General features: G+C 44.1%; 1 protein-coding gene and 1 long non-coding RNA gene across 2 annotated transcripts; one reads left to right on the top strand and one right to left on the bottom strand.

The window, feature by feature from the left end:
- Positions 1–26,460: 26,460 nt before the first annotated feature.
- On the top strand, positions 26,461–53,371 carry LOC309557952 (mpv17-like protein 2). Its single transcript, XM_082260828.1, has 5 exons — positions 26,461–26,691; positions 29,935–30,096; positions 41,534–41,610; positions 47,482–47,610; positions 53,165–53,371. The coding sequence occupies exons 1-5, from the start codon at positions 26,505–26,507 to the stop codon at positions 53,267–53,269; spliced, it is 660 nt and encodes a 219-aa protein (XP_082116954.1). The 5' UTR covers positions 26,461–26,504; the 3' UTR covers positions 53,270–53,371.
- Positions 53,278–54,535, bottom strand: LOC309557976. The gene is made up of 2 exons (XR_014225399.1): positions 54,363–54,535; positions 53,278–53,474 (listed from the first exon to the last, which is right to left on the bottom strand). It is a non-coding gene; the product is annotated as an uncharacterized lncRNA (long non-coding RNA).
- Positions 54,536–72,089: the final 17,554 nt, after the last annotated feature.

Here is a 72,089-nt window from a genome sequence, read left to right as displayed (position 1 = left end):
TTCTGGAAGAATGGTTAAACTTTCCCATAATGTAAAAGAAGGTTTGACCGCATTCCAGCATGTGAAGGGTAAATATACCGGTATCTCTTTATTGCTTACATACAGTATCTCACAAAAATGAGTACATCCCTCACATTTTTTAAAATATTTTATTATATCTTTTCATGTGACAACACTGAAGAAATGACACTTTGCTACAATGTAAAGTAGTGAGTGTACAGCTTGTATAACAGTGTAAATCTGCTGTCCCCTCAAAATAACTCAACACACAGCCATTAATGTCTAAACCGCTGGCAACAAAAGTGAGTACACCCCTAAGAGAAAATGTCCAAATTGGGCCCAATTAGTCATTTTCCCTTCCCAGTGTCATGTGACTCGTTAGTGTTACAAGGTCTTAGGTGTGAATGGGTAGCAGGTGTGATAAATTGGGTATTATCGCTCTCACTCTGCCATACTGGTCACTGGAAGTTCAACATGGCACCTCATGGCAAAGAACTCCCTGAGGATTTGAAAAAAAGAATTGTTACTCTACATAAAGATGGCCTAGGCTATAAGAAGATTGCCAAGACCCTGAAACTGAGCTGCAGCACGGTGGCCAAGACCATACAGCGGTTTAACAGAACAGGCCTTGCCACGGTCGACAAAAGAAGTTGAGTGTAGCAAAGTGTCATTTCTTCAGTGTTGTCACAGGAAAAGGTGTAATAAAATATTTACAAAAATGTGAGGGGTGTACTCGCTTTTGTGAGATACCGTAAATAAATATAGTATATTGACATCTGTGATGCTGTTTTGATGTTACATTTTGAAAAAAGCTGGATGCTTAGCAGTCCAGCTGGACGCCCAGCAGTAAGAAGGTGGGGAGGCGTGTTGGTACACCCTGCACTGCTCAGCGCTAAACCTTAAGGCGTTCAAAATTAAACATTCAAATAGCATCACAGATGTTAATATATTATATTTATTTATATAAGCTCACTTTATTGCTAAAATAAGGGCAGGAAATCTTCATTGGTAACTGAAACACACCTGGATTCCATACATATCAGCTCTGCACTTTTTGTATTGCTAAAATAACTCTGAAATTCAAGACATAGCTGGGTGTAGTAAGATGTTCGCATGGGTGTTCTATCAGATTACTGCTACCCGTCAGATAATGAAGTGTTTGAAACGCAAAGCGTCGTGGAACGCATGTTGGAACGCATAACCTCACTTCTGTTACGCGATCTGACGGGTAGTGGTAATCTGATAGAACACTGCTATAACCTCCTAAAATCCAGGCTGCAGGGAGTCAGCAGACTCTTTGGCCTCCATCTGAGACGCCATGTTGGAGACAGACCTGGGTGAAGCCTCCACCTGGTTCACTGTATCGCTTCCTCTATATTTGGCAGAAAACAGAGCTTCTTTCCCCCTTTTGGCTTTCCAGAAGGTCTGTGAGGCTTCAAGAGACAGCAGAGGTGGCACATGAGAGGACAGATGCCCAGGAGACAGAATAAATTCAACCGGAGCCAGCAGAGTCCTGAAACATGCACCTGTTCAGGTCGCCATCTTGGATACGCCCGTTCTTTGTTCATGTTAGTTGTTAGCTATGCCTTATTGTTTCAAGTGAATCTTAAGAAGGTCAGTTTGTACAGTTTTTGCCAGTTTACTTGGATAAAAACCATACTAAAGAAACGCTTGGCCTGCTTGTTTGTCTTCTCTACTTCCTTTGGTTGCGCCTACTTACATGCAGAACAGTGCAGGGAAGCCAGACACAGGTGCTAGGGTTCAGTAATGTACATATTCTCATGCAAATGTTGTGGCTTACATATGATATATTACAAGAGGCTATTGGTGACTGCCCAGCTGTTCAAAGTTAGTAATATAGAAACAGAAGATCGACGGCGAAAAAAAACAAAAAATTAGTTCATCAAGTCTCATACTTCTTTGTCTTAGAAGTATTAGAGCCGGTTCACACTACTCCGATTTGGGACACGACTTGTATGCCTTCAAGTCGCCCCAAGTCTCTTGTCATCACAAATTCAATGTAAATGAATGAGAGCCGTCTAAGAGCCCATTCAGACTAGCGCGAATTGTCAGGCGACTTGGTCGCCTGACAAGTCGCGGTAGGTCGCGGTCCATTGAGTAGTACAGGACCCGTTCTAATAGGAGCGACACAAGTCGCTCCGACTTAGAAAAAGGGTCCTGTACTACTTTGGGGCGACCTGGGAGCGACTTGCATAGACTTCCATTATGTGAAGTCCCTGCAAGTCGCGCCGAAATCGGATCGCCCCCCGAAGTCGGATCGCCTCAGTGTGAACCGGTTCTTAATATGCACTACTGACGTCGCTCCGACTTCAGAAAAGGTTCCTGTACTACTCCAAGGCGACCTCTATCCGACTTGTGCACATAGACTTCAATGGGAGTCGCCTCTAAGTCGGATCTTTATCTATTTTCAAGCAACTGTGATCAGACTTTCCAGGAAGAAGAAAAAGATTAGACAGGCGTTCCCCACAGACAAAGTCGCCTATCATTTAAGTCTCTTCAAAGTAGTGCACAAGTCTCTAAACAAGTCTCTTCAAAGTCTCTAAATAAGTCTCTTCAAAGTCACGCTAAAAAGTCGCTCCTTCATGGGGCGACTTTCTGGTCACGGTAGTGTGAACCGGCCCTTAGATCTATGTTTATCCCAAGTATGTTTGAGGTCATGTTCCCGTGTCCGTGATATTTGTTTAATTTTGTAAATGTAATCCTCTCCTTGGTAATTAATTAGGAACAGCAGCACAAATAAATGGCACCAGTTTAAAAAAAAAAAAAACTGTTAAAAAAAGTTTAAAGTAGGGCTATGGACAAAATGTTTTCTACATTTTGGATAGAGCAAGAGAGGGTGAGCTTTTTTTTTGCAATCTATGACCCATTGGGGAGATTTCCCTTCGCTTCCTGTCCCATATCCAAAACAGGAAGTGATAAGAAATCCCACCGAAGTGAGGGAATCCCTGGTTATCCCCCCTGGATGTCCCCATTGGCAGATTACTGTTCTGGGGACGACCCAAAATTTGGGTTTTTTTCACTTTCACTTTTAGTGAGAAGGGTAAACAGAACCAGTAGAGAGGATGAATTTACCTAATGGGGACACAGACAACAATAAAAACTGATAGTTGTTTTAATCCCGCTCCATTCCGTCCACCTGTACCTCACCACATGGACCTCACCAAACAGCGTGCTATAACTCAGGCAAAGCCTAGTACAGTGTGAATAGTGAAGGGGGATTAAAATGTTAAGTAATTGCTGGATGTTGCACTACATGTACTTCTAAACCGTAAATACAACCTAATTCTGTAACTAAAGTTGCTGATTAAGTGAGTCGTCTGGTCTGAGTTACTTTCGGAAGAGAGAACATGAGTATGCTTACACAATGTATTGAAGATTTGGGGAATGAAGAGTATAAAACTAGTTAACCCTTGGCTTTTAATGTGAAGAACGAAGGAGGAGCAGCAAGTTCGGGGAGGGAACAGTGATGGCTAGTGATGGAGGTTCCATAGATAATGGTAGCCTGGCACTTGGTTCACTCTACTGAGCGGCAGGGTCCTAAACTTAGGGCCCACTGTGGAAAGTAGCTATCCTAGGGACTGGGCCTGAAACCATATGTGTGGGAGCCTTCACAAGGTAAGTGTGGTGGTTCCCTTCTTTGTCTTTAGGGCTGGACATGGGTAAGGAGCAAAGTGTGTTGTGAAGAGCTGATGGAGGACAATCAGCCATTCTATATCTCTATAGTCAGTGCCGGGACAGGTGTCACTGGAAGGTGAGAAGACATTATCTTTCAATGCGTGGGACCTGGTGCAGTAGCTTTACCTCTGGCTATCTGGTGGCGCTAACCCACATGTGAGACAATATAAATGCATCAGCATGCATTTGTACTGAAAAACAACAAGAGAAGGGTGCACCGACCTTTTGAATTATTATTTAAAAAATATATTAAAATCCAAAAAAGCATACATTGTACTCCCAAACGCATGATAATAGCACACATGTAAGGAAAATGGAACCAATCGCCTCCAGGACTGCCAGGATACTCCTATGGTGCTGGATGACATGATGACGTTCGCATATGATGTCATCCAGCACCATAGGAGTATTCTGGCAGTCCTGGAGGCGATTGGTTCCATTTTCCTTACATGTGTGCTATTATTATGCGTTTGTGAGTACAATGTATGCTTTTTTAGATTTTAATACATTTTTTAAAATGGTAATGCAGGAGGCCAGTGCACCCTTCTCTTGTTGTTGTTTTTCAATATATTTGGATACCCTTGGTCCTGAGGGGGCAGCAGGACCTTAGGTGGTGATAACAAAGACCACTCACCTTCCCACATACTACTTGAGCGCAGAAGAGATACTGTTTTGCACCCCCCCCCCCACCCCCATGCTGCCTACAAGGGGGCTGGCAAACTTTTTAGCTGCTTGAAATACTGCAATAGTACAAAGAAGACTGAGTTTGTTTTACTCTTTGATTATTATTATTCCACGTCACTGGCTAGATAAGAAAGTAACAGCCATAACATTTAGAAAATGTCATTGGCTGTCATAAGGTTATGGTGTAGTTGTTGTTTAACCTCAGGCTGCTTCGTAAACGGCCTTTAACATGTACAGCAACACCATGAAAGTAAAAATCATGCAAATAATGCATCCTGCAAGATACAGTGCAAGTAAAGATGGCTGAAATGTTTTGTTTTGTAGGACTGTACAGTTTTACAACATTCTTACAAATACACAGTTCCCATGCTGACCGTGAAATGCATTCTCCTGTGAGTACAGGTTACCCTGGGGTGTGCAGCTTCTATCTAGAGGCAGCTTAGGAGTTTTTGGGGGATGGTGGGCAGTAATCTGTTCTGGGATGTTTCTGAGTAGTCATATGATTGGGAAGGGTTGGATGCAGATGTTAAACACATTTGAATATACCAAGTATACACTGCGCCCTCTAGTGGAAATCCAGTTAAGCAAGCTAGAAAGCTGCTGCCATAAAATGAAATTAAAGCAGTAGTAAAACCCTCAGAGTTGTTTAACACAATAAAATAAACATTACTCGGTAAACTGATTGGGTGATGCGGAGACTGAGATGTCAACATCCCACTTCTCCACCTCATCCAATCAGAGAATGCTTTCACTGAGAAAATGGAACATGTTCTCTGAATGGTGCCCGTGCCGAGTGAGTGACCTCCTTTGTTCACAATGCAGCAGGGCAGCTGCTTGGAATGGGACCCAAAGCTAGTGAATATCACTGTAGTAGCAGTACTGTAGTCTTCTGAGTAAACAAACTCATGCCAGTAATGCCACCATTCAAGAAACTGCTCCCTTGTGCCCCTCTCCGAAGCCACAAGATCCTCCATTTCATTAATGTTGGCCATTTTCAGTAGCCACACCTTCACCGAGGGCGGCTGCATCTGCTTCCAGAACAGAGGGATACAACTCCTCGCTGTCATTATCAGGAGGGGTAAGGTGGGTTCCACTCGGGAACCGGTGGTGATGTAGTAGAAAAAGAGCAGGGTCTACAGTGAGGATATGATCTGTGAATCTTTGGGAAATTCCCAGAACATCAGACCAAAAGGTCTCCAGACACCGGCAGGACCAGAAGATGTGGAGAAGGGAGCCCGGCTCCTCCCTACACCTCCAACATAGGTCCGAACAACTGAGAAACATGCTTCGTAGTTTCACCGGAGAGTGATACCATCTGGTCAGGAGTTTATAACCAGATTCCTGGTACTTGGAGCATATGGATGTTTTGTGCGAGAAAAGTAAGAGTCTGTCCACCTGTGCGTCCGTGAGCGTCAACCCCAGGTCCCTTTACCACTTACCAGTGTAGGGGGGTCAAAACGCAGGAGGGGGAACCGTCAACATTTGGTAAGTCAAAGAAACTGTATGCCGTAGCGGAGAGTGGTCCGAGCACAAAGTCTCGAATGCAGTGAGCGCCTCACAAAGGTCTCTGCCGGTGGAAGCGAGCCCAGGAAATGTGATAGCTGAATCTTCTGCCAAAAGGAAAGCCCTGAGAAGGCCGGATTGTCCTGAACTTGCTGTCTGGTGAGCCATTTCCCGTCCTTAATAAAATGCCGGGATTGGTAAATCCCAGCCACTTTCAGATCCTGGAAACGAATATCTTCCATCGCAGGTTCAAAGGCCAGATTGCCCACTATCGGGAAAAGTGGTGAGGGCTCCAGTGAGATCCCAGAGTCCTGGCATGCCTTCCTGCCGATCTTCAATGTCGTGAGTACAGTGGGATGTGCAGCAATCCTGGGAGGTAAGGTAGAGGAGGACCAGAGGAGAGTCTCCAGTGGGGCTCCCACAATGGAACTTTCAATCTGAACCCATTGCTTGAAGGCACTGTGGCAACACCAGACCAATATCCTGGTCAAGTGACCCGCCGAATTGTAAAAGATTGCATTCGGAAGAGCCAAACACCCCTGTCGCTTTGGCATACGCAAATCCGGTGCGCTAACCGAGGTGGACGCAAAGCCCATACGAAGTCACTGGAAGGAATGTGGAACATGTATGGGGAGTGCTTGGAGCACATACAGCAGACGAGGCAGGATATTCATCTTAATTATACTGCACCGGCCGAACCAAGTGTAGCAGTTTTTCCAGGCCTTGTGCCCAATGTGGGTCTGCCATTGTTACCGGTGACACCGCCAACACTTTTGAGTTGCGAACCCAGGTGTAAGAACTGAGACAATGACCATTCCGGCATCTTTGGTTTGTTTTGTTTTATTGTATTTAGGGGACGGGAGAAGGGAATGGGTGGGATACTCCTCTGACTCAACTAGGTACACTTTGGGACACTTGAAGAAAAATGCCTGTTGGCGCTGTCTTGACGCCAGCTGAATGCCGACCAGCGCTTCCTGACGCTTAAAGATACTGTAGTACTGAAACTGTGCTGGAACCTCGACTTTAACTCAGAGGATCCAGGACTGTAGAATACTTGACTCCTGACAGTGCTTTAGCTCAAAAGTCACTGAACAGCTCCCTCCAGCCCTGCACTGGCTGAGGTAGCTCTGTGCTGCTGCAACTCTCAACCTTGTACACTTCACACTGTACACTGACTCTTCAGGGCCCAACTGCAGGCGCCCCCTTTTACACTTCAGGGTCCTCTCGCTAGGTACCCCCTCTAACACTTCAGGGTCCTCTCGCTAGGTACCCCCTCTAACACTTCATGGTCTTCTCGCTAGGTACCCCCTCTAACACTTCAGGGTCCTCTTGCTAGGTACCCCCTTACAACTAGCTGACTCCTGGATCCCTAGAACCTTCTCCAGAGTGGTCCCCTCTAACACTAGGCAGACCCCAGGGGCAGTCCACAGTACTCAAGACCTTTGTAGGCTTTCCTGGAACTGGACCCCTCTCTCTTCGCTGGTTCTCGGCACACCGGACCCCTCTGCAGCTCAACTCAGCACTCTCTGGATTCTCAGGCAGACACCCGAGACATCCATTTCCTCTGACAGGAGGAGAGACAGCCATCCTCTCCCTTCTGGCACTCTGCTTCCTGCCAAAGACTCTGCGTCATATGTTCCCTTCAAACTTATACCCACTCCCAGAATCCTCTGCGGCAGAATCTGCCTGCTGGGGTAGATTCAAGCCTGACTGAGCCACTGATTGGGTTTCCTCCACTGCCCTATGAGAATCCTCTCACAGAGCCAGTGGGGAGACTCCCCTCTCAGTAACCTCACCTGGGAGACATGACAGTCTAGCTGAAATCATGGCCCTGCTGTTAAGCAGCCAAGGCCCTGTAACGTTCATGCATTTTTGTTAGTGGATGGATTTACAGCTGCAGAATTATTACACTCAGTAGCCTTGTAGAGATTCTGTTGAACAACATATCCAACTCTCAGGACTTCATCACCGTGCACAGCCTGTTATGCAATATACATATACTCAATCAGATGTTTAATGGAGGGATAGAATATATGAGAATGTATAGATGTGAGACAGGCAATTGTATGGTGAACACTAAGAGTAGTATTAGGAGAGTTGCAGGTGATGGTAAGCAGATAGGTTCTGATGTCAAGTATAGTGCAGATGGTGAGAGGACACAGATGGAGTATACTTAGACAGAGTAACCTAGTGCAAAGATAGTTGAAGGTAGTCCCAAGAGCTAACTGTCTATGCAGATGATAGTAGATAGATAGATAGATACAGATAGTCCTGGTAATTGCAGTAGATGACAGTAAATAGATAGATACAGATAGTCCTGGTAATTGCAGTAGATGACAGTAGGAGATTGGTTAGTAAGAATCCCCTGTGGGGTACTTATCACTTAGATAGGTTAGTAGTAACAGTGTCCTTAGAGAGAGGTGATCCCGTAGCGAGATACGGATCAGCAGCGAGGTTCCGGCTTTAGTTCAGCAAAGGGAAATGTCAGCAGCTCCGACTTCACAGGAGAAGGTGCGGTGAACATGTGGTTTGAACGAGCAATGAGTGAGAGAAAGCCGGCGATTGAAATAGCCGCTCATAGCGGCGCTCGGCAATGATGTCATCCGGTCTTAAAGGTGTATGCGTCTCTTGGATAACAAGATGGGACGCAATTTAGTAAAAGAGAAATAGGGAACAAGGGTACCAGAGGTACCAGAACATTACAGTACCCCCCCCTTAAGGCCGGCTCCGGAAGGCCTCTAGAACTGGTTTTTCTGGATATTTCGAGTGGAAATTGCGAATCAGTCTAGGGGCATGTATATCGGAGGTATCCAGCCAGGTGTCATCTTGGGGCCCATAGTTTTTCCATCGTACAAGATACTGGAGTCTTCTTCTATGGAAACGGGAATCCAAAATTTCTTTTATCTCAAATTCTTCTCCACCTTCCACTTGTACAGGAGGTGGAGGTGAGATAGTAGGCCTAATTCCTTGGTTAGGAACATGGGGCTTCAGTAGCGACACATGGAAGATGGGATGTATCTTGAGGTCCGTTGGTAATGTGAGTTGTACTGCAGCTTTTCCAATAAGCTTCTCTATTGGGAAAGGTCCCAGAAATAGAGGTCCAAGTTTTTTACTAGGGATTTTCAATCTCAGATTTTTTGTAGAAAGCCAAACAAGATCCCCAATGGCATATTGGGGAGAGGGTTTCCTACGGAGGTCGTAGTACTTCTTTTGTTGGCTATGAGCATGGGATATGGTATTGTTGAGTAATCCCAGAGAATCCTTTATCTGGGCAAGATAATCAGATGCCACTGGATTACTTGATGGCAAGATACGTGGAGGAAGGAGTGTGGGATGAAACCCATAATTTAGGTAAAATGGACTTTGTTTAGTAGTGCTATGAGTCGCGTTGTTATAGGCGAATTCCGCTAGCGGGAGGAGATCTGCCCAATCGTCCTGTAGATACGAAGTATAGCAACGCAGATACTGTTCAATGCACTGGTTAACTCTCTCTGTCTGTCCGTTGGTCTGAGGGTGGTAGGGAGAGGTAAGTTTACGCTCTATTCGTAGTATCTGACATAGAGCTAGCCAAAACTTTGAGATGAATTGTGAACCACGGTCAGACAGCAGTGTTTTTGGAATACCATGTAACTTAAAGACATGTTTCACAAGCAATTCCGCTGTTTGTTTGGATGAAGGTAGTTTTCGGATAGGAGTGAAATGTGCCATCTTGGTCAGATGGTCCACTGACACCAAGATGGTGTTGAATCCTTTGGAAGGTGGTAGTTCCACTATGAAGTCTAAGGATACCACTTCCCACGGAACCTGGGGTATCGGTAAACTACAAAGTAACCCCGATGGTTTCGTGTTGTCAATTTTAGACCTTGCACAGATATCACAAGATGAAACGAACTTTTTTACAGTTGTCTTCATGTCTGGCCACCAAAACTGCCTAGTAAGTAGATTGAAAGTTTTAGTCATACCCATATGTCCTGCCATAGGTACATCATGCGACAATTCCAAGATCTTGGTTCGCATAGTAGGGGGTATGTATAATTTATTGTTGTAGTAGAGGAAGCCTTCTGCGTCAGTAGTTAGTTGTGGTGGAGGTGAGTCCAGTCCTATGCTGTGCAAAATCTCTTCCTTCAGGGAGCGAATGACACCGATAATACGTTCAAGTGGTATTATAGGAACTGAGGGAACCTCGGTACAATCCTTCTCGGTTAGTCGTGAAAGTGCATCCGCTTTTTTATTTTTGATTGTGGGTGTGTAAGTCACTAAAAAATTAAATCTCAGAAAGAATAACGACCACCGTACCTGTCGGTGGGAAAGAGTTCTATTAGTCTGAAGGTATTGAAGGTTTTTGTGATCAGTATATATCAGGATTGGCAATTGAGTGCCCTCGAGTAGATGTCGCCAATTCTCTAACGCCAGTTTTATGGCTAGTAGCTCCTTTTCACCTACTGGGTAGTTCACCTCGGGGCTGCTTAATGATTTTGAGAAGAAAGCAACTGGGTGAAGAGGTGAGGTGTTTGTTGGTCGTTGTGAGAGAACTGCTCCTACTGCCATATTTGACGCATCTACCTCCAAGATGTATTGAAGGGATGGGTCTGGATGGCATAGTATGGGGGCAGTAGTAAAGCTTGATTTCAGCAGACAGAATGTTCCATTTGCTTCTGTTGACCAATTAAAAGGTTTCTTCGTGCTTGTGAGTTGTGTGAGAGGTTTCACAATCGCAGAGAAGTTCTTAATGAATTTCCTATAGTAGTTAGAGAATCCTAGGAACCTTTGTAATGCTTTGCGAGTGGTTGGCACAGGCCAATCCAGAATGCAGGATATTTTGCTCATGTCCATTTTGATTCCAGTTTTAGATATAATATATCCTAGGAATAGTACTTCCTCTTTATGAAACAAACATTTTTTTGATTTAACGTATAAGTTATGTGCAAGTAGCCTTGACAATACAAGTCTCACATGTTTTATGTGCTCAGGTAAGGAATGAGAATAGATAAGTATATCGTCCAAATATACTACGACACAAACATCAAGCAAGTCTCTGAATATCTCATTTATAAACCGTTGGAAGGCTGCAGGAGCATTACATAGCCCAAATGGCATTACAAGGTACTCAAACAGTCCGTATCTGGTTCTGAATGCCGTCTTCCATTCATCCCCTTTACGGATTCTAATTAAATCGTATGCCCCTTTTAGGTCAAATTTTGAAAAGAAAGAAGCTCCACGCACCTGTTCGATAAGTTCAGGAATAAGAGGTAAAGGATAACGATCCTTTATTGTAATGGCATTTAATTGTCTGAAATCAATGATAGGCCTAAGGCTAGAATCCTTATTACGGACAAAGAAGAGTCCAGCAGCAGTGGAGGAAGTAGAAGGTCGGATGAATCCTTTTGTCAAGTTCTCATCCAGATACTCCTTAAGATGAGAGAGTTCATCCTGCGAGAGAGGATAAACATGTCCGAAAGGCAACTTGCTATTAGGGAGTAGATCGATACAACAATCATAGTCCCTATGGGGAGGTAGCATTTGAGCGTTTTTCTCAAGGAAAACCTCCGATAAATCCTGATAACACTTGGGTATAATGTCATCCGGCACTACAGACAGTATCCTATCATATGTGGGGAGATTACACGTTGTTTCACAATAGTGAGAAGAGAAGGTTAGCGTTCTTGTTTTCCGATGATTGGTTGATGTATGTGTAACCAGGGAGGTCCCAAAATGATTGGAAAATGTGGTGAAGTTAATACATCAAAGGTGGTGGTCTCCACATGAGACTCGTCAGCAGTTACAAGGAGTGCCTGTGTCTGACTGGTGATAGGACCAGAGGATAAAGGGGTACCGTTAATAAAACTAACGGAGACAGGTTTGGGTTTAGAAACAATAGGTATTTTATTAAGGGAGACAAAACAATTGTCAATGTAGTTTCCACAAGATCCTGTGTCGATCATAGCCTTGGTGGTGATCCTAGTTTGGTCCCACTGCAATGTTAAATGAACAAAAAGATAAGGATTAGAAAAGGAAGTTGTGAGTCCCCCTAGCAAGACATTTGAACACTCACCCTCTTTCCTGCGGACAAGGGGACAGCCGCTTATCAAATGATTCGGGGATGCGCAGTACATGCAAAGATGTTCGGTTTTCCTCCTGGCACGTTCAGAAAGGGTCAGAGGTGGGCGTATCATTCCTACTTCCATAGGAGTAGGGTCAGCAGGCAACATCCGAGAAGGACTGGAAAATGGTGAGCCCATCTTCTCAGCCTTTCTTTCTCGTAGTCGTCTGTCAATATTGATACTGGTCTGTATCAGTCCCTCTAGAGTGCCAGGTAAATCCGCTCGGGCGAGCTCGTCTTTAACGGCCTCAGATAGGCCGAGTCTAAACTGCGTTCTCAAAGATGTGTCGTTCCACCCTGAATCAGGGGACCATCTTTTAAAATTTGCCACAAAATCTTCAACAGGTCTCCTTCCTTGTTTTAAGGCCCGTAATTGGGTATCAGCGGTACTCTGCTTATTGGGGTCTTCATATAAACTAGCGAGTTGTGCTAGAAATAAAGGGTAAGAATTAAGGAGTGGATCATCCTTTTCAAAGAGAGCGTCTGCCCAGGCCCGGGGTTCATCCGTTAAATAGGAGATGACGGTGCCAACCTTAATTTGGTCAGTGGTGTAGGTTAGAGGTTTTAACAAAAAAAGCAAACGACATGCGTTTTTAAATTCACGAAATTTGCTCCGATCACCAGAAAACACTAGAGGAGGGTTTATCTTAGGCTCACGGGGCTGAGCAGCAGAAAGCTGTGTGAGACGGCCAACCTGCTGTCTCAAGGTCTGATTTTCGTTTTGTACCTCTGTGAGCGCAAGGATCAATGCATCTACTTGCTGTTTTAATTGTAGTACATGAGTGGGTAATTCTGCTGAATCCATATTTTTTTTTTTAAAGGCTCGTTCAATCTGTAACGTTCATTCGTTTTTGTTAGTGGATGGATTTACAGCTGCAGAATTATTACACTCAGTAGCCTTGTAGAGATTCTGTTGAACAACATATCCAACTCTCAGGACTTCATCACCGTGCACAGCCTGTTATGCAATATACATATACTCAATCAGATGTTTAATGGAGGGATAGAATATATGAGAATGTATAGATGTGAGACAGGCAATTGTATGGTGAACACTAAGAGTAGTATTAGGAGAGTTGCAGGTGATGGTAAGCAGATAGGTTCTGATGTCAAGTATAGTGCAGATGGTGAGAGGACACAGATGGAGTATACTTAGACAGAGTAACCTAGTGCAAAGATAGTTGAAGGTAGTCCCAAGAGCTAACTGTCTATGCAGATGATAGTAGATAGATAGATACAGATAGTCCTGGTAATTGCAGTAGATGACAGTAAATAGATAGATACAGATAGTCCTGGTAATTGCAGTAGATGACAGTAGGAGATTGGTTAGTAAGAATCCCCTGTGGGGTACTTATCACTTAGATAGGTTAGTAGTAACAGTGTCTTTAGAGAGAGGTGATCCCGTAGCGAGATACGGATCAGCAGCGAGGTTCCGGCTTTAGTTCAGCAAAGGGAAATGTCAGCAGCTCCGACTTCACAGGAGAAGGTGCGGTGAACATGTGGTTTGAACGAGCAATGAGTGAGAGAAAGCCGGCGATTGAAATAGCCGCTCATAGCGGCGCTCGGCAATGATGTCATCCGGTCTTAAAGGTGTATGCATCTCTTGGATAACAAGATGGGACGCAATTTAGTAAGAGAGAAATAGGGAACAAGGGTACCAAAGGTACCAGAACATTACAGGCCCACTCTACTTTACCTAGCACCTACCTGTAGGGTACTACACAAGAAAACTGTCCTCTCTGCCAGTCCGACAGGTCTTTCCTGATCTCTGCTAAGAGAGGGGGAAAGTTGCATTCAAAGATATGTTCAGTTTTGTTTGACAAAAAATACCCAGGTATTTTATTTTAGAGGTCCCCCATTTGAAGGGAAAGTCCGCCTTAAGCAGTGCAGACTTGGGGACGGCATTGAAACCGTAATGGCTTCAGACTTCAGTTGATTAACCTTGTAGGAAGAAAGTGCTTCATAAATCTAGTAAGTTGGGTAAAGAGATCAGAGGTTTAGTCAAGAAGAACAGAAAATTGTCAGCATAAGCTGCTATCTTGGGAGAGAGTGTGGAGCCGACTGATAGACCCAAGATAGCTGCATTGGCACGCACAGTTCTCAGGAATAACAGTAAGAATGAAAATCAGGGGGGACAGGGGGCAACCCTGTCTTGTGCCATTTGCGATGTCAAAGGAGGATGAGAGATACCCATTTACCCTAACCCGGGCTGATTGATGAGAATAGAGAGCCACAATCCAGTGCATCATTCTCTGCCCTAGCCCGATGTGTCGCATGGTCTCGGTCACGAACACCCAGTCTACTCTGTCAAAAGTCTTCTCAGCGTCGGTCGATAAGAGCAACATGGGGATCCTCCGGGACTGGGCTGCCTGAATCAGGTCGATAGCTTTCTTTGTATTGTCCCTCGCTTCTCTTGTGGGAACAAAGCCCACTTGGTCTGAGTGTATCAGCTGGGGGATAGAAGTGGCCAAGCGCATTGCAAGAATTTTGGTGAAAAGCTTCAAGTCCACATTTAGGAGCGAAATCGGCCAATAGTTTTACAGAGCAACGGATCCTTACCCTCCTTCGCTATCACAGTGATGTGCGCCCGGAGGGTGTCCAATGGGACAGCCGCACCTGACCCCGCCAAGTTATAGGCAGATGAAAAATGGGGAGTCAGAATATCATAAAACTCCTTATAATAGAGGAGGAAATAGCCGTCTGGCCCCGGCGCCTTACCCGTCTTTGAGTTGGCCAATGCTGACACAAGTTCGGTCGGCGATATAGGTTCTTTAAAGGTCAGCAGGTCCTCCTCCGAGAGGTGAGGTAGATTTGACTTTTGGATATAGTCTTGAATGGCCCTTTGCTTGTCCAGGCCCGCGACCGTAGCATTCCACTGTGGGAGGTTATAGAGCGAAGTATAGTACTTCCGGAAGACCTCCACAATCTCTTCAGTCGTGGAAACTTTCATTTGAGTAGCAGAAAGAATGTCGGGTATAAAGGCCCTTGCTTGGAACATGCGCAATTTTAAAGTGGGACATGTTAGAAATCTATTTACTCGGCATAACATCATCTTTCACATTTTACAAAAAATTTGGGTTATATATTGTGTTTTGTTTTCTTTTGAATTCATTACATTTTAAATTTTTCCCAAAAAATCGTGTTAAAAAAACCGCTGCGCAAATACCTCGTGGCATAAAAAATTGCAACAATCGTCATTTTATTCCCTAGAGACTCTGCTAAAAATGTTTGGGGGTTCTAAGCTATTTTCTAGCAAAAAAACCCTGATATAAACTTGTACACAAAAAGTGCCAGAAAAAGCCTGGTCATCAAGTGGTTAATAGAATGAAAAGCTGTTATGATATAGGGGTTAATGGAATGAAAAGTTGTTATGAGGGGTTAACGGAATGAAAAGGTGTTATGAGGGGTTAATGGAATGAAAAGCTGCTATAATATAGGGGTTAACGGAATGAAAAGCTGCTATAATATAGGGGTTAACGGAATGAAAAGCTGTTATGAAGGGTTAATGGAATGAAAAGTTGTTATGATAAAGGGGTTAATGGAATGAAAAGCTGTTATGAGGGGTTAACAGAATGAAAAGATGTTATGAAGGGTTAATGGATTTCAAAGCTGTTATGATATAGGGGTTAATGGAATGAAAAGCTGTTATGATATAGGGGTTAACAGAATGAAAAGCTGTTATGAAGGGTTAATGGAATGAAAAGTTGTTATGGGAGGTAAATGGAATGAAAAGCTGTTATGAAGGGTTAATGGAATGAAAAGCTGTTATGATATAGGGGTTAACAGAATGAAAAGCTGTTATGAAGGGTTAATGGAATGAAAAGCTGTTATGGTACAGGGGTTAATGGAATTAAAAGCTGTTATGGTATGGGGGTTAATGGAACTAAAAGCTGTTATGGTATGGGGGTTAATGGAACTAAAAGCTGTTATTATATAGGGGTTAATAGAATGAAAGGTTGTTATGAGGGTTTAATGGAATGAGAAGCTGTTATGCTGTAGGGGTAATGGAATGAAAAGCTGTTATGGGAGGTAAATTGAATGAAAATCTGTTATGGGGGTCAATGGAATGAAAAGTTGTTATGGGAGGTAAATGGAATGAAAAGCTGTTATGAAGGGTTAATGGAATGAAAAGTTGTTATGATATAGGGGTTAATGGAATGAAAAGCTGTTATGAGGGGTTAACATAAAGAAAAGCTGTTCTGAGGGGTTAATGGAATTAAAAACTGTTATGATATAGGGGTTAATGGAATGAAAAGATGTTATGATATAGGGGTTAACAGAATGAAAAGCTGTTATGAAGGGTTAATGGAATGAAATGCTGCTATGATATAGGGGTTAATTAAACGAAAAGCTGTTATGAAGGGTTCATGGTATGAAAAGCTGTTATGGTACAGGGGTTAATAGAATTAAAAGCTGTCATGGTACGGGGGTTAATGGAATAAAAAGCTGTTATGATATAGGGGTTAATAGAATCAAAGGTTGTTATGAGGGGTTCATGGAATGAAAAGCTGTTATGGGGTTAATGGAATGAAAAGCTGTTATGGTACAGGGGTTAATGGAATTAAAAGCTGTTATTATATAGGGGTTAATAGAATGAAACATTGTTATGAGGGTTTAATGGAATGAGAAGCTGTTATGCTGTATGGGTAATGGAATGAAAAGCTGTTATGGGAGGTAAATTGAATGAAAAGCTGGTATGAGGGGTTAATGGAATGAAAAGTTGTTATGGGAGGTAAATGGAATGAAAAGCTGTTAGGAAGGGTTAATGGATTTCAAAGCTGTTATGATATAGGGGTTAATGAAATGAAAAGCTGTTATGATATAGGGGATAATGAAATGAAAAGCTGTTATGATATAGGGGTTAACAGAATGAAAAGCTGTTATGAAGGGATAATGGAATGAAAAGCTGTTATGGTATGGGGGTTAATGGAACTAAAAGCTGTTATTATATAGGGGTTAATAGAATGAAAAGTTGTTATGAGGGTTTAATGGAATAAGAAGCTGTTATGCTGTAGGGGTAATGGAATGAAAAGCTGTTATGGGAGGTAAATTGAATGAAAAGCTGTTATGGGGGTTAATGGAATGAAAAGTTGTTATGGGAGGTAAATGGAATGAAAAGCTGTTATGAAGGGTTAATGGAATGAAAAGTTGTTATGATATAGGGGTTAATGGAATGAAAAGCTGGTATGAGGGGTTAACATAAAGAAAAGCTGTTATAAGGGGTTAATTGAATTCAAAGCTGTTATGATATAGGGGTTAATGGAATGAAAAGCTGTTATGATATAGGGGTTAACAGAATGAAAAGCTGTTATGAAGGGTTAATGGGATTAAATGCTGTTATGATATAGGGGTTAATGGAATGAAAAGCTGTTATGGTACAGGGGTTAATGGAATTAAAAGCTGTTATTATATAGGGGTTAATAGAATGAAAAATTGTTATGAGGGTTTAATGGAATGAGAAGCTGTTATGGGAGGTAAATTGAATGAAAAGCTGGCATGAGGGGTTAATGGAATGAAAAGTTGTTATGGGAGGTAAATGGAATAAAAAGCTGTTATGAAGGGTTAATGGAATGAAAAGTTGTTATGATATAGGGGTTAATGGAATGAAAAGCTGTTATAAGGGGTTAATTGAATTAAAAGCTGTTATGATATAGGGGTTAATGGAATGAAAAGCTGTTATGATATAGGGGTTAATGGAATGAAAAGCTGTTATGATATAGGGGTTAATTAAATGAAAAGCTGTTATGATATAAGGAATAATGAAATGAAAAGCTGTTATGATATAGGGGTTAACAGAATGAAAAGCTGTTAGGAAGGGTTAATGAAATAAAAAGCTGTTATGATATAGGGGTTAATAGAATGAAAGGTTGTTATGAGGGGTTCATGGAATGAAAAGCTGTTATGGGGTTAATGGAATGAAAAGCTATTATGGTACAGGGGTTAATGGAATTAAAAGCTGTTATGGTATAGGGGTTAATAGAATGAAAAGTTGTTATGAGGGTTTAATGGAATGAGAAGCTGTTATGCTGTAGGGGTAATGGAATGAAAAGCTGTTATGGGAGGTAAATTGAATGAAAAGCTGGTATGAGGGGTTAATGGAATGAAAAGTTGTTATGGGAGGTAAATGGAATGAAAAGCTGGTATGAGGGGTAATGGAATGAAAAGCTGGTATGAGGGGGAATGGAATGAAAAGCTGGTATGAGGGGTAATGGAATGAAAAGCTGGTATGAGGGGGAAAGGAATGAAAAGCTGGTATAGGGGGTTAAAGGAATGAAAAGCTGGTATGAGGGGTAATGGAATGAAAAGCTGGTATGAGGGGTTAATGGAATGAAAAGCTGGTATGAGGGGTTAATGGAATGAAAAGCTGGTATGAGGGGTAATGGAATGAAAAGCTGGTATGAGTTGGTAAAGGAATGAAAAGCTGGTATAAGGGGTTAAAGGAATTAACAACTGGTATGAGGGTTTAATGGAATGAAAAGCTGGTATGACGAATGAAAAGCTGGTATGAGGGGTTAAAGGAATGAAAAGCTGGTATGAAGGGTTAATGTGATGAAAAGCTGGTATGAGGGGGTTAAAGGAATGAAAAGCTGGTAATGGTATGAGGGGTTCATGGAATGAAAAGTTGGTATGAGGGGTTAATGGAATGAAAAGTTGGTATGAGGGGTTAATAGAATGAAAAGCTGGTATGAGAGGTAAATAGAATGAAACGCTGGTATGAGGGGTTAATAGAATGAAAAGCTGGTATGAGGGGTTAATAGAATGAAAAGCTGGTATGAGAGGTAAATAGAATGAAAAGCTGGTATGAGGGGTTAATAGAATGAAAAGCTGGTATGAGAGGTAAATAGAATGAAAAGCTGGTATGAGGGGTTAATAGAATGAAAAGCTGGTATGAGAGGTAAATAGAATGAAAAGCTGGTATGAGGGGTTAATAGAATGAAAAGCTGGTATGAGAGGTAAATAGAATGAAAAGCTGGTATGAGGGGTTAATAGAATGAAAAGCTGGTATGAGGGGTTAATAGAATGAAAAGCTGGTATGAGAGGTAAATAGAATGAAAAGCTGGTATGAGAGGTAAATAGAATGAAAAGCTGGTATGAGGGGTTAATAGAATGAAAAGCTGGTATGAGAGGTAAATAGAATGAAAAGCTGGTATGAGGGGTTAATAGAATGAAAAGCTGGTATGAGAGGTAAATAGAATGAAAAGCTGGTATGAGGGGTTAATAGAATGAAAAGCTGGTATGAGAGGTAAATAGAATGAAAAGCTGGTATGAGGGGTTAATAGAATGAAAAGCTGGTATGAGAGGTAAATAGAATGAAAAGCTGGTATGAGGGGTTAATAGAATGAAAAGCTGGTATGAGAGGTAAATAGAATGAAAAGCTGGTATGAGGGGTTAATAGAATGAAAAGCTGGTATGAGGGGTTAATAGAATGAAAAGCTGGTATGAGAGGTAAATAGAATGAAAAGCTGGTATGAGGGGTTAATAGAATGAAAAGCTGGTATGAGAGGTAAATAGAATGAAAAGCTGGTATGAGGGGTTAATAGAATGAAAAGCTGGTATGAGAGGTAAATAGAATGAAAAGCTGGTATGAGGGGTTAATAGAATGAAAAGCTGGTATGAGAGGTAAATAGAATGAAAAGCTGGTATGAGGGGTTAATAGAATGAAAAGCTGGTATGAGAGGTAAATAGAATGAAAAGCTGGTATGAGGGGTTAATAGAATGAAAAGCTGGTATGAGAGGTAAATAGAATGAAAAGCTGGTATGAGGGGTTAATAGAATGAAAAGCTGGTATGAGAGGTAAATAGAATGAAAAGCTGGTATGAGGGGTTAATAGAATGAAAAGCTGGTATGAGAGGTAAATAGAATGATCGGCTAGAAGAGGTTGACATAAGGAGGCGGGGGATGAACTGAAATCTGTGTTGCATGAATAAAGACGAAGGCAGCGATGTGAGCGTGCGCAGGAGAGGTGCGCATGCTCAGTAAAGACAGAAGGTGGTTTCGGTGTACTTGCCCCTAGCGGATACCAGGAAGAGGATGACCCACGTGACTATGTGTCCCCGGTGTTCTAGCAGCGCAATGCTCTGTACTGCAATGTCTCCATAGCGGAAAGTACGGTCATGTGACATATAGACAGCCTGAGTCCACTGAGAGAGGGTAAGTTGGAGTTATTGGCAAGGACGTTGTATACGTTTCTATTGTGTAATCACTGTAATACTCTTACTAGTTTCATTGTATGAGATTTTCAGTTGATGGCATGCTTGATTACTTGCTGATGCAACTGGTAGGCAACCTTTACATAGTGGGGATGTGTTGGTGGATGGTAAAGGGGATTGAACTTTATTATTTCTATATAAACTGAACTCTGGTGTCTTCTATCCCAAGGTTAGATGAAAGGAAAGCACTTTTGTAAATCAATGTCCCATGTAGCTTTTGCTGTGTGCATTTTTGGTGATCATTTAAATATTCAAGTAGGATTTTCCTGACCGTTCTGTGTGTCTAGAAACTGAGGATCATTATTTATATAATGGTGATTAGTTCAGACACGAGTCTGCACCTGCCTGAGCCATCCCGCCAGGAAGCTGTCAAAGGACAGCCAATCATAGGTGGCACAGGCATTCCCCCCCTGGGATTGATCGCTTCCTGGTGGGATAGCTCAGACAAGAGCCAGTAGCAAATGATACTGTATTTCTAGCTGCTGACTTGTCATTTTTACTTTTATCTCATACTGGAGCCCCTCTTTAAGTCCAGGTTCACATTAAATGCGGCTTTGAAATTGTGCGACTGCACTGGAAATCACTTGCTTTCAAAGCCACATGTCAGTGCGACTTGACTGACATCTGTGCGACTTCATGCACAGATGTCTATGCAAGTCGCACGACTCGCACCTGAAATTGCTAAAAGTAGTGCAGGCACTACTTTTTTCAAATCAGTGTGGCACCAAAAAAGTTGGTGCCGCACCGATTTGAACAGTTCCATTGCCGACAATAGAGTTCGACTTAAGTCACATGGGTGTGAACTGGGGCTGAACTACATATATGCTGCTGGAGGAGCTCACAGGGCTTGAAAAGAAGTTTCGGGAGTCCTGTGGATATAGGGCAGAAGTGATGCCAGTTTGGGGGCCGGTGTTCTAAAATTTAGTCGGACCCGTGAAAATTCCGACCCCTCGTCACTTCCGGTGATACTACGTCACCACCAGCTCGTTGCGAGCCCCGGTGCGCATGCGCACAAGACATTTTCCAGGTCCGATGAGATTTTAAGACTTTGCTAACAGCTGACTGAGAGGAGGAGGAGGGGCTGAGGTAGGACGACAACACCGCCGCGGGAAAATTTTACAACACCGCCGCATCATCGAACAAGGAACATGTTGCAGAGCTGACTTAGAGGGGACTGTCCGTCCCGAGGAGGCGGGAAGGAAGTGAATATCTATAATTTTAGACCACCACCTGAGGTCCCTAGACTTTCGCCCTCACATAGAGCCATTTCCGCCTGTTCTCCCGATACTTCCGCCCTTACTGACACATACCTCCGCCTAAAGTCCATAGACTTCCGCCCTCACATAGAAGTGAATTCCGCATTCTCTATGGAAATGAATAGAGAACCCCTCTAAGTCAGCTCTGCAACATGTTCCTTGCTCAATGATGCGGCGGTGTTGTAAAATTTTCCCGCGGCGGTGTTGTCGTCCTACCTCAGCCCCTCCTCCTCCTCTCAGTCAGCTGTTAGCAAAGTCTTAAAATCCCATCGGACCTGGAAAATGTCTTGTGCGCATGCGCACCGGGGCTCGCAACAGCTGCTGGTGGTGACGTAGTATAACCGGAAGTGACGAGGGTCCGGAATTTTCACAGGTCCGACTTAATTTTAGAACACCGGGACACTATGCAGAGTTGAATTTGACCAGATATGTACATTATTGTGATTTTATAACAATGTTTTTAGTAAACTGCCCACTAGATGGCACTTTTAATTTTATATATATATATATAGGAAATCGTATGCGATTTGGACAGGAATCGCACCACATTCCTGTTCAAATCACATTTGATTCTTTGCAGTGTGATTTGCACCCATTCATTTTTTTATAGACTTAAATCGCACTGCAAAGTATCGGTTCTGGTATCGGGAGCATTTTCTCGAGTACGTGTAACTACTCGGTATCAGTGCATCGCTAGTTGACATCCTAATTGATATGCCACACAAAGAAAAGTGGATTTCGACTGATAATATAGGACCAATTGCATCTCTGTTTCAACCATATGATCTCAAAATTGGAACGATCCAAATACAATTGCATTTATAAACAAAGTATCTGTGTGCTGCCAACTTGATGCAAAACAATCGATAACTTTCCACCCTGGTTGACCCACACAGTTAAAATGAATCCTGTCTAAATTGATCAGAAGAGATTTGCGGATTGGATCATGTTAATCGAATAGCTCATCAATTTGATAAAACATTGGGGGGGGTGTGTGTGGGGCCACCATTAGATATACCAATGTGTATGATTGTATAGAGATTAATTGGATAGTTTAGGATCGGTAAATCTAAAGTTGATTGTAATGTGTATGTGGTGAGCAGCTGTGAACAGATTATCCTCAAGTGAAAGTAGACCTCCAGGAAACTGGACAATTCCCCCTCATGGTGGGAATGCTCCTGCATTGCAGAGGTTGACTGCTTGTTTAGGTCTAGGGGGCATTGAAAAAATCTACACCAGTCCGTACCCAAAGTCTTTCCCCCCCCCATGCTCCAGCAGTCTTAAGCCTCGTACACACGCCTCGAAAATTGGCAGGGAATTTTCGTCCCGACGACCGAGCCGCCGATTTTCGGCTTGTTAGTATGATGCTTCCGACAACCGACTCCGACTTTTCGGCCGAAAAAATCTGGTGTGCAGACTATAAAATTTTTGTCTGCCGTCAAAACACGGCCGATTTTCGTGCAGTCAGTACAGATTTCGACAGGGAAAAATCTTATGAGCAAGACTGGGCATGCTCAGAGAAGAAAGAACACAAAGAAAGCAAACCAGCACATGACATCACTTCTGAAGTAGAATTTTGTTGTGCGAGAAAATTCGTGTGCAGTCTAGGCACATTCCAACCAACAAAACACTACTCTGGACAAAAGATGGACGATCGGTCGGCCGATAATCGGTGCGTTTGTACTAGGCTTTAGGTCCTGATGTCATTAAAACCAATGTAGTAGGGTCCTTAGCCCTGCACTAGACATAGGCACAGTCCACTGTCAGAACATGGGGGAGTGCCTTCTGCCGAAGGAGCAGATCCGGTAAGAAAAAATGCTGTTACTCTGCGCTAGAGTGAACAAGTAGTTAACCACTGCAAAGTAGAATTTTCAAGAAAAAATGTAATCACCAGGAATGACTTAGCTGTGACCTTGGAACTATCCCTGCTTCAGCATACCAGTTTTTTTTTTCAACTTAAAGCAGACTTTCACTCCTATTTGATACTTTAAGTGCCGTTTCACACATATGTGATTCGCAGCGCACTGCTCTGCAAATCACATGCGATGTCTTTGCGTTGCAAATTCAGCTATACAGATTGTATGGCTGATTTCAGATCGCATTCGGAAGTCGCACAGGACCCTTTTTTTGGATCCACACCAGAATCGGATGGCATGGGTGTTCACACTTATGCGATCAGATTCATGTCCAAATTGACAGTTCGCACGGCGTTATGCAAACTGATCTGGGGGCGTCGTTAACTTTGTATTGACACCCCCAGCGATTCGCATATGGCAGTGTGAACTGTCTGCTAGTTGAGTGTGATGCGGGAACCCGCAGTGGATTTGCATGGTTCCGGCAGCGCATATGTGTGAACTGACACTAAAGCAGTATTCCATTTAAAAACAAAAATGTACTATATTGCAGTTTACCAATCCGTACATGTGGTGGCTGCGTTCATTTTCTTTTTTCAGGCTTTATGTTTTCCTCTTTATTTTCACCTGGCGATCTTGCCGGTATCACACTTCCTGTCTTGGGGTGTCTAAAACTGTCTATACTCTGGATTGAGGAGCAATGGGGTCCCCTTCGGAGAGTACCATTGTCAGTCTGAGGATAGTGTAAAGCCTTGTACACACGATCAGATTATTAGACGAATAATCCTCCGTGTTTTTTTTTTTTGCATGGTAGTTTCATATCAAAAGTGAGGAGCTTACTAAACACACATACATTTTTGTACAACAGAATACAACTTGGGAAGTGATGTCATGTGTTGAATTGTTTTGTATCTGAGCATGCCTAGTCTTGCTTTACAATTTTTTTTCGGATGAAAACTGTACTAAGTAAACGAAAAATTGGAGGTTGTGTTCACGTACCATAAAAATTTTATAGCCTGCACCTTAAGTTTTTGTTGTCCGAAAAGTCGGACTTGGCTGTCGAAAGGACTATACTAACGATCAGATAATCGGCCGATCGTTCATCGTACTAAATTGTACTTCCGATTTTTCTTATCTTGTGTATAATTTTAAGATGCACTAGCTAGCAGATCTAGATGGACTTGAGTGACAAGGTAAAGACAAACTTCAGCTAACGCTTTGTAAGCAGTTACAGCAAACCGCGTTTTTGAATTTTTTTTTTTATTTTTTAATAAGCATAAAGGTTTTGCATAAATAAAAGCACCCAGTGTTAAATGGCTTGTCTCAGCCCTATGTTACAGCTGCAAGACAGCTTGTTGAAAAACAGACTTAATGGCTGGATCACCACGTGAAAATAAAAGAAAGTAAGTCTAAAAATGTAAAACTAATGCAGCCATCTCATCCAAGAATTGTTAAGCTGCAATATATTAAGTTTAGGTTTCAACACCATTTTAACCCCAATAATAATGACGATGGCCGAGCGGGAGATCTGTTATCCTCAGAGGACATCATATGATATGCCCCTAGGATCGCGCCCTACGGGCGCACTCCAGCACGATCTGTTACCCATTATGTCCACTGGACACAGCCGATGACCGATCACTGTACTGCCGGTACCATGTGACTGCTTTGGACAATCACCGCAGATCACATGACAATTGTACACAATGAAAGGCTTTGGTTCCTTCCTCTGTGATTGGTCACATGGTACAGACAGGGCCAATCACAGCCCATCTGTACCATGTGATTAACTGTGGCCAATCACAACTAATCGCAATAAGTAAACACTGAATGATTTCCATTTTAAAAAAATGGTTTACTTATAACTGTAATACTTACTAATATAAGCAATCGTAGTGTGTTTAAAAAAAAAAAAAAAAAAAACCTGATCACCTCTCCAGGGTAGTAAGGTGTCACTATGGTAATTCTGTAATTAATTTTACATACTGTCACCAGTCAATGTTTCTGATCACCACCGTCTCACCAGTTAAAGCGGAGTTCCACCTTTAAAAATGAAGTTTACACTGTCTGCTAGCTTAAAAACACCTGAAAAAGAATTGGATAATTTAAAAATTTGTTTTTGATTCACTTACCTTGTTTTTAATGAAAATATACTAACCTTCCTTCTTCTTCCTCCCTCTGCCGCCGCGGCCCACGACGTCACTTCCTGCTTGCATTGACTCCTGGGAGATGAGCGTCATCGCTCCCAGGATTCAATGCGCCTGCACCGGAGTCACTCGTCACTTCCGGTGCATGCGCTTCATTCCCTGCTGAACAGCTTCTGGGCATGCTCAGAAGCTGTTCAGGGATGACGCGCCTGCACCGGAAGTGATGAGCGGGGCATTCTGGGACTCCGTCACCGAAGAGGGACACTCTGGCTTCAGCTGCCCACACCTGAGATGGCAGCGCTGGACAAGACATTTTTAAGGTAAGTATTTCTTCTTACAGGTAAGTGAAACCGGGGACAGCTCAAAAGCTATCGTTGCTTAAATGCACTAGCCCTGACTGTCCCGGGGGTATTTTTAGCTTAAAATTCTTTTTTTAGCCTGGAACTCCGCTTTAAGCTGGCCATACATTATACAATTTCTTATTGTCTTCCTTTTAGATTTACCTTCAACTACGTAGTGCAAGGGCCTGCCTGATTGCATACAAATGTGAAAGTGTTTAGGTTTGACCTCCTATTATATGGTTTTTGGTAAATCTAAAGGAAAACTGTAGCAGAAAATTGTATAATGTGTGGCCAGCCTTATACGAGAATGCTGTACTGCACATGGTGACAGTATGTTAAAAAAATAAATAAAAAATTCACAAAAATTGTGACCAAAAACTACAACTTGCCACTTACTAAATACCTTGGACTGTCTGCTATCCAAAAAGGGGTAATTTGAGGGATATTTGAACTGTCCCGGTGTTCCGTGAAAAACCCTACGTAGGGTTTTTTAACATTACACCGGCATTAATTCAGGCCTCAAGAAATGAGCTAGACTTCCCTTCCATTGATTTCAGTTTTCATAACTCAGCCCCTTTGTGTTCATCTTCTGTTCAATTGGATTTCTTTAAAATGGAAATATCAGTTTTTTATGTTTGCTTTATTTTCACCATCCTTTTTTATGTTGCAGGTAGATGCTGCAGTGTTTCTTGTGGTTTGTGACGTTTGGGCAGGATGCTTCCCCAGGGTAGATTATTGTTGGCTCGAATGTCTGGCTATTGGAAGCCCCTCTTTACGGGGCGGTTTTTGTTGGTCACCAACACGGTTAGCTGTGGAGTCCTGCTGGGTATTGGTGATACGATCCAACAGACAAGAGAAAAGCGAAAAAACCCAGAAAAAAAACGAGATTGGCTACGAACAGGTAAATGTGTCATTGCTACAGCCTGTAATCACAAATCAGGAATCTCTCTTTAAAATAAATGATTCTAATCTGTATGGTTTGATCTCCCCTGATGGTGGTTTATATTGGATTTCACATTCTCTCCCTTTTCTTTCCAAGCAGTGTACATTTTTATGGGAGTTGCTTGTGTTTTGAAGAGTCTTGGGCTACCATCTTTTTTTACTTGAAGTCCCCTTCTACACAGGGTGGGCTCTGCAAGGAGTCCACCTGCTCATCAGGGAATCTGTCCGCTGATCCCTGCTGAGCAGGCAGATTGCTGGTCCGTGTCTGCTCTGCTTATGCAGAACGGACACAGACAAAGCCCACTCTCCTCCATGGGTGGTCAGATGTAAACAGACCGCCTGTTGGTTTACACCTGACTGACATCTGATCCACTAGACGGATGGTGAATGTCCTCATCCATTTGTTTTTTAGGTATTATCCCAATTTGGAAATACACTCTAAGTCCCAGTTCACACTACCGCGACTTGTCAGGCGACTGGTCAGTCTGACAAGTCGCGGTCCATTCTGTGCTACGGGAACCGTTCTAATAGGAGCGACTCAAGTCGCTCCGACTTAGAAAATAGTTCCTGTACTACCTCGGAGCGACTTGCATTGACTTCCATTATGTGAAGTCCTTGCAAGGCATGCGACTTCACAGGTCGCCCCTGAAGTCGGATCGCCATAGTGTGAACCGACACTTAATCTAGGAAATAAAAATGTGACTAAATATTCTCTAAAGTTAAGCCCCTTTCTGTCCCCAGAAAAGTAAATGTTGGGGTAGACTTATTAGGCAAAAGGTGTGGAAGTAAAGGGACTCTAAAATGGAGGGGAGAACACTCTGCATCTCTGGAACTGGAGTTAAAGGAGTTGTAAAATCAGAAGGTTTCTTATCTTAATGCATTCTATGCATTAGGATAAAAAGCCTTCTGTGTGCAGCAGCCCCCCTTATACTTACCTGAGCCCCCTCTCGCTCCAGCATGTTGCAGGAGTGTCTTGGCTGCCTGAGACTCTCCCTATTTGGCTGAGACAGCAGCATGGCATCATTTGGCTCCTGCTGCTGTCAATCAATGTCCGTGAGCCAATGAGGAGAGAGAGGGCGGGGCCGCGGCTCTGTGTCTAAATGGACACAGGGACCTGTGACTCGGCTCGGGTGCCCCCATAGCAAGCTGCGTGCTGTGGGGGCACTCAGCCAGAGGGAGGGGCCAGGAGCACCGAAGAGGGACCGGAGAAGGAGCATCCTGCTCTGTGCAAAACCAACTGCACGGAATAGGTAAGTATAATATGTTTGTTATTTTTAACAAAAAAAAGACTTTATAGTCACTTTAAAGCTGAGCTGAGTCTTGCACAGATGTACAGGCACCTCTCCTGTACTGAAATTGCCAACTCTGATTTCGCTGCTCACTATAAACTTCTCACAGTGTGCATTAGAACTTGCAGAAAATCAGATCTTCCCCTACCTTATGTCCTGGCTGGAGGACATCCAGCATTGCCTAGCTCCTGGCCCACCCTTTAATTGGATTTTAGTTTTTTAAATAATAGAGGCTCAGCACCATATGTGGGTGTTACCACAGCTTCCTGTTTTAAGAAAGCTATAAATATCACCTTTTTCGGCTCTTCGCACCAGCCATGGTCTGCCTGAATTGCATAGAGAAGCACAAAGACCTAATGATTGTATCACTGAGTCTAAAATAGGATAGGTTTTATTTACTAGTGACATTAGCATGTTGGAGAAACAAACTATAAGCAGATTTGGATGAATTAAAGTAACAGTTTAACTTATCACTGCAGCTTTTACTCTAGAAACGCTGATCAGATTAAAGTGATTGTAAAGTCTTTGTTATTTTTTATAGAAATACTTACCTCCCCTGTGCAGTTTGTTTTACACAGAGCAGCCCGGATTATTCTCTTCTTGGGTCTCCTGGCCCCTCTCTCCTGTTGAGTGGCCCCACAGCAAGCAGCTTGCTATGGGGGCACCTGGGCTGAGCTGCAGCTTCATGTGCCCATTCAGACACGGGCTGCTGTTTGGCCCCGTCCCTTCTCTACTGATTGGCTAACTGAGTTTGACTGCAGCAGGAGCCAATGGCACCCCTGCTGTGTCTCAGCCAATCAGGAGAGAGATAGAGTTCTGGGTGGATGAGGCACTCGTGGACATCGCTAGATAGGGAGGGGGCTCAGGTAAGTATTAGGGGGGCTACTGCACACAGAATGCTTTTTATCCTAATGCATAGAATGCATTCAAATAAAAAAACCTTCTGACTTTTTTTATTTTTTTATTTTTTTTCTCTTTCTTTCCTGCAACCCGTGGTTGCAGGAAAGAAAATCGCTCAATCTGTGGCCAGCATTTTAATTTATAAGATTAAAAAAAGACACAGGTCCATCCAGTTCAACTTACGTATACAATTCCCACAGTCCTGTACATTCTGCTTCCTGAAGAAAACCGCTAAGGCCTCGTTTACACTAGCTTTACTCTCTAAAGAGAGATTGGCATTTGCATTTTTTTTCTTTTTTTTTTTGATAGGCAGCTTTGTATTTTTGTGGCACTTGACCAACTTTTGCAACCATTTGTGGTCCATTCCATTTGTGGTGCAGGAATTTATTCTAGGACCGGCTTTGCCACAAAAATACAAAGCTGTTAGGTGCAGCCTAAGGCCTTGTTCACATCTATGCATTTTTTAGTGCTTTTTGCAGAAATCCACTACAGTCCATTTAGCATTGTTTCCTATTGGACACGGTCACGACTATGCTTTTTTTCAGCTGCAGCATTTTTGGAAAGGGTCAGGAACTTATTTTAAACGCAAAACTGTGCGTTTTTGGGTTCAATAGACTTCAATGGAGAAGCTGCAGAAAAGCATGTAGTGCGTTTTTTTTTTTTTTTTTTCTAACCAACAACAAATTTGGCAAAAAAAAAGGATAAAATGTGCGAAAAATGAAAAAAGCCCTGCAGAAATGGATCAAGAGCAAGCTGCATAGGTGTGAACCAGGCTTAAGGCTGTTTCCAATAAAAAGTGTCATGCTGCTGAAAACTGTAGATACATGCTACTAGTGTGAACGGAGCCTTATACCCCTACCCACTCTCTATAACATTTGAATAACCGTCTGAATTTAGCATCTAGGCCTGCTGTAATGTTATGCCACAGGGAAATGTTAACAAGTATTGCTCTTTCTAATCCAGGGCATCCATTTTTCACTGATCATTTGTTGTCTACTCCTCTTTCCTTTCAGGCCGTATGTTTGCCATAGGCTGCTCAATGGGCCCGATTATGCATTTCTGGTACTCGTGGTTGGATAGGGCCTTTCCTGGCCAGAGGATGAAAGTGGTTTTGAAAAAGGTGTTAACAGACCAGCTAGTGGCTTCCCCTTTCTTTGGAGTGTGGTACTTTTTAGGTAAGATTTTAGGATATTTTTTAAAGGACTTTGTAATAAAAATATTATTAACCACATCCCGCCTGGCCTGTAGCAAAATGACGGCTGGGCGGTGGTTTCATTGTCCTGACTGGGCGTCATATGACGTCCAGTAGGATGAACCACTAGCGCGGGCCCCCATCCGTAGTGAGATGTGTCGCTCTGACACACCGCATCTCCAATCTCTGTAAAGAGGCTATGACGTAGGCTCTTTACCATGTGATCAGCTGTGTCCAATTCCAGCTGATCACATTGTAACCAGTAAGTGCCAGTTATCGGCTTTCCTCTATTTGTGCTGACAAGGCACGAGTAGAGGAGAGCCGATCAGCGACTCTCCAGACGTGGGGGGGGGGGGGGGGTACTGCTCTGATCAACGCAGTAAAAAATTAATTACAGGTATACTATATTTCTTTACTCCATCTAGCTAAAGATAGTGTATGTATTGGCTACACTGAGGACCTGGAGGGCTTTGTTGTAAGCAAACTTTGCCATTTATATACTTCAGTATGTAGTCTGAACATAAATCTATGGCCAACTTCTAAGGCCTCATGCACAAGGGTATCCATGAATCTGGCAGAAAAAAGTACCTCTAATCTTGTGTATTTTTGTGCGCTTTTATAAGCGTATGACTTTAAACTCCTTCTTTTGGCTAGAATATTAATTTAGTCTAGCCAATAGAATAAGCAAACATGCATATGCGCATGTTTATGCACCTCTACATGTAAATTATTCTCAAAAGCACCTCTCCAAATTTTTTTTATATTCCCCTGAACGCTTTGTGTAAATTCACACATAAGTGAGCACATTTGCATGGCCACATTGAAGTGTTTGTAAACCCACCATAATAACTTTTACCTATAGGTACTGTAAATATCTCCTAAACCAGTGTTCAACAAACCCAGGTCGCCATGGCGACCAGAAACCGCGTCCTGGCTCCTGATTTGCCGCCAGCCCACTCTCTGCAACTCCTGACTGACTGGACACGCAGCTCAGAGTGTCAGGCAGCTGATGCTTCGCTCTCCCCCTCCCTGGTCTCTGTATTTTCCCTGGAGTTGTGCAGTAATCTGAAGTCCGGCTGTGAGTAACATGAGAGGGGAGGGGGCTGGCCTCCTCTCCTCTGCCAGAGCAAGGTCCGGAATGGCTGCTCTCTGAGCTCTCTTATGCTGCCCGTCGCGTCCTTATCAGGCTGGCCTTCCTCCCCCCAGAGCCCACAGTAGTTCAGACCAGAGGCGTAACTAGATTTCTCAGGCCCCGGTGCAAGAAATCATGAAGGGCCCCCCCCCAAAAAAGCATGTTTTTGACCCTATTTTCTTTTGCAATATAACAAAGTAAAACATTTCTGTTTCTGGTGAGGGGTGTGGGATCAGGGGCGGTAATGGTGGTGGGGAGGGGTGTGGGATCAGGGGCGGTAATGGTGGTGAGGGGTGTGGGATCAGGGGCAGTAATGGTGGTGGGGAGGGGTGTGGGATCAGGGGCGGTAATGGTGGTGAGGGGTGTGGGATCATGAGCGGTAATGGTGGTGGGGAGGGGTGTGGGAAAAGGGAACGGTAATGGTGGTGAGGGGTGTGGGATCAGGGGCGGTAATGGTGGTGGGGAGGGGTGTGGGATCAGGGGCAGTAATGGTGGTGGGGAGGGGTGTGGGATCAGGGGCGGTAATGGTGGTGGGGAGGGGTGTGGGATCAGGGGCGGTAATGGTGGTGGTGAGGGGTGTGGGATCAGGGGCAGTAATGGTGGTGGGGAGGGGTGTGGGATCCGGGACGGTAGTGGTGGTGAGGGGTGTGGGATCAGGGGCAGTAATGGTGGTGGTGAGGGGTGTGGGAAAAGGGAACGGTAATGGTGGTGAGGGGTGTGGGATCAGGGGCAGTAATGGTGGTGGGGAGGGGTGTGGGATCAGGGGCGGTAATGGTGGTGGGGAGGGGTGTGGGATTGGGGACGGTAATGGTGGTGGGGAGGGGTGTGGGATCGGGGACGGTAATGGTGGTGGGGAGGGGTGTGGGATCGGGGACGGTAATGGTGTTAAGGGGTGTGGGATCAGGGGCGGCGGTGGTGGGGAGGGGTGTGGGATCAGAGGTGGTGGTGAAGGGGGGGTGAGATTAGTGGCGGCGATGGTGAGGGGTGTGGGTGGATATTGGGGTGGGATCAATGGCGGTTATGAGAGGGGGTGATGGATTGGAGGGGGTGGGATCAATGGCAGTGGTGAAGGGTTGATGGTAGAGAGGGATCAGTGGGGGCAATGGTGGGGGGGTGGAGGAGGGGTGGGATGTGGTGTCACGACTACCTCTGTCTTACTGATCCCATCCCCCCACCACCGCAGATCTCATCCCTACACCCCCAAAAGCTCTGTTGTAGAGGATGAGATCTGTTCTGTGCCAGGCATGGGATGGGATCATTAAGAGGCAGTAAGCCAGCAAGGGTGGAGTTTGGGAAGGCAAGTTGAAGTTCACTTACGATTAGCAGTCAGTCACTCAGGCTCAGGCAGACACAGCATTGATCCCTTCACACTCGTCTGGCAGATGGGAGAACTCCTCCTCCCCCTGCACTCTATTGGTGTCAGCTGACTTTCAGTGACTGTTCACCCCTGCTGCCTCACTGCATCAGCCATCTCTCGGATTGGAGGATAGGCAGGGCTGAGGGCGGTGCAGGCAGCACAGCAGCAGGATGCACAGAATGCAGGTACTCGTAGATTGCTTTACAGTACACTGACTGCACACATGACATGCCTGTACCTCTCCTCTCCGCCCCCCCCCCCCCCCCCGCACAACGATCGGGGAAGGCGGCATCCAGCCTAGTCTCTCACTCACTCAGCCACAGCCACCACTAGCGAACAGTCATCAGGCGGACGGACGGGCCCCCTCACGCTGCGGCCGCTGTAAGAAAACAGGGGCTGGCGGGCCCCCCCTCAGGTAGCGGAACTCCAGGGCCCGGTCGCAATCGCGACCGCTGCGACCCTGATAGTTCCGCTACTGGTTCAGACCTTGGAGAAGAGTGAGGTGGAGGAGGACCCGGCAGCCTGTGTGGCCTTTACCTGACCCTGCAGGCAGACTGTCACAGTCACTACTGTGAGGGAGGGGGGGAGGGTTCTGGTGGAGGATAGAGCACGGGGGCTGCCTGTGTGTGTGTGTGTGTGTTCCTGTGTCCATGCTGTGACACACTGAGCCGATGTTCAAGTGCAGTTGTTTAAGGTGTGCTATGAGGTGGAGGAGGGGAGATGAGGCAAGGCATGCTTTAAAATTATATTTCTCTTACGTCCTCCGACAGTCGCCGCCTCTTCATATTCGTCACAATGGGTATTAGACTTTGCTCCGAAGGAGTAGCTAGGCAACAGAATATGTTAACATTAAAGCTTTTAACATATCCCACCCTCAAGGGGTGGTCCCCTCAGTCAATACCCTCCTACTTCCTGCAACCATATCTCAGTTTCAATGTCTAGCTTGTCAGGAGTAGCTGGTTCTCTCTGTGCTGGGGCTTTTTGCCCCAGCCTCTGTTCTTATTTTTTGATTTTTGTTTGAGTTTTTTTCTCTCTCTTTACTTTTTGTCAGCATTAGTTAGTTCTTCTGATGAAGAGGATTATGCGGGCTGGGTCTCGGGCTGATCCCCCTGGTCGCAGGTCGTGGGTCAGTGGCTTCCCAGCCTGCCATCGAGCGTTCAGCCAGGTAACGCTCCTGGCGCAGTGAACGACCCATCCCTGTTCGGTGCAGGGATGATTGGTGAGGTGGCTACCTCACTGGACGCTGTGCGGTTTCTTAACCCCCGTTTTGTGCATCCTGAATGCGACTCTCCCTGCCTCATGTGCAGCGGCTTGTTCGCCTGTGCGGGTCCCCCACGTCATTGAGAGGTAAGTGTATCTATGTGGGGACCTGTATATCGGGGGGGGGGTGTCAGTCTGGGACTGTGTAACCTGCCTCTGTTCACACTGTTTTGTCTCCCTATCACTCTGCTGCATGCTGTGGGCTGCAGGGGGGGGGGGAGCTGTGTGACACTGTCTGTGTCAGCCTGTGTTCAGTGTGCAGAGCTGTGTGCTGTGGGGCATGTTTTCTGTCATGTTGGGGCACGATACAGCGATTGCTTCGGCGATCTGCCATGTTTTTTTGCATGGATAGTGTTATCTGCATAACTGTATTGTAGAAGCGGCGGTTTCGGCGCCAAACGGCGCCATTTTGCCTGCGCTCGCTCCGGCCGCATGTTCTACATGTAGGCGGCCATTTTCTTGTAGCCTTCACATAGGCTTTAATAGAGCGCCCTGGTTTCATCACTTCCTCTTCTCCTGGGTGCACTGATCGAGGCAGCAGCAGCGGCAGGGATCTCCTCAGGTTTTATCCTTCTGTTCTTCCTATATCCATTGCCTGTGTTCAGTTTATTGTCCCTGTGGGGGTCTCATTGTGCTTGTGTGAGGTGCGGTGGGCTGCGCTCGCCGCGCTTGTTAAAGGGGCAGTTAACCCTTTATTCTCCGGCATATTATATTGGGGCAATGGATTCTCAGGAGGGCAAATTTCCTGCCACCTTGGCGGAAAGCCAGGGGTCTGCTCTTTCCCCCCCAGGGGGGGATTTGGCCGCTATAGTGGCTGGCCTTGCTGCTCAGGTGCAGATGCTGGTGGCTGCTCAATCTACTAAAAGGCCCAGAGTTTCTATTTCCTCTGATTCTGAGGGTGAAGGTGATGGGGCTGTTATGGCGGGGGTCTCCTTATCAGGGTCCCGTTCCTCCCTGGATCTCTTGGGGTCCGAGGTGGAGGCTGAAGTTGAAGGGGTTGATAATTCTCCCCCTGGCTCGCCTGAAGAGCTTGCAATCATGGATGAACTGATTGCTTCCATAAAACAAACGCTGCGTTTGCAGGATGAAGTGTGTCCTCCCGCTGCCTTGGCGGCTTATGGGACGCAGAGAAAACGCAGGACACCGCAGGTTTTTCCCTGCACTGATGATTTTCAGCGCGCTGTTAAGGAACAATGGCGCCACTTACGCAAACCTTTTGCTGTACCTAGTAGGTTCAAGCTGCGTTATCCTTTTTCGCCTTCCACTGATGAATGGTGGTGTGTGCCACCCCCGGTGGATCACGCAATTGCGGTTTTAAACAAATCCACTGCGATTCCTGCAGAGGATTCCCCGGTGTTCCGTGATGCCACGGATAGGAGAATGGAGTCTCTTGCCCGTCATACTTATTCTGTTGCGGGTTCGATGCTAAAGGCTCTGTTTGCCTCTCTTATGGCAGCCCAGGCTGTCGCAAGTTGGACGCAGATGCTTAGGCGCGTCCTAGTGGCTGATTCGGCCTCGCCGACGACACTGGCTATGGTGGATCAAATCCATCAGGGTGTCATGTATCTGTGTGATGCGGACTTGGACCTAGTCCCGTTGGCTGCACGTGTACACAGTGTGGCGGTGTTGTCTCGCCGCCTGGTTTGGTTGAAGTGTTGGTCGGTGGACCAGTCTTCGCGTAAAACCTTAGCCAATCTGCCTTATGATGGGTCTCGCCTTTTTGGGGAGTCCTTGGATGCTTTGATAAAGGGGATCACCGGAGGTAAGAGCACTCTCTTGCCCCATTTCCCCAAGGCTAAGGGGGCTCCTGGGAAGAAGCATGCTAATTTTCGGCCTTCTCAGGGGTCCTTTCGTGCTTTTCGGTCGCACTACAAGGGCAAACCGTTCAAGGGTCAAGGCTCTCAAAAGAAGCCCTGGTCTGGGAAACAGAAGTCCGGTCAGTCCGGACCGCTGCCCATAACAGTGCGGCCTGAAGGGGCGCCCTCACCCAGTTCTGGGGTAGGGGGACGCTTGCTCGGTTTTCTTCAACCCTGGTTGGTCCGCGTGCGGGACCGGTGGGTTCAGGAAATCGTTCGATCTGGTTACAAGATCGAGTTTCTCTCTCGGCCGGAGAGCAGATTCTTTCCCTCAAATCTTCAACTGTCTCCGGAGCGTTTACGGGATCTGCACCTGGCGGTGCAGGACCTGAGGGCTCAGGAAGTGGTGGTTCCGGTGCCTTATCGGGACAGATTTCGGGGGTTTTATTCCAATCTGTTCACCGTGCCCAGGAAGGAGGGCAAGGTTCGTCCAATTCTGGACTTGAAAGCTCTGAACCGCTTTGTGCGGGTTCGCAAGTTCCGCATGGAATCCCTGCGGTCGGTGGTGGCTGCCCTGGTTCCGGGGGAATTCATGGCCTCCATCGATTTGAAGGATGCGTACCTTCATATCCCGATTTTCGAGGGTCACCAGAGGTACCTTCGATTCGCCATTGTGGAGGATCATTACCAGTTCGTGGCGTTACCTTTTGGTCTCGCCTCGGCCCCAGGGGTTTTCACCAAGGTGCTTGCACCGGTTCTGGCCTTGTTGAGAGCCCAGGGCATCTCTGTCCTGGGGTATCTGGACGACATTCTGGTTCGGTCTGCGTCCAGCCAGGGTCTGGAAAAGGACCTGTCTGTCACGATGCAAACTCTGCAGGAGTTTGGTTGGACGATAAATTTTCCAAAGTCGACGCTGAGTCCGTCGGTTCGTCTTCCCTACCCTGGGAATGATCCTGGACTCAGTCCAGGCGAAGGTCTTCCTGCCGGAAGACAAACTCAGGACTCTTCAGGAGGAAGTCAGGTCCCTCAGGGACGTTCCACACTCGTCTCTGCGGGCGTGCATGAGATGTCTGGGATTGATGGTCTCGGCCTTCGAAGCAATTCCCTTCGCCCAGTTTCACACGCGGGGTCTCCAGGCGGAGATCCTGTCCAGGTGGGACGGGCGACCTCACTCTCTGGATCTTCAGATCTCGTTGAGCCATCGCACCAGAAGGGATCTTCTGTGGTGGCTCCAGTCCCCGATGGTATCGGGGGGCAAGTCCTTTCGTCCTGTCTCGTGGACGGTGATCACCACGGATGCCAGCCTGTCGGGCTGGGGTGGTGTTCTGGGCGTTCTGTCCGCCCAGGGAACTTGGTCGGAGGGGGAGTCCTCCCTTCCGATCAACATTCTGGAGTTGCGGGCAATAAACCTCTGCCTTCGTCGTTGGACGGACCGGCTGCAGGGCTGTCCGGTTCGGGTGCAGACGGACAATGCCACGGCGGTGGCCTACATCAACCACCAAGGGGGCACCAGGAGTGCCCGAGCGGCTCGGCAAGTGGCCGACATTCTGTCTTGGGCCGAGACTCATGTCCCGGCGATAACGGCAGTTCACATTCCGGGGGTGGAGAACTGGCAGGCGGACTATCTGAGTCGCCAGATCCTGGATCAGGGGGACTGGTCTCTCCACCCGGCTGTCTTCCAGATGTTGTGCGCGAAGTGGGGTCTTCCAGATGTGGACCTGTTCGCGTCTCGTCTCAACAACAAGGTTCGTGGCAAGGACGCGCGACCCTCGGGCAGACGCGTCGGACGCGTTAGTGGTCCCGTGGCATCAGTACGAGCTGATGTATGCCTTTCCACCTATTCAGTTGCTATCCAGGTTCCTTCGCAGGTTGCACTCGGAACGCAGCACGGTGATTCTTGTGGCACCGGACTGGCCTCGCCGGTCCTGGTACGCAGACCTCGTGAATCTGGCGGTCCACCCCCCGTGATGTCTACCTCTTCGAGACGATCTCCTGTCTCAGGGGCCGATATACCATCCTGCTTTACAGTCGCTGGCTTTGACGGCCTGGCTGTTGAGACCGAGGTCCTGAAGGAGAGGGGTATCTCCCCTGAGGTCATTCATACATTGGTCAACGCGAGGAAGTCTTCCTCGGGGAAGGTTTACTACCGAACCTGGAAGGCCTATTTTGCCTGGTGTGAGTCCAGGGGGTTTTCACCCCCGCACGTACTCGGTTTCTCGAGTGTTGTCCTTCCTTCAGGCAGGTGTCGATCAGCGTTTGGCGCTGGCTACGATCAAGGGTCAGGTGTCTGCGCTGGCCGTTCTTTTTCAATGTCCCGTGGCTTCCAACTCTTTGGTTGGCACTTTTGTTCAGGGAGTGCGGCATCTGGTACCTCCTAGGAGGGATCCTCTGCCCCCTTGGGACTTGAATCTCGTTCTATCTGTGTTACAACGTGCTCCTTTTGAACAGATCAGGGAGATCTCGTTGTCTATGTTGTCCAAAAAGGTCGCCTTTTTGGTTGCGATCACTTCGGCTCGCAGAGTGTCGGAGCTGGCGGCTTTGTCCTGCAAGTCTCCATATCTGGTTATTCACTTGGATAAGGTGGTCTTGCGACCTAATCCTTCTTTTCTTCCGAAGCGAGTTTCGGAATTCCATCTCAATGAGGATATTGTCTTGCCTTCGCTGTGCGCGAAGCCTAAACATCCGAAAGAGGTGAGGCTGCATTCTTTGGATGTTGTTCGGGCGATTAGGGTTTACCTTAAATCGACTGAGTCTTTTCGAAAGACGGATTCTTTGTTTGTTCTTCCAGAGGGTCCTCGGAAGGGCATGGCGGCGTCGGCCTCTACCATCGCCAAATGGATCAGGCAGACCATTGAACAGGCATATGTCTTGCAGGGGAAAGTTCCCCCTATGCCTTTGAAGGCGCACTCTACTAGATCTGAGTACGTCTTGGGCCTGTCGTCATGGGGCTTCTGTAGCCCAGGTGTGTAAGGCGGCGTCCTGGTCGACCGTACACACTTTCACAAAATTCTACAAGGTAGATGTTCAGGCATCGGCGGATGCTTCCTTTGGCCGCAAGGTTCTTAGTGCGGCAGTTCCCTAGGGTCCCTTGTTGGGACCCCTGGCTGTTGGGATACGTTTTTTTATCCCCTGGTTATTTGTTTTTCCTGGGTTGTTGCTCCTGTTGAGCAAGTTTTTTTCCTGTTGCCCAGCTGGTTTCCTTCCTTTGGTAAGGTTCCTTTCTTTGATGCGGAGACTGCGTTGCCTTACGGCGCGGATGCGTTTCCCACCCCTCATGTTTGCACTGCTTTGGGACGTCCCCATTGTGACGAATATGAAGAGGCGGCGACTGTCGGAGGACGTAAGAGAAAACGGAATTTTTGTAAAATCTTACCTGTAAAATTCCTTTCTCTGAGTCCTCTGACAGTCGCCGCCCCCGCCCCTCTTTTGGGGTTTGGTTGTATACTCTACTGCTATTCCACTGAAACTGAGATATGGTTGCAGGAAGTAGGAGGGTATTGACTGAGGGGACCACCCCTTGAGGGTGGGATATGTTAAAAGCTTTAATGTTAACATATTCTGTTGCCTAGCTACTCCTTCGGAGCAAAGTCTAATACCCATTGTGACGAATATGAAGAGGCGGCGACTGTCGGAGGACTCAGAGAAAGGAATTTTACAGGTAAGATTTTACAAAAATTCAGTTTTTTATGTCCTCTGATAAAGCCCTGTGTATTATCAACAATCACCACAGGGGGACACACAGGCAGGAAGTAGCTGCAAAGAGGCAACAGAAAATCAGCAGCGCTGGGATACTTCTTTCATCCTTTTCTGTATTTTATTTAAAATGTCACGAAGGTTTTATTTAGATGTGCAGTTGGGTGGTAAAAATGTGCTCTAAAGACATGTTTTTGCCACCCTTAAGCTACAATAGGCAGCAGATGAGGGTATTTTACATGCTGCAGTCATGATGCATTAGCATAAAAAGGAGTTTCCCCTATAACAGGTTTTTAATGTCATTCTTTCTGGCCAGCCCATAACCTTGATGTAATACGTTACATTGGAGTTATTGACTGACCGCTCTGCTGTAAGTGAGAGTTAGGGGGCGCAAATTACTTGCCCTGACAACCCACGCTACCAAAAAAAACTGGCTCCTAACTTTTTTAGCTGGCTCCTAGATTCATAGCAAATTTGTCGAGCCCTGTCCTAAACTTGCACCGTTTAGGAGATATTTAAAGTGCATTCAGCCGATGATGTCATCGGTGCATGCACTCTGAAGAAACAGCTGCCCGTGCCATTTCTTCAGAGCACTGTGCCGTGACTGGCAGCTCCTGCGCGCATGCATGGGAGTGACGTCATGTGGCTCCGGCCACTAATACAGCCGAAGTCCTCAGACCCAGAAGAAAGACTGGTGAAGATGGATGCGGCCGCCAGTGGGGACAACGCAGGCTTAGTTTGCAGTGAAGTGTCATATAATGTGCTAGTATGCGATGCATACTAGCACATTATGCATTTACTTTGTAGGGAATAAAAAAAACGGGAAAAATATGGAAGAGTTTACTTCCTCTTTAAATAACATGAAGCTGCAATAAAAAAAAAAAAAAAAAAAAAAGCCAGAGGACCCTGGCAGCACCATGTGCATGAGCCCAAATTATGAAAGTTTTAGATCTACAACAGCAGCAGATGCCTGCCAGCTAACAGCTATACGGAGGGAGGATTACTGTGCAAGCTTCAAAATCTCCTCTGTTGTTCTACACACAGTGGGATTGGGAACATCTGGCAACTACAACCATAGATGTGTATCATTGTTCCAGCTGTGCATACACGATTAACGCTTAGTATATATTGTATATTATATTATGTATGTTAAGATATACACTATATTGTCAAAAGTATTGGGACACCTGTCTTTACAGTTAGTTAGTTAGGAGTATGAAATTGTCCAAAATATCTTGGTATGCTGACGCCTTAAGATTTCCCTTCACTGGAACGAAGGGGCCAACTCCACACCATAATCCCCCCTCCACCAAATGATTTGGACCAGTGCACAAAGCAAGGTCCATAAAGACATGGATGAGCGAGTTTGGGGTGGAGGAACTTGACTGTCCTGCACAGTCCTGGCCTCAACCCAATAGAACACCTTTGGGATGAATTGGAGCGCAGACTGCAAGCCAGGCCTTCTCATCCAACATTAGTGGCTGATCCCACAAATGTGCTTCTGAATGAATGGGCAAACATTCCCATAGACCCGAACCTTGTGGACGTGCGTGTAAAGGCAGGTATCACAATACTTTTGGTAATATAGTAGTGTGTGTGTATATGTGTGTGTATATATATATATATATATATATATATATATATATATATATATATATATATATAATATATTCTCCGCTATAACTTTATGACCACCAAGCTTTATGTTGACACTAAAACAGCCTTGACCCAAGGCATGGATGCCACTAGACCTCTGACGGTAATGCTGTGTTATCTGGCACCAAGTTGCCAATAGCAGATCCTCTAAGTCTTGGAAGTTGTTTCCAGCAAATCCCATAGATGCTCGATTGAACTGAGATCTGGAGAATTTGGAGGCCAAGTCAACACCTAAATCTTGTTGTTGCCGCCTTCCTAAAACCATTCTTGAACCATTTTTGCCATGTAGCAGGGCCCATTATCCTGCTGCAAGATGCCACAGCTATCAGGAAATTCTGTTTCCATGGCCAACTTTCACATAGAGCTTAGGGCACTTTTTACTAGTAATCTGTGGTAAATAATAATGAATAGCCCACGGGGTTGTCAAAATATTGTATATGATTTCATGTTTGTTGGAACATAGCTACAAAAAACTTGTTTAAGTAGCTATTTTATGAAAAGCATTTAACTATATTTTCATACACAGGTATGGGTTCCATGGAAGGGCAAAGCTTGAATGAGAGTTTGCTAGAATTCAAAGACAAATTTTGGGAGTTCTATAAGGTAAGAAAATAGAAGGTTATCTGCTTGGTATAGTAATATAATATTTAGCCGATAAGCCTAAGGCTCCATTTACATCTTGGCATCCCAGGCAGAATCGCTGTGATTCTGCCCGCGATCCCGAATCACGGCAAATTGTGGGACGTCCGTGTGATCCCCATCACTTCTAATGGCAACCCAAACGCGTGGCGCAATTTTCCCACGATTGTCGCCCGACGAATTGTGGTAAAATCGCAGAAACAGAATCGCAGGGCGCCTGTCCCCCAAAAAGTTTTCTGCCCATGATCCGGGACGCCAAGATGTGAACGGAGCCTTAAGCCCAGATAAGGCTAATTCTTCCTTGGCCTCTTCACCCTGGCACTTCCCTGTCCTTTAGGAGGTTTAGGATGCCGGGAGGCAGGGTGTTGAAGATCATGTGACTGCGGTGATTGGCTGTCATAGTGGTCACGGGATCTGAAAACTCGATCGGGAGCTTCCGATTAGGTGCCGGTAACTATGCCAGGAGCGTGCAGGGCGCACATTTTTGGCACAGCGGTATTGACCGTATTTCACACAATAATGCAGCCTCTCGGCGCCCAGGCACAGAGAGGCCACGTATTTGGCCAGCACCAAGGGGTTAAAATAAAAAAGAAAAGCCACTTTTTACCAGGGATGAGACCAGAGTCGAGTGGCCACCAAGCCAGCCGTTTTATTCAGACAAAACCCTTATGTCTGTATGTTAATGTTATGTAGGAACACAACTTCTTGTAGCAGGCTGGTTCAGAAACCCTTGTATCTGCTACAATCCCCCTATGCTATATGGCAGGGATTCCCAAACTGTGGCCCTCAAGTTGTTCAGGAACTACAATTCCCATCATGCCTAGTCATGTATGTGAATGTCAGAGTTTTACAATGCCTCGTGGGATGTGTAGTTCTGCTACATCTGCAGAGCCGTAATTTGGGAATCCCTGCTGTATGGTAATGGTTGCAGCAGAATGGTCTCCCAGACTCTAGCTTCATCAAGAGTTGTGATCAGCAGCAATTTCATCCATTTTCCAAAGAATGTAACTGCAACCTCTGCCGCACATACTGCCATCCTCTGCTACTGTGTGCTTTCTGCTGCCCGCTGTCTCTGCCATCTCTGCACAGTACTGAGCACGTCCACATTCATTCAGGCACTGAAGGAGATTGGTAGAGATGAGAAGCATGTTTACTAATTTCTGTTAGCTTGTGAATGAATAAGGAAGCATTCAGTACTAAGCACTTCCATTTTGAGTGTTGGTTAGCGTGGTTGTCAAGGGAGAAGGAAACTAAAGACTCTGCCCTTTTTCCCTATCACAAGGGGGGGAACATCCAAATAAGTATTTACACACATAATTTTTAGTGATTTTTCACCACTGTACAAAGGCTTAATTTAACATGTATAAATAAAATGTTGTGTTTTGTGTGCGCTAATATTGATTTTATGTATTTCTAGGAAAAATTATAGTTTTGATAAATATATTTATCAACACTATCAAAGGTTATGCAGTGGGTAAAGAAAAAAATACCTTCCCTTTTTAAAATATCAGCAGCCTGAAATTAAGACAGACCCTGTTTTTTTGTTTTTATCCAGCTGTTTGACTCAGTGCTTATAACATCCAAGTGCCCACTCTTCTTTGCAGAACTGCTCAAATTCAGTTAAATTTGATGGTGACCATTTGTGGACGGCTATCTTTAAGTCATTCCTCAGATTTTCAATGGGGTTTAAGTCTGGACTCTGACTAAGCCATACAAGGACTTTCAACCACTGTGTGGTAATTTTTTCTGTGTGCTTTGGGTCATTGTTTTGTTGGAAGGTAAACATTCTTCCCAATGACAACTTTCTGGCAGAGGGCAGCAGATTTTCCTCAAGAATTTAAAAAGTATTTTGCCCCATCCGTTTTTCCTTCTATCCCGATAAGTGCTCCAGTCCTTGCTGCAGAGAAACACCCCCATAACCGGATATTACTACTTCCATGCTTTACAGTAGGAATAGTGTTATTTGGATTTCCGCCAGACATATCGTTTGGTTTTGAGGCCAAATAATTTCATTTTAGTCTCATCTGACCATAATGCCTTTTTCCATGTGGCCTCAGAATCATCAAGATGCGCTTTGGAAAAGCTCAGTCGTGACTGCATGTGGCCTTTCTTGAGGAGTGGCTTTTTCTTGCAACCCTCCCATAAAAAGCCACATTTGCGGAGAATTTGTGATATTGTCTAACGCACACAATGACCACTCTTTGTCATAAATTCCTGCAACTGCTTCAGAGTTGCTGTAGGCCTTTTAGTAGCCTCTCTGACCAGTTTCCTCCTGGCTCTTGTATCCATTACTTTAGTAATGAAAACAATATAATTAGTAGTAATCAGCATGGATTTATGAAAAATCGTTCTTGCCAAACCAATCTATTAACCTTCTACGATGAAGTGAGCTGCCATCTAGATAAAGGTAAGCCAGTGGATGTGGTGTATCTGGACTTTGCAAAGGCCTTTGACACCGTTCCCCACAAACGCTTACTGTACAAACTAAGGAAGATAGGTATGGACCATAAGGTGAGTACCTGGATAGAGAACTGGCTCCAGGGGAGAGTCCAGAGGGTGGTGATTAATGGGGAGTACTCGGATTGGGCGGGGGTGGAAAGTGGGGTCCCCCAGGGTTCTGTCCTGGGGCCAATCCTGTTTAATTTATTCATAAATGATCTAGAGGAGGGGATATCTAGTACAATCTCAGTATTTGCGGACGATACTAAACTAAGCATGCCAATATCTTCTATACAGGATGTGGAAACCTTACAAGCGGACCTAAACAAAATAACGGGGTGGGCAACTACATGGCAGATGAGGTTTAATGTTGATAAATGTAAAGTAATGTACTTGGGGGCCAGAAACCAGAAAGCAAGCTACTCACTAGGGGGGGAACCTCTGGGGGAGTCTAGGATGGAAAAAGACTTGGGGGTACTGGTAGACAACAGGCTTGGCAGTGGCATGCAATGCCAAGCAGCTGCAAGCAAAGCCAACAGAATATTGGGATGTATAAAAAAGGGGATTCACTCCAGAAATAAAGAGATTATTCTCCCGCTCTACAAGACTCTGGTCCGGCCACATCTGGAGTATGCTGTCCAGTTCTGGGCACCGGTCCTCAGGAAGGATGTGCTGGAATTGGAAAGAGTCCAGAGAAGGGCAACAAAAATAATTAGGGGAATGGAGGACATCAGCTATGAGGAAAGACTACAAGCCCTGAACTTATTATCTCTGGAGAAGAGACGATTGAGGGGGGATATGATATCAATGTACAAATACTGTACTGGCGACCCTAGCATAAGGAACAAACTATTCAGAGTAAGGAAATACAACAAGACACATGGCCACTCACTAAAACTAGAGGAAAGGCGGTTTAACCTTAAAATGCGTAAGGGGTTCTTCACTGTAAGGGCGGTAAGGATGTGGAATTCTCTTCCACAAGCAGTTGTATCAGCAGGGAGCATTGATAGTTTCAAAAAACTATTAGATGGGCACCTTAAAGACCACAACATACAGGGGTATACAATGTACGGTTAAAAGCAAACACACACACACATCATAGGTTGAACTGGATGGACTGATGTCTTTTTTCAACCTCACTAACTATGTAACTATGTAACATTGTGGAGTGACATCCTGCTCCAGGGAGTGTTGTACTAAATACCTTACACTTCTTAATAATTTTACTGGATTTCTAGGCATTACTAAAGCCTTTGACATTTTTATGTATCCATATCTTTTTTTTTTTTTTTTTGTTCAATACATTTTTATTGAAAGAAAGATGGTTACATAGCATTTAAACATGAATACCCTAATAGAAGAAAGGTGGAACATTATGGCACATAACATAGGAAGAAGAAAAAAAAATATCCATAATGGTAGAGAACTTTAACATCTTGTATGGTCATCTACATTTTGTATCATCAAATGAGCATTCCGGCCTTTAGGGCTCGGACCGTGTAACTGAGCATGGTCATACATGTCACCTATCTAAGATTCAAAGAAAGAGAAAAGGGAGAAAAAGAATGGAAGATAAGAGGGAGGGGAGGGGGAAGTGAGAGGCACCTGACTCCTGAGGCTCTACACATGTCTAGAAACAGAGAGAAGATAACCATTAGGAAGTTAAGACCGAAGGGAGGCATATTCGGGGGAATATTTAAAGGAAATCCACCATGTTGTAAACGCTCTGTCAGCTTAATTTCTGTATTCCAGGGTCAGATCTTCCATATGGAAAAGGTGGTCCACAGTGTGGAGCCACAGGGATATGGGGGGGATGGTTGGACTTTTCCAGAATCTAGGGATCAGGGATTTGGTGGCGTTGAGTAGGTGTGGAGTGATGGAGCAACTATAGGAATCTGCTGGAATCTCCGTGCAATGGAAGAGAACTACCCAGGGATCGCTGGAGATAGGAAATCCCTGAATAGCTTCTGAAATCCTCAAAACAGCAGACCAGTAGGGTTTGATTAGTGGGCACCACCACCATGTGTGGGCATGGGTGGCCAATCCGCCACAGCCTCTCCAGCATGTATCCATATCTTGACTCGTGCCTGTCCACAACTTTATCCCGGGGATCTTTTGACAGTGCCTTGCCACCCATAGTCGACTGATTGCTTCAGTTGCACTACTGGGACTAAAATGCTCCAGGAAATGCTGAGCTAATCAAAACGACCACAGCTGATTAAAGTTGAAAGTCAAATGGCTTTGTGCGCCATTGAGGTGGTGATTAGCTACACCTGATTGAGTGTACAAGTCATTTTTAGGAGGGAGGTAATCCTTTTCCAACTCTGATTCTGTCTTTTGATTTGATTGTGTTTTTTTTTGGTGTTAAATCTATTACTTGGCTGTTATAAGTTGCACTAAGTAAATAGAGCTGGATAAAACCAAAACTGTGTCTTCATTTTAGGCTGCAAAGTAACAAAATGTGATTAAAGATGGGTGATTCTTTTCTATGCCCACTGTACAAAATCTGTACCACCATTTGCATTCTACCAGTCCCCTGCTTTCAGAAAATGTATGATTTGGGAGGCGAACAATCGGCCATTCTGGTGTTGGCCTACAAAAATGTTAATGCCTACACGACAGATTCTTTTCGGCCGAAAGTGCGCTGTCAGAAGCATCATACTAACAAGCCTACAATCGGCCGATCGGTCGGCCGAATATTTACGGCCGACAATCGATACGTGTGTACGGGGCTTAAAGCCCCGTACACACGTACTGATTGTTGGCAGTAAATATTTGGCCGACGACCGATCGGCCGTTTGTAGGCTTGTTAGTATGATGCTTCCGACAGCCGACAGCGCATTTTCGGCCGAACAGAATCTGTCGTGCAGGCATTAAAATTTTTGTTGGCCAACACCAGAATGGCCGATTGTTCGCCAGTCAGTACAGATTTCGGCCGACAATCAGCAGATTTGCAAGACTGGGCATGCTCGGAAAAGAAAAAAGACAAGGAAAGTTAACCATCACATGACATCACTTCTGCAGTCGGCTGTTGTTGGCCGACAAAATTTGTGTGCAGTCTTTTGCAGTTTTCAACAGACACGACAGCCCTGGACAAAAGACGGCCGATCGTTCGGCCGACGATTAGTACGTGTGTACGGGGCTTAACTCTCTAATAGCTGTAATAAAAAAAAACGATAAAGCATAAAAATGTAAAAAATAGTCTGGCCGCCAGAGGGGGAAAAATGGAGAGCAGGGCCTGGCAGGGAAATGATTATTTGTGTAAACTACAAATACAGTTTTCCTGCTAGTAAATGTTTTCCATTAAATCTTTGCTTTGACATTTGTTCCTAAACACCATGTTAATTACCATGTACATATAAATGTATTCACTTTATACTTCTGTTTTTCTTATAGGCTGATTGGACTGTGTGGCCAGCTGCGCAAATGATTAACTTCTACTTCCTATCGCCAAGATTTCGTGTCATTTATGTCAATGTGATCACAGTAGGATGGGACACATACCTTTCTTACCTTAAACACAGGGTGAGTCTTCTAAATTAACTATAACCACATAAAGTGTTCTGTTCCAAATACTGGCCATTCATGTTTTCATTTTTCCTGCAACTTTGCTTTCTGTCAGCTTTCAACCACAGCCATTGTTTCAGTCCTTTCCCAGCTACCCAAATCATCAGACTGTGGAAAAATGTTGCATTTTAATTTGGAAATCAAGGTCCCAGAGTCTGGAGAGGCACAGAATCCAAGTTGCATGAGGTCCTGTGTGAAGTGTCAACAGTCAGTGATGATTTGGGGAGCCATTTCATCTGCTGGTGTTGGTCCACTGTGTTTTGTCTAGTCCAAAGTCAGCGCAGCCCTCTACCAGGAAATTCTAGAGCACTTAATGTTTCCCTCTGCTGACCAGCTTTTTGGAGATGCAGATTTCATTTTCCAGCAGGACTAGCACCTGCCCACACTGCCAAAAGTACCAATACCTGGTTTATTGATCATGGTATTACTGTGCTTGATTTGCCGGCAAACTCGCTTGACCCCATAGAGAATCTGTGGAGTATTGTCTAGATGAAAATTAGACCGCACAATGAAGATGAGCTGAAAGCCGCTATCAAAGCAACCCAGGCTTCCAGAACACCTCAGCATTGCCACAGGCTGATTGCCTCCATGCCACGCGTGATTGATGCAGTAATTCATGCAAAAGGAGCCCCGACCAAGTATTGAGTGCTTACTATACTGTATATGGACATACTTTTCAGTAAGCCAACGTTTGTGTTAAAAATCCTTTTTTTTAATTTGGTCTTATGTAATATTCTAATTTTCTGAGATGCTGAATTTTGGCTTTTCACTAGCTGTAAGCCATAATCCTCAACATGTAAAGAAATGCTTGAAATATATTAGGGATGCACCGAAATGAAAATTCTAGGCCGAAACCAAAAATGCAGGAAGCCCTTTGCCTGAAAACCGAAACCGAAAATGACTTTTTCCCCAAAATAATTTTAAAATAGATAGAAGAGGGGCATACACCAAAAACAGGCAGCGACGTACACCTGTAGCTGCCACCCTGTGACAGTATATGTACTGTGACGGGTTGGCAAGAGGTTAATTTAATTACCAATGGTATTTGTATTATGCAGCATGAGGGGGTTAATGTATTGCCACCGCTGGTCACTGATGCATTAGTGACCGACCAGTGGCAGTTAATTAACCCCTTTGTGCTGCATTAGTGCAACCAGTATCAGTGTTAATTAACACTGGTTGCACTAACACTGATACTGGTTGCACTAATGCAGCACAAAGGGGTTAATTAACTGCCACTGGTCGGTCACTAATGCATCAGTGACCAGCAGTGGCAATACATTAACCCCCTCATGCTGCATAATACTAATACCAATAGTAAGCTCGCCTCAGCTTCCCCCCCCTGCCTCCAGCGTCCCTCTCGGCAGTACACCCTCCCCCCCCCCCCCCTGCCTCAGCGTCCCTCCCCATCCCAAGGATGCAATCTCCTTACTCTCTCTCTGTCCTTCCTTTCAAAAGACGCGCCTCTGGCCGGCGGCCCGCCTCCCGGTGATGTCACTACTACTACGATGTGCATGAATGAACTAACACACCGGGCGGGCGAGCGGCCGCTAATAGCTATAACTATGTGAGCGCTTCACTTCCCTGTCAGAGGAGATACCCGCCTGATAGGGAAGTGAAGCGCTCACATAGTTATAGCTATTAGCGGCCGCTCGCCCGCCCGGTGTGTTAGTTCATTCATGCACAGATCGTAGTAGTGGTGACATCACCGGGAGGTGGGTCTTTTGAAACCTGCGCCCGGGGCGGCCATCTTTAACCACTTTACCACCGGAGGATTTTGCTGTCTTCCGTCCAGGCCACTTTTTGCGATTCGGCGCTGTGCGATTTTTAACTGACAATTGTGCGGTCGTGCGACGCCGTACCCAAACGAAATTTACGTCCTTTTTTTTCCCACAAACAGAGCTTTCTTTTGGTGGTATTTGATCACCTGTGCGATTTTTACTTTTTGCGCTATAAACAAAAAAGAGCGTTTATTTTGAAAAAATAACAATATTTTTAACTTTTTTTTTATATGAAATTCCCCCCCAAAAAAAATGTAAAAATCTAATTTTTTTTTAAATTTTTGGCCAATTTGTTTTCTGCTACCTATGTTTGGTAAAAAAAATCGCAATAAGCGTATTTTGATTGGTTTGCGCAAAAGTTATTGCGTTTACTAACTAAGGGAAAGATTTCTGTCATTTTTGGTGTTTTTTTTTTTTTAACGCGTAATGGCGGTGATCTGCGATTTTTTTTTTTTTTTTTTATTTTATTTTTTTTTTTTGCGGGACTGCGACATTGCGGCCGACAGATCGGACCCTTGACTGACATTTTTGACACTTTTGAGGGTACCAGTGACATTACTGCAGTAATCAGTGCTATATATATATGCACTGTTACTGTAAAAATGACACTGGCAGTGAAGGGGTTAATTTTATTGGAGAGGGAGGGGTTAATGTATGCCTGGTGCTTACTGACGTGTGGGGGGGGAGGTGACTTTGTGAGACAGGGACAGATCGGATGTCCAGCTATGCTGAACACTCCAATCTGTCAGTCCCTGTCACTTAGGATCTCCTCACTCGATTCCCCGACGATCAGGGCAGAGCAGCGGCGATTGCCGCTGCTCCTCCCCTGGCCCGACTCCCGCTGTGAATGAAAACAGCGGGAGCGAGCCTCCGGCGGCGCACGAGCGCCGCCTACAGGGGGAGGAGTCCAGCGACGTAGGTCTACGTCGCTGGACGGCATCGTGCCACTTTGCCGCAGTACGCTCAATGTGAGCGGTGGGCAAGTGGTTAATATCGGCATCTTTAACCCATTTTTGGCCGAAATGGAATAAGCCCATTTTCGGCCGAAAATTTCGGTGCATCACTAAAAATATATCACTCTGTGTATAGCGCATCTGCGTAAAATAGGAGTTTCACTTTTTGAATTGAATTACTGAAATTAACTTATTGATGATTTTCTAATTTTATGAAATGCACCTGTAATAGGGGGTGGACACTGGTTACTTACTCAAAACAAGCTTGTACATGTGGGAGAGGAGATGTCCAGAATCTGGGAGTTTCACAGTGCTTCAAATGGGGATCGTGAGTCTTGCGGTCGCAGGTCGGGCCCTAGCTTATTAAAAAAGTCTGCTAGCTGGTGATATCTCCAGTCTGCCAAGGGGAATGTTCTGTAAAGGGATTGAAGGACATTGAGTGGTGGTAATTTACCCCGAGGATCAAATTTTATGCAGCAGGTCTGTCTCCCAGGAACAGAAAAAAACGGGCATCTTCACCCAGCTAAAACCATTTAAATCCCCCTAGAGGTGCCAAAGGAGACAGTGAAGAAGCAAATTGGCCCTTCCTCTTCAGGCTGTGTTAATAAAATGTATTTCTAGCTGTAGTACATATGCTACAATATACTGTATATGCCTCTCTGGCATCTATACAACGATTGCATCAGCCTATTCACACTGTATTGTGTCTCTGTGCACAAGTTTGTTGTCTGTCCATACAGCACTGATTAGTTGCTTGTTTGTTTTATAGATAAATCTGGAAGGGGCTATTTTTTTGCTTAAAAAAAAAAAATGTTTTATTTATATGTGAACTTTTGTTTTATTTATATGTGAACTTTTGTTAATCTGTCGGAAATCCAGTGTGCTCCTGATGGAATTGACAGCACAGTGTGCCTTTGGTGTACTGAAATCCCAACCAGCTCTTTCTGCCTCCTGGACTTGCAGTACTCTGCTTCTGCCCAACACTTTGTCCCCATTTGTTTTTTTTTTTTTTCCCCAGCAAAATAATCCTGCCCCATCATCTCTTATATTTTACCATAAAATTGGGAATGGTATTGTTCACACTTAAATTAGCTAAAAAAAAAAAAAAAAAAAAAAAATGTGCGTTTTTAAAAACTGCTGTATTTTTTCCACATTTTTGTTTTGTTATGTTATAGCCTTATTGCAAAATGAATTGGATTTTCCTCAATTCTACAAACAATACCCCGTAATGACCATGTGAAAGGAGTTTGTTTGAAATCTTTGCAAACTTATTACATAAGTATTCAGAGCCTTTGCTCAATACTTTTGTTGAAGCACCAATTACAGCCTCAAGTCTTTTTGAGTATGATGCTACAAGCTTGGCACAACTATTTTTTTTTTCCAGTTTCTCCCATTCTTCTTTGCAGGACCTCTCAAACTCTATCAGATTGGAGCACAGCCATTTTCACATGTCTACAGAGATATTTAATCAAGTCTGGACTCTGCCTGGGCCACTCAAGGACATTCACAGAGATGTCCTATAGCCACTCTTTTGTTATCTTGGCTGTATGCTTAGGGTCGTTGTCCTTTTTGGCAGATGAACCTTTGCCCCAGTCTGAGGTTTGGAGCGTTCTGGAGTAGGTTTTTATCAAGGTTGTCTCTGTGCATTGCTGCCTTCATCTTTCCCTCGATCCTGACTAGTCTCCAAGTTCCTGCCGCTAAGCCCCCCCTCCCACAGCATGTTGCTGTGGTGACTGGTTTCCTCCAGACATAACGCTTGCCATTCAGGCCAAAGAGTTCAATCTTTGTTTCATCAGACCAGATAATTTTGTTTCTCATGGTCTGAGAGTCCTTCAGGTGCCTTTTGACAAACCCCAGGAGGGCTGTCATGTGCCTTTTTACTGAGGAGTGGCTTCCGTTTGGCCACTCTACCGTACAGGCCTGACTGGTGGAGTGCTGCAGAGATGGTGGTTCTTCTGGAAGGTTCTCCTTTCCACAGAGAAACGCTGGAGCTCTGTCAGAGTGACCATTGGGTTTTTGGTCCCCTCCCTGACTAAGGCCCTTCTCCCCCAATTGCTCAGTTTGGCCAGGCGGTCCGCCTTGAAAAGAGTCCTGGTGGTTCCAAACTTCTTCCGTTTACATATAATGTCACTGTGCTCATTGGGACCTTCAATGCTGCATACATATTTCTGTACCCCTTTCCCAGATTGGTGTCTAAATACAGTCCTGTCTCGGAGGTCTACAGACAATTCCTTGAATTTCGTGGCTTGGTTGGTGCTCTGATGTACAGAGTTAACTTTGGGACCTTGTATAGACAGGTGTGTGCCTTTCCAAATCACCTGTGGTAAATTCAGTTGATTGGGCATGGACTCCAATCAAGTTATAGAAACATATCAAGGATGATAACAGAATGCACATGAGCTTAATTTAGAATGTAATTGCAAAGGCTGTGAATACTTTGTGTGTGTGTGTTTTATTTAAAAAAAAAAAAAAAATATTGCAAAGATTTCAAACAAACTTCTTTTGTGTCATTATGGGATAGTGTTTGTAGAATTTTGAGGAAAATAATTGATTTAATCCATTTTGGAATAAGGCTGTAGCATATGGAAAAAGTGAAGCGCTGTGAATACTTTCTGGATGCACTGTAGGACCTCTGCTTTAAAATATAGAGCTATCTCTCTGTTTAAAAATTGAGATACAAATCTATTTCATTTTAAATCTGTAACATATTAAACATTCCAAGAAGTACATTTTTTTATTTTTGTGTTTTTTTTTTTTTGTCTTTTTTTCCTCATGCAGCCTGAAGAATCTGCTGAAGAACCAAAGAGGCAAATTCCAGAAGAATGTGTGCCTGCCACCACGATGTCCACTCAGTTGCCAAAAACTCTAGATAAAAATGTCTAAGGGGAAAGTTGTCCTATCAATCTGCCTTGTGCATAGGTCTGACATAAAATGTATATCTATATCTTTGTTGCCATAGCAGCACCCAACTGCCATTTTTTTTCTTGCAAAGTAAAATGAAGCATGTGATTGGTTGATTTTAAAATGCCAACACGTTTTGCCATTTCTATTTTATATCTAAGCTCTCAAAGGTGTCCTTTAACCACTTCTGGACCAGAAGGTTTTACCCCCTTAATGACCTTTTTTTTTTTTTTTTTTGCAATACGGCACTGCGTTACTTTAACTGACAATTGCGACGCTGTACCCAAATAAATTATGTCCTTTTTTTTCCCCACAAATAGAGCTTTCTTTTGGTGGTATTTGATCCTCCTGTGATTTTTATTTTTTGCACTATAAACAAAAAAAGAGCGACCATTCTGGAAAAAAACAAAACCTTTTTTTTTTTTTTTTTTTTCTGCTATATAACATTCCCAATTAAAAAAACATTAACAATCAATCCCAATAAGTGTATATTAAATGGTTTGCACAAAAGTTTTCCTTTTTCCAAGTAATGGTGGCGATCAGCGTTTTTTAGCAGGACCGCGACATTGCAAGGGACAGTTTGGACACCTGACATCTTTTGACACTTTTGGGGGGACCAGTGACATTACTACAGTAATCAGTGCTAAAACTTTGCACTGTTACCGTACTAATGACACCGGCAGAGAAGGGGATAAAACCAGGGGTGATCAAAGGGTTAAATGTGTCCCTAGGGGATGCTTTCTAAATGTGTGGGGGATGGGCTTGCTGAATAAACACAGAAAGCTGTGTTCCTAATTAAGAGGAACACAGGATCCTTGTGTTGATTACTGACAGAACATTAGTCTGTGTGTTTACAACGGCAGACCACCGTTCTGTCTCCACAGGGAGCGATCGTGGGTGCCCGGTGGACATCGCAGCAGCCGGACCCGCTAATTGGCTCCCCCTGTTGCCAATCAGTGTATGCGTGCCCCAACTAGCGGTCCCACGAAGCGACGTACAGGTACATCGTTTTGTGGGACAAAGCCAACCTGCTGCCGTAAAACTACGGCAGCTGGTTGGCAAGCGGTTAAAATACAGGTGTTAACTACTATGCTGTCAAAATTATGTTGCTGTATATTTCTGAATTTGAGAAAGTGGCTGCTATTCTTGTGTACTTATATGTAAAATTCACGGGATGCTAAATACTTATGTTTTATAATTGGTGCTTATTTTTTTTTATATTTTTTGTAAATTATGTACATAATTAAACATAATTTATTGTGTGCATCATTGCCATTTTCATTTTTGTTCATCTAGAACCTGATGGATTGTTCATGCGGTAAGAGATTTCTCTAGAGTGTAATCAACGTGTTTGTGATTTAAAGGTACAGAGAGAAAGCCAGGTGCACAATCATATTAAACCTTGTTATGTATAGTCACAATAGCGCAGGGTAAAGCATGCCAATCTACCACAATAGTCTTGCAGCTCTTTACAATGGCTTGGAAACCCCACCAGTACTGCAATAAAAATAAAATAAGCAAAACTGCACTACATAGTGCAGCAAAGGTACCTTGATTAAAGGGTTTAGTTCACCTTTTACTGACTTTTGCCACAACTCTTCCTATGTATTGCTCTGCAGATGGCAGGATGGAGAGTGGAGGACAATAAAATGAGCAGCTGAAAAGTAAACTTTTTTTTCTTTTTTTGCGGAATGGGGTACTGCAAGGTAATATACGGCAGACATGGTAATGCATTGGAAAGCTTAAGGCACAATTCAGTAAAGGTGAACTAATCTCTACATTTTAAAAAGGATTAAAACCTTTTTTTTTTAATCCAACACTTACCTGTGGACCAAACATGCCTCCTCCAGGTGTACAATACAGGGGCCCTCCTGCTGCGGCAGGGCTAAATACCAGGTTCCATACAGGGGTGCTCTGATCGGCTAAAGCAGAAGCTGCTGTCAGGATGTTCCAGAGCAGCTTTCGGGGAAAAAGTTTGGGGTTCTTTCCCCTTGCTACTTTCTGGCTCAAAATGTCTCCACGTAATGCATTTCAGGGTTTTTTTTGCAAAGCCTGCTGTCAGACCTGCCACATTTTTTATGAGGCTGTGCAGTGGGACACTATTTCTCCCACTGACAACCAACGATGGGGCATTATTCCTCCTGCTGACACTAATGATGGGGTATTGATACTGACATCAGGCCAATTTCTACACCTATTGGCCACAGTCAGGCCCTTCTAAAGTCTGAAGGCTAATAAACTGGCCCTTTTTTGTTTAGAAAGTTTGAAAACCCCGGCTGTACAATCTACCCTGTCTGTCAACCCACTTTTCCCACTTTGAAAAGTTTTCGCTGGAATCAACAGGTGTTATTCTGTACTTCAGCTAGTGGTATACCTACACTCATTTTAATAAAATGAAAAAATTTCCAATAATTATCCTTTTCTACACACAGCTGACATTAAAGAATGTAATGTTTTTAGCGTACAGTAATCAGGAGTATGAAATATAAAACACAGTAAGGGAATTTCTCAAAACTGGAGCAGACAGAATCTTGAGCCTCCCTCCTAACCCCCCCCCCCCCCCCCGCCCCAAGCACAGACTCAGCAGTACAGACCCTGCCAGCACAAACCCCTCAGTACAGGATCCCCCACCACAGACTGCCTCAGTACAGACCAAAGCCACTCCCCAATTCCCCCAACACAGGCCCTTCAGTGCAAACCAAACCCCCCCTTCCCAGGACAGACTGCCCCACCCCAGTGCAAACCCCTTGGTATAGGCTGACCCTCCTAACATTTCTACATCCGCCCCTCCATTAAAGAGCCCTCAATACAGAAAACCCATCTCCCAGTACATAACCCCTCAATACAGACCCCCCCCCCCCCTCTCCAGTTAGTGCGTTTTTACAGCTGAAAAATTGGATTTTTGCCTTGCCGTAAAATCCATTTCTCTGATGTTCATAAACGGACACAGCTCCTTATCTTCTTGACCATTGCAAACCTGCATTACAGACGCCTGATGACTAAAGGCCCAGGAGGCACTAAGTGCATAAGTAGAGTGCGCCTTAACAGAGAAAGGAGGAAGGTAACTCCAAATTTAATAGGCCTGAATCACTGTCTGCCTGATCCATCTGAAAATGGTCGCAGCAGAAGCGGCCAACCCTTCGGAACTTCTGTACCCACACAAACCAATTTAGTGCCTTGAGGTCCAGAATTGGACATACCTTGTCTTCCTTCCTGGGAACTGTAAAGAGGTTTGCGTAAAACCCCTGAAAACCTTTCCAAAGTCGGAAGCTGAACAATCACCCCTTGAAGTAACAAGTCTTGCACTACGCCAGAGAGACCCGTAAGCGATATGGGGAAGAACCTTTTTGGGAGGACAAGACCGAAACTTGATCTTGTAGCCGGACCGAATGACTTAATGGACCCACTTGTCCTGTACCAGAGAGGTCCACAGATCCGGAAACCAGCAAATGTCCCCCCCCCCCCCCGATACGCGTGAGGGAACCTCTGGTGGAGGCCCTGAAGGGCTTTGTTTCCTTATCCTGAGGGCCAAAAAGGCCTCTTATGAACTGAAAAGAATGGCCCGTGTCTACGACGGGGCTCCTTGCCCTTGGTAGCTTGTGGAAGAAGACCCCCCCCCCCCCCCCCGTGAGACCCTTAAAGATGTAATCCAAGGAAGCGCCAAACAGAAGTTTCCCTAGAAGGGGGAGATCAAATAAGGCCTTCTTAGAAGTCTGGTCCGCAGACCAGCATTTCAACCAGATAATACACAGGACAGCCTACAAATCAAAGGAACCGCATCCAAAGAGGCATCACAGATAAACTGTTGCCCCTGGACTAGCTGATCCAGAAGCTCTGCAAAGGCAGGGGGGAGTTGTTTCCCTCCAGGTCTCGGCGTAAAAGTTTAGCCTACTCGGTCAGAATTTGCGACACCAGGGCAATAGTAAATACCAGCCTAAGTGCCGAACCAGCCACAGTGAACATATGGAGGGCCAGAGTCTCTGCCCGCCTATCAGCCGGATCTTTAAAGGTCGGGGACTCCTCAACCGGAATTAAGGTAGCTTTATTTAACCTGGAAACCGCAGAGTCCACTACAGGTAGGACTGTCCACGTTTTAAGCAGGGAATCCTCATAATGATACAGCATAGCAAAACGCTTAGGGGCCACAAGGGTGCGTTTTGGACAACCCCACTGTTTTGTGACAATGTCAAAGTAAGCGGAAAAGGGGAACACCCTCACCGCTTTGGAGGCCCTGTGGGTGCCAAAAGGGACTGGCGCCTCCGACGCAGCATTGGCTGCATCCTCCATTTTTAAAGTTTCACGCACTGACACAACCAGTGCATCCACCTGCACCTTTCCATGTGTGGCTAGAGGAGCAGAGGAATCATCCTCACTATCTGAGCTCTCATTGTGCATGGACACAGACCCAGTAGGGTGACTCGCGTCCCCATAGGCGTAGTCAAGCTTCTTTGTGCCTAGTGTCCCATTCCTGTAGGGGGCAGTATAACCCAATGGTCAAGAAGATAAGGAGCTGTGTTCGTCAATGAACGAAAGAAAAAACTCCTCTTTAAAACCCACTAGTTCTGGGGGGTTTGTCCAGCAAGAAAACACCTATGTAAAGAGCTGCTGATAACAGCCTATGTGTGCATGGACACTTATGCCCCATACACACGTGCAGATTATCTGCAGACTTACCAAAACCATATAATATGAGGTCAAACCTAAACACTTTCAATTTGTATGCAATCCGGCAGGCCCTTGCACTACATAGAAAAGGTAAGTCTGCAGACAAAAGTCTGCAGATAATCTGCACGTGTGTATGGGGCATTAGGATAACATGCTGGGGAGTTTACTGGTTGCAGAAAAAAATTCCTGAAACCAAAAACAGCAGCTGTAAAAATGTCTAGTTTGCATGAGGCCTGAGAGCTGTGAATTCTCCACTTAACCTAGGTTCACACATATGTTTGTGCTAATTGCTTGCATTCCCCAACCCACAGATAAAATGCGCTGCTTTTTAGCAGATGCACGGGGCTGCCATTAATACATATTGTCACCCCCAAACATCAGAAAACAGGGTTCAGTGCAGCTGAATTTTGAAATAAAGGCTTGAGGTCTTTCCCCACATTTTCTGCAGGGATGAGCTTTGGATGTGTCCAGACACATTTCGGAACCCACCATTTCCTACTCTTAAGCCCCGTACACACGTACGGATCGTCGTCATACAAATGTTCGTCTTTTCTCCCCGGGATGTCGGTGTCTGTTGAAAAGTGCAAAGACAGCACAAGGACAGCACAAGAATTTTGTCCGCAGACTTCAGCTGACTGCAGAAGTGATGTCATGTAATGGTTAACTTTCCCTGTGTTTTTTATTTTCTGAGCATGCCCAGTCTTGCAAATCTGCGGTCTGTCGGCTGATTTCTGTACTGACAGGCGAACAATCGTCCGTTCTGGTGTCCGCAGACAAAAATTTTCATGTTTGCAAGAAAGACTCTTGTCCGCGGATTGTGCGCAGACAGCTGTCGGAGGCACCATACTAACACGCGTACAATCGGCAGATCTTTCGTCCGCCGACGTTTGTATGACGACGATCCGTACGTGTGTACGGGGCTTTAGGGCTCCTTGACACGGCTATCCAGTTTTTTATCTCCGCTGCGGCACTTTTTTTTTTTTTTTTTTTCACGGACACGGATGACACTTGTCATCCGCTCCGTATGTCCGCATATCATCCCATCCGTTTGCGGATGATATACGGACATAATGTAAGTCTATGGGGATTGCGGATGACACCGCTGACATCCGATTTTGCATCAGTTCCGTTTTTTTAACGGGGGAAAAATAGGGTTCTGTTCCCTTCCAAAAAACGGAACAGAACTGAAAGGACGAAAATCGGATGTCAGCGGATGGTTATCCGCTGACATCCGCAATCCTATAGACATGCATTAAGTCCGTATATCACCCGCAAACGGATGGGGTGATATACGGAACGTCCGTGGGAAAGAGCCCTTAGGTTGTATATAAACAAGAGGAATGTATACATGCAGCTACGTGGCATGCTTCTATCTCAAATGATTAGAAATGACAGCTTTCTAGTGGGCTCGGCAGAGCATCTGAACACACCTGAGCTCATCTCTAATCCTTAGTTACCAGTACACAGGGCCGCTGATAGGGGGGAGACCAGGTACACGGGGGCCCTAACAGAAGTGGCAATCTGTGTGGTGGGGCAGATGGGAAATTACAAAGGGATGCCCTCTGTAGCAGCTGAAAGCCAGTTTCTCTCAGTTTCTTGGCTTTTAGTTGCTGCAAGGAGAGACACACACACAGGGCTTCCCCCCAACTGTGTTGTAAATATTATATATATATATATATATATATATATATATATATATATAACAAATTGCAAAAAAAAAACAATTTTTAAAATTTGTAAACAAAATTATTTTAAAAAATTGTAAAAATAATTATTAAAAAATATATTTTGAAAATTTAAAAAAATTATTTTAATAAAATTTTAAAAAAGAATGAACAAATGAATGGCTAATTCACATGGGTTCTCTGGCCAATACAGTGTAAGGTTGGGTTCACCTGTGCGAACTGGAGGCGGTTTTCACCACATCCAATTTGCATGACATGTGAGTGTGACTGGCTCTTAATGGAGCCAGTTCACACATGTTCAGGGCGGCTGCGGTACAGATTCCAAAAAGGGCCTGTGTGTTTTTGGGTCCGGTTACAGGTGTGAATTTAGGCAACAATTCGGGACCGGAATCGCACCTGAACCGGAGAACAAACACACTGGACCCCAGGCTGGAAATTGTGGCTGCAAATATGTGAACCCGGCCTGAATGAGCTGTTTGTGCAGCGGGAGCTGTCTGTTACTCTATGAGGATGCAGCACTGTATGAACACAGCCGCAGGTCCTAATTTGATAGGTGTGAAGGTATGGGTGAGTGGCCCCGAATGCACACTGTCAATGTTCGGGGGTCATACACTTGCATTCATACGCCTGTGAAATGAAGTCCGGGCGTTGTGTTCGTAGGGCTGCTGCATCCCCATGGCGTAACATAAGCTGCCTACACATAGTAATAAAAAAATTAGGTTAAGACCTAATTTACTCACAGAACATTATTAACTCAATATAGTTTTATCTTTCACATTTAGCAGAAATTTTGTAAGTTATGTTTTGTTTGTGTCTGCTAATTAGGGATGGGCTCAGTTGTGTTCGGATCGTACCCACCAGGAAGTTGTCACTGCACACTGCCAATCATAGGCAGTGAGGCATTTCCTGGCCGGCAGCTGCACATACACACGCTGCCTATGATTGGCAGTGAGTGTACAGTGACAGCTTCCTGGCGGGTACGATCCACTGATTTTAGTGTATTTTTTGTGAAAATATTGTTTTGATATGCTCAGGGAGGGAGGTTGGCTGATGCTGTGATCATTTGGGGAAACACGAAAACAAACAAGAGCATTCTGCAAGGTTGCAGGTTAAAAGATACACTGCTCAAAAAAATTAAAGGAACACTTTAAAAACACATAAGATCTCAATGGAGAAAAATATCATGCTGGATATCTATACTGATATGGACTGGATAATGTGTTAGGAATAAAAAAAAATAAAGGAACACTTTTAATCAGAGTATAGCATCAAGTCAAATAAATTCCCGGGATATTGATCTGGTCAGTTAAGTAGCGGAGGGGGTTGTTAATCAGTTTCAATTGCTTTTGTGTTAATTAAATTAACAAGAGGTGCACTAGATGGGCAACAATGAGGCAACCCCCCTAACACGAATAGTTTTACAGGTGAAGTCCACTGATTTTTTTTCCCCTACTCATTTTTTCTGACTGTTTGAAACTGGTTTTGCATTTAGCTAGGGTCAGTGTCACTATTGACAGCATGAGGCTATACCTGGACCCTATAGAGGTTGCACAGGCAGTCCAACTCCTCCAGGATGGCACATCAAATTGTGTCATTGCCAGAAGGTTTGCTGTGTCTCCTAGCAGTCTCAAGAGCATGGAGTTGATTCCAGGAGACAGGCAGTTACTCTAGTAGCACTAGCGGGGGGTCGTAGAAGGTCCTTTACCCATCAGTAGGACTGGTATCTGTTTCTTTGTACAAGGAGAAACAGGATGAGCACTGCCAGAGGCTACAAATAGACCTCCAGCAGGCCACTGGTGTAAATCTCTCTGACCAATTAGAAACAGGCATCCTCTAATGGGCCCTGTGCTCATTGCCCGGCGGCACCATGGAACTCGACAGGCATTTGAGATTGAACACCAGAAATTTCAGGTCCACCACTGGTGCCCTGTGCTTTTCACAGATAAGAGCAGGTTTACCCTGAGCACATGTGACAGATGTGAAAGGGTCTGGAGAAGCCGTGGAGAACGTTATGCTGCCTGTAACATCGTTTGGTGGTGGGTTTGTGATGGTCTGGGGAGATGTGTCCATGGAGGGACGCACAGACATCTACAGGCTAGACAATGGCACCCTGACTGCCAGTAGGAATCGGGATGAAATCCTTGGACCCATTGTCAAACCTTACGCTGCTGCAGTGGGTCCTGGGTTTCTCCTGGTGCATGACAATGTTCCTGGAGGATGAAGGAATTGATACCACTGAATGGTCCTCACGCTCGTCTGACCTATATCCAATAGAACACCTCTGTAGGGCCGAAACAAGTAATTGATTAATTGACATCTAATCAATTATGAAAATAGTTGTCAACTATTTTCATAATCGATTAGTTGGTCAGCTGATTAGTTGGCCTGCCTACAGAATACATTATTTGTTGACATATCAGGAAATACAGTGAAGCATAAATACAGCTCAGTACATTGTCCATACATGTCAGAAGACACAGTGCAGCACACATACAGCTCAGTACACCATCCATACATGTCAGTAAGTGCCTGAGAACTTGCCTGAGCAATGCATCATGGGACATGTTGTCCTGGGCAGGAAGTGAGTGGTTCTAAAGGCAGAAGTTTTTTTACCTTGCTATAGGGGCATCCTATACTATACTTTGAAGCTTGCTATTGGGGCACTCTGAAGGCAGGAGAAGCCAGAAGCGTCGATGCTGAACCCCAAAAGAGAAGAATCAGGGCTGCTCTCTGCAAAACCATTACATAGAGCCAGTAAGTATAAAATTTTTGTTGTTTGTTGTGTTTTTTTAAATCTGCCCAACAACAAATTGGACAAAAAAAAAAAAGAGTTAGACTTACCGGTAACTCCTTTTCTGAGAGACTACCAGGACAGCCCATGAGACCTAGGGCTCCTCCTACCAGGACAGGAAACACATTAAAATCCAATCAGATAAAAGGCGGGCCTCTGGTCCTCACACTGCAGTATACTCGAGAACCGTAGGCCATTCCTGTAAAACATATATATAAATAATACATAATACAAGACATCACCGGATGGGAATGTCTAACAAAGGTCGAAAAGTTAGACCAGGTAGCCTTATAGATCGGATCTGGTGAGGCACCACCCCTTTCGGCCCAGGACGTGGACAAGTTCCTTGTTGAATGTACGTTGACAAAAGGTGGAGCAACATTTTTGGCTTTATAGGCTTCTGTAATAGCCTGCTTTATCCATCTAGCAATGGTGGCTTTAGAAGCTGTATTACCCTTGTGTGTGCCAGAAAAAAGTACAAATAAGGTTTCACATTTCCTAAAGGTTTTAGTCACCTCTAGGTAAGCCAGAAGAACTCTTCTGACGTCCAAAAAACTACATTTTTTTTTTTCTTTTTCATTATTTGGAAAACTACAAAAGGTAGGTAGTACAATATCCTGTGATCTATGAAAGGAAGTGGCTACCTTTGGTAAAAACCCTGGATCGGTTTTTAACTCTTTTATCAAAAATCATAAGAAAAGGCTCTCTAATTGAGAGGGCCTGCAATTCACTGACTCTTCGAGCTGACATTACTGCAATCAGGAACGCAGTTTTCAGAGTAATTTCACTGTTAAATCCTTCAGAGGCTCAAAAGGAACAGTCACTAAGGCTTGAAGGACTAAAGATAAGTTCCAAGTTGGACATGATCTGACAGTTATTGGTTTTGAAAAACGATGGTGTACTCGCACCTAGGTATTTAGTTATGGTATTTTGGGAAGCAGCAAGTATTCAAGAACACTACCGAGGTAGTGATCTCATAGGTAAATAATGGATATATAAAAGACCGCGCTACCCTAATAATTTCCTGTGACAGTATAAATATAAATATAAAAATATAAAAAGTGCCTGTGCAATCTTATAACCAATGCTCATATAATAACTTAGTAGGATGGATAAACAATATATATATTACTGTGAGATACCGTGGTTCCTCTTAAAGTGCAACGTGCTGATGATAAATATACTGTATAATATACCACTCAGAAGATAAATAAATAAAATATAAAAGTCCAATGCAAGCAAGTCCATAGAGTGAATACAAAATGGTAAGTGCAAAAAACGTGCTCAAACACTGCCGGTGTGGGGATAAAAGTGCTGCGTGTCGGTGATCCTTGGGTTCTCACTCTGTGCCCAGGGGTAAGGTAGCACACTTACCGGAAGGTGTGGATTCCAATGGCATACGCCAAGAGGAATCGAAATCGCTTTGTCTGCTGCTCCTGTATATCGATAGGTGGGTGGACGATCTCCTTATGGATATAGGTAAGCGTTCAGCATGGAAGAAAGAAGGTAGAAGCTCCTCATAGTGTAAAAAGGTTTTTCCTTTTATTAAACTTCAACTTCATAAAATCAAATCAACATCAATCTTCCCATACAACTTCCAAGAATAAATCCATAAAACCCCCGATCGGTACTGCAGACTTTAAAAACACTCCAAATGTGGTAAAAACACTCCAGATAAAACCGTAAGGTGACACAGCAAAAAACAAACTCGACCCAAAAATGGACTGTGGGGTCAATATAGTAATGAAAACCGCTCTTGGAGCTCCTATGGTGCCTCGCGGCTGGGATACCACATAGGATGCTGGCTGTAACCGCTGACTCGCGCTGAACCCGGAAGTCGGAATCTCGGCGTGCGGTCCAGCTGCTGTTTTAGAGCAAGGCAACGTGCGTGCCAACTTGACGCGTTTCGTCAGAGTGTGACGTCTTCGGAAGTGGCACGTACGTTGCGTTCCAGCTTGGTTATATGGAGGAGTGACCGCTTACTTCCGCTCTTTTTTTCTCTCCATCTCGTATTGCCCTTTCATGACACATAAACCGGAAACAATTCACTCGATTCATGGTCTGTCTATTGCGCTACCCTATTGCTTTTTGCCCTATTTTTATTTATTGTGGCCATGTATTTTACCCCTAATGGCAACGTGTGAAAAAAATATAAATGTGCTGATAAATTATGAATAAATGTGCGCGTAAGCCTCGAACGGCTGATTAACTATATAAAAGCTAGAAGTATTAAATTAAATTGTCAACAACTTTGTATATAAATCCCTATTTAAAGTGCAATGTGATAATATTGGTCTATGAACAAATGTTTCCATTTGTATGTGTACTGTATATGCTTATAACCCAGGTAATGTCATAACTGCATGTATAAATATATATCTTCGTGTTTAAAAAAGGAACAATCATCCCTTTTTCCCAAGTGAATACTATAGTGCTTACCCATACATATAACGTGCTTAATGTAATAAATATAACAATACTACAAAACATTGCAAATATATACTAGAATGGTTTCCCATACATAGACATACTTAATATGATAAATATAACAATACTATAATACAATGCTTAAAATTCAATAATTAGATAAAAAATTCAATAATTAGATAAAAAGCAATTTATGTCCAAGTCTTTGTTCATTCCCTTCGGCTGTAGAGTATCAAGTTCACATATCCAAAAGGTTTCATTCTTTGATATGGCTATTCTCCTATCTCCCCCTCTCCAATGTGGTTCCACTGTGTCAATACCACAAAATGTGGCTAGTGTGGGATCCCTATTATGGTGAGTTCTAAAGTGCATAGATAGGCTATGTTTCTTGAATCCCTTTCTTATATTATTTAAATGTTCCCCTATTCTAATACTCAATTTTCTAGTCGTGCGGCCTACATATTGAAGGCCGCATGGACAGGTAACCAAATATGTTACATGTGTAGTAGCACAAGTGATACGTTTTTTTATTTGGTAGTCTTTGGATGTGGTGTGGGACTTAAAGGAGGTTTGTCTCCTATTTTTCATTTTAACCGTTTTGCATGCTTTGCATTTTCTGCAAGCATAGAAACCTTTAAAGTCCAAGAAGGTTGATCCCAACGTCTTAGGGGGATCTGGGATGTTGTGGACAAGTTTGTCTCTCAGATTGGGCACTCTACGATATATAAAGGCTGGTTTTGGAGGTAATATTGTTTTGAGGGTATTATCTCTCATTAACCACTTAAGCCCCGGAGGATTTTCCTGCTAAACGACCAGGGGGTATTTTGCGATTCGTCACTGCGTGACTTTAACAGACAATTGCGCGGTCGTGCGACGCTGTATCTAAACGAATTTGACGTCCTTTCTTTCCCACAAACAGAGCTTTCTTTTGCTGGTATTTGATCACCCATGCGATTTTTACTTTTTGCGCTATAAACAAAAAAAGAGCGTACATTTTGCAAAAATAACAATATTTTTCACATTTTTTTATATGAAATTCCCCAAAAAAAATGTAAAAATCAAAATTTTTTAAAATTTTCGGCCAATTTGTTTTATGCTACCTATGTTTGGTAAAAAAAATCGCAAAAAGCGTATTTTGATTGGTTTGCGCAAAAGTTATCGCGTTTACTAACAAAGGGAAAGATTTCTGTCATTTTTGGTGGTTTTTTTTTTAACGTGTAATGGCGGCGATCTGCGATTTTTTTTGCGGTACTGCGACATTGGGGCGGACAGATCGGACCCTTGACTGACATTTTTGACACTTTTGGGGTTACCAGTGACATTTCTACAGTAATCAGTGCTATATATATGCACTGTTACTGTAAAAATACACTGGTAGTGAAGGGGTTAACTTTATTTGGGAGGGAGGGGCTGTGTGTGTCCCTAGGGGCGTGCTTTCTACTGTGATTGGCTGTGGCTTGAGCTGTAAGGACACTGATCAACGGATCTACATAGTAGATCCATGTGATCAGTGTTTTTACAGCGAGAAGAATGACAGGTGGCTTGTTTACACAAGCTGCCTGACATTCTCCCTCTCCCCCGCCGATCGCCGAGTGACCGGCGGACATCGGGTCCGCTGGTCACACGCGCGGGGGGGTCCGTGACCGCGCGGGAGCGGGAGCGCGCCTCCGCAGGCGTGCGCTCGCTCCCCAGAGCCTCACAGGCGAGCGACGTAGACCTACGTCACTCTGCCTGTGAGGGGCTGACTGCCGCAGTAAATATACTGTGAGCAGTCGGCAAGCGGTTAATATGTGCCAATGCCGTTTTATTACCTTTTCTAATTGTCTGTAATTTCTGTGGTATTGTGTGATAAATGCTAGGTTAAAGTGATTGGTGCTAGGTTGATCGCTCTTCTCCTTATCTACTAATAGCGTTGTTCTATCCATTTTGCCGATGTTATCTCTCAATGTTCCTAGTTCTCTTTCATTATACCCCTTATTAACAAATCTGTCTATTAAGGTATTAGCTTGTTGCACATAATCATTGTCATCTCTACAGTTTCTGCGCATTCTTAGTAGTTGCCCCTTGGGAATGCCATTGATCCATCTGGGGTGATGGCAACTGTGAGTGGGTATATACCCATTACGATCTGTTCCTTTAAAAAAGCTCCTAGTATAAAAATTACCCTGCTTAAAATTAATAGTAAGATCTAAAAAGTTAACTTCATTTTTATTATTTGGTCAGGAACGGAGGAATCTTTAAAAGTTTTTATGCATGACATGAATATTAATAATTATAAAATAAATTTTACGGGGAGTTATGACAAAAATGAAGTTAACTTTTTAGATCTTACTATTAATTTTAAGCAGGGTAATTTTTATACTAGGAGCTTTTTTAAAGGAACAGATCGTAATGGGTATATACCCACTCACAGTTGCCATCACCCCAGATGGATCAATGGCATTCCCAAGGGGCAACTACTAAGAATGCGCAGAAACTGTAGAGATGACAATGATTATGTGCAACAAGCTAATACCTTAATAGACAGATTTGTTAATAAGGGGTATAATGAAAGAGAACTAGGAACATTGAGAGATAACATCGGCAAAATGGATAGAACAACGCTATTAGTAGATAAGGAGAAGAGCGATCAACCTAGCACCAATCACTTTAACCTAGCATTTATCACACAATACCACAGAAATTACAGACAATTAGAAAAGGTAATAAAACGGCATTGGCACATATTAATGAGAGATAATACCCTCAAAACAATATTACCTCCAAAACCAGCCTTTATATATCGTAGAGTGCCCAATCTGAGAGACAAACTTGTCCATAATATTCCAGATCCCCCTAAGACGTTGGGATCAACCTTCTTGGACTTTAAAGGTTTCTATGCTTGCAGAAAATGCAAAGCATGCAAAACGGTTAAAATGAAAAATAGGAGACAAACCTCCTTTAAGTCCCACACCACATCCAAAGACTACCAAATAAAAAAACGTATCACTTGTGCTACTACACATGTAACATATTTGGTTACCTGTCCATGCGGCCATTCAATATGTAGGCCGCACGACTAGAAAATTGAGTATTAGATTAGGGGAACATTTAAATAATATAAGAAAGGGATTCAAGAAACATAGCCTATCTATGCACTTTAGAACTCACCATAATAGGGATCCCACACTAGCCACATTTTGTGGTATTGACACAGTGGAACCACATTGGAGAGGGGGAGATAGGAGAATAGCCATATCAAAGAATGAAACCTTTTGGATATGTGAACTTGATACTCTACAGCCGAAGGGAATGAACAAAGACTTGGACATAAATTGCTTTTTATCTAATTATTGAATTTTTTATCTAATTATTGAATTTTAAGCATTGTATTATAGTATTGTTATATTTATCATATTAAGTATGTCTATGTATGGGAAACCATTCTAGTATATATTTGCAATGTTTTGTAGTATTGTTATATTTATTACATTAAGCACGTTATATGTATGGGTAAGCACTATAGTATTCACTTGGGAAAAAGGGATGATTGTTCCTTTTTTAACCACTTCAATACCGGCCCATAGTAAATTGACGTCCTGAGTTTAAAGCTAAATACCGGTGTTATGGCAGCAGATAGCTGCCATAACCCTGGTATTTTTTTAAACTGCAGGCGATGGGCTTTCCGATAAGGGTGGTCCCAGCGGCGGATTCGCCGCGGGATCACCCTCCGGGATGGCGGAAGGGGTGCCCCCCCCCTCCCGCCGCGTCCCGGTCCTTTTCCCCCGCTTACCGGACCCGCCGGCAGTGGGGAAAACGATCGGGTCCCGGATCCTCACAGACAGGATGAGCTTGCCCTCACTCGACTCTATTGTCTTGGAGGACCGGAGCGACGGCAAACATCGTTGCCGAGCAACCGGCTTAAAGGTCCCTTTTTTTTTTTTTGTCATTTTTTTTTTTTTTTCCTTTCCATCTTTATTAGTGTACTTGTGAGATCTGAGGACTTTTTGACCCCAGATCTCACAAAAAAAGAGGTCCTGTCGTGCCTATTTCTATTACAAGGAATGTTTACATTCCTTGTATTAGAAATAAAAATGATCAATTTTTTTTTTTTTAAAAATGGTGTAAAAATAAAAAATAATAAATAAAATAAATAGTAAAAAAAAATAAAGCATCCTGTCCCCGTTAGCTCGCGCGCAGAAGCGAACGCACACGGAAACCCCGCCCACATATGTAAACGGTGTTCAAACCACACATGTGAGGTATCGCCGCGATCGTTAGAGCGAGAGCAATAATTTGAGCCCTAGACCTCCTCTGTAACTATAAGATGGCAACCTGTAGAAATTGTGATAAAGTGTCGCCTATGGGGATTTTGAAGTACCAAAGTTCGTCGCCATTCCGTGAGCGTGCGCAATTTTGAAGCATGACATGTTGGGTATCTATTTACTCGGCGTAACATTATCTTTCACATTATGGAAAAAAATTGGGCTAACTTTACTGGATTCTTATTTTTTAATTCAAAAAAGTGATTTTTTTCCAAAAAAATTGCGTTTGGAAGACCCCTGCGCAAATACGGTGTGATAAAAAATATTACAATAATCTCCATTTTATTCTCTAGGGTCTCTGCTAAAAAAAAATATATAATGTTTGGGGAATCTAAGTAGTTTTCTAGCAAAAACAACTGATTTAAACTTATAAACACCAAATGTCAAAAATAGCCCTAGTAGGCAAGTGGTTAAACACGAAGATATATATTTATACATGCAGTTATGACATTACCTGGGTTATAAGCATATACAGTACACATACAAATGGAAACATTTGTTCATAGACCAATATTATCACATTGCACTTTAAATAGGGATTTATATACAAAGTTGTTGACAATTTAATTTAATACTTCTAGCTTTTATATAGTTAATCAGCCGTTCGAGGCTTACGCACACATTTATTCATAATTTATCAGCACATTTATAATTTTTTCACACGTTGCCATTAGGGGTAAAATACATGGCCACAATAAATAAATAGGGCAAAAAGCAATAGGGTAGCGCAATAGACAGACCATGAATCGAGTGAATTGTTTCCGGTTTATGTGTCATGAAAGGGGAATTCGAGATGGAGAGAAAAAAAGAGCGGAAGTAAGCGGTCACTCCTCCATATAACCAAGCTGGAACGCAACGTACGTGCCACTTCCGAAGACGTCACACTCTGACGAAACGCGTCAAGTTGGCACGCACGTTGCCTTGCTCTGAGTCAGCAGCTGGACCACACGCCGAGATTCCGACTTCCGGGTTCGGCGCGAGTCAGCGGTTACAGCCAGCATCCTATGTGGTATCCCAGCTGCGAGGCACCATAGGAGCTCCAAGAGCGGTTTTCATTACTATATTGACCCCACAGTCCATTTTTGGGTCGAGTTTGTTTTTGTTTTTTGCTGTGTCACCTTACGGTTTTATCTGGAGTGTTTTTACCACATTTGGAGTGTTTTTAAAGTCTGCAGTACCGATCGGGGGTTTTATGGATTTATTCTTGGAAGTTGTATGGGAAGATTGATGTTGATTTGATTTTATGAAGTTGAAGTTTAATAAAAGGAAAAACCTTTTTACACTATGAGGAGCTTCTACCTTCTTTCTTCCATGCTGAACGCTTACCTATATCCATAAGGAGATCGTCCACCCACCTATCGATATACAGGAGCAGCAGACAAAGCGATTTCGATTCCTCTTGGCGTATGCCATTGGAATCCACACCTTCCGGTAAGTGTGCTACCTTACCCCTGGGCACAGAGTGAGAACCCAAGGATCACCGGCACGCAGCACTTTTATCCCCACACCGGCAGTGTTTGAGCACGTTTTTTGCACTTACCATTTTGTATTCACTCTATGGACTTGCTTGCATTGGACTTTTATATTTTATTTATTTATCTTCTGAGTGGTATATTATACAGTATATTTATCATCAGCACGTTGCACTTTAAGAGGAACCACGGTATCTCACAGTAATATATATATTGTTTATCCATCCTACTAAGTTATTATATGAGCATTGGTTATAAGATTGCACAGGCACTTTTTATATTTTTATATTTATATTTATACTGTCACAGGAAATTATTAGGGTAGCGCGGTCTTTTATATATCCATTTTATATATCCATTAGTTATTGGTTTTGATCGGTTATAAAAAATATTGCACTCACATGTATAGGCACATCAATAGGCGTATTGTCCCATATCTATTGGCAAAAGGAAACCTAACTCGTCCAGTCATCCGGGCTAACTCCACGCCAGCCCTATGCTTTCAGGGTAGGTCCCCCCACCGTCGTGTGATGTCGGATGTGTCGTCTGGTCACGCCCCTTTGGGTGCAATATTTTTTACCTTTTAATAAAGTGACTATAGTTACGTACTTCACTATGTGGGGCCATTCTTTCTCTCCATGATACCGCTATACCGAGGGAGTTTATACAAGCAATAGCTGTGGTGAACAGGTTGTGGCTCCATATCCATATAACACTTCTGCGCTGTTTGCTCTTGTGTGAGAACACCTGAGCATTGATTTCTGGTGAGTTGCCAATCTTACTATTACTTGGTGTGACATCATTCCTGAATCTTACTCTTCCTTTTTGATTGCTTGTCAAGCAACATCTTGGCCAGTTTGCTTACAACATCTTGAGTCATTTAACAGTGATTTTGTGCGCTACTTTCTTTTCCATTTATGTATTTGCAAATATTTTCCACTATTTGTTCAAGTAGCAGCATTATTTGTTTATTATAGCAGTCAAGAGACTGACTCCTCCTTAAGCGCAAAGATATTTTACTTGACATTGGGTGTCCAAGTTTATATATATTTTATTGATACTTTAGGTCCAGTGTTGCCATGAAACATTCTGGGTATAGTAGATTTCCTATGGAATGCACCGATTCCATGTGAACATGCTTGCATTTTATCGAGCGATTTAGAGTGCGTAGATTCAGTTTTAAACGATAACTCCCTGAGGGTTTCTTTACCACAAAAATGTGGGAGAAAACCCCCTGCCCTGTTCCGATTTTGGAACCGGTACCAATACTTTCTGATCTACTAAGTCTCCCATCTGGAGACTTAACGCAGTTGCTTTCACTCGATCTCTGGGCAGACTGGTAATTAACAATCTTTCCGATGGCCGGAAATTGAATTCCAGTCTGTGACCCTTGGGCACCAGGTCCAAAATAAAATGGCTTGATGTAATTTCCTTCCATTGTGGAAGGAAGGCCCTTAA

Source organism: Pelophylax lessonae, assembly GCF_965119305.1.
Source record: "Pelophylax lessonae genome assembly, chromosome: 1".
NCBI lineage: Eukaryota > Metazoa > Chordata > Amphibia > Anura > Ranidae > Pelophylax > Pelophylax lessonae.
Note: the sequence above shows the minus strand (reverse complement) of the source record. Positions and strands in the feature narration are given on the sequence as shown.

Excerpts from the sequence above, each read along its gene's own strand:
- LOC309557952 (XM_082260828.1), top strand. The coding sequence starts at position 26,505 with ATGCTTCCCCAGGGTAGATTATTGTTGGCTCGAATGTCTGGCTATTGG. Across the intron at positions 26,692-29,934 it reads ACGAGATTGGCTACGAACAG|GCCGTATGTTTGCCATAGGC; the intron begins GTAAATGTGTCA and ends CTTTCCTTTCAG. Across the intron at positions 47,611-53,164 it reads TTTCTTACCTTAAACACAGG|CCTGAAGAATCTGCTGAAGA; the intron begins GTGAGTCTTCTA and ends TTCCTCATGCAG.